Raw genomic sequence first — 60,948 nt, forward strand, 5'->3', positions numbered from 1 at the left:
GGTCAGGAGATCTTGATTTCACATGTGCTCCTCCTTAAGGCTTCCTTTGTTCCCTTTCACTCCTAACTGTGGTCAGCACATTACACGGTTCAGTCATGGAAACCATGCAACAATTTTTTCCTGTGTTCATGCAAGAGTTTGGTTTTGTTTTTTGTTTGTTTGCAGTAAGCATCTTTTAGGAAATTTGAAGATTTTTTAATGAGTCTTTTTTATTTCCACCAATTTTTTTTCGAGCTGAAAGCAGCTTTATTGTTTTCCTTTTCTGATTGTAAAAATAACCACTCACTGTAAAAGTAAAATTCAAATAATACAAAAGAAACTATAAAAATAAAAGTAAAGAAAAAATACCCAAAATTTCGTAACCTAGAGATGCTCTTCTTAATATTTTGAAGAATATCCACACATCTATAAAGAGGTACAGATATAAATGTGGAATAATTTTACATAATTATGCAGTTCAGTAGCCCGCCTCCACTTAACAATAGATTGCAGGCATCTCCCCATGTCAATAAGTAGAGATCTACATCATCAATTTTAACAGCCCTGAATATTCTATGATACGGTTGTCGAAGCAGTTCTTTCTAATTTATATGGAGTGTTATATCACAGATGTTCAGTATGCCCATGTTGCTAGTAGCCCGGGGTCTTCAAGCCGTCAAAAATGTGCTGCTTATGAGGTTTCACACACACCCAGAGTCAGTTCAATCTGGTGTCTTCTCATGGTAACTAAATGGTACGTGCACTTGCTCATTAGAAGCACAGAGTAATTAAAATTCCTTGGAGACATCATTGTTGTACCATATCTTCTCAACTTGATTAGTTCTCCCTTATCTAGGCCAGCATTGAAATGGCATGGAAGCTAAAAAGAAAATGCCAACTACCACCCTGGCACATCTGCCCAGGGCCCCCGTAGGCAATGGAACCCTCCACCTAAGTGCCAGAGTACTTACTCCTCACAGAAGAGGAAGGAGAACTTTTTAAAGGAAGAGTTGGCAGGGCTTACCTGACTGATCTTCTTCCCAGCCTTCCAGAAGAATGGCAGAAGGTAAGAATGATAAAAATCCCCTCTCGTGACAAGCTACAGATTCTGGAAATGGGACTTTTAGCTGAATGAATAATGCTGGCCAACAATATTTTTAGACAAGTGAGCACATATTTAACAAATGCGCACACTGCCAGGCTCTGGGGTGCAGCTCCTGTCTTTCCAGAGCTGGCAGTGTGGGAGGGCCAAGGAAGACAACACAAGATCACAAATGATTATGACACAAAAGAAGGTAGGGTAAGAACTAAAAAGAACAGCACCATGGTGGTTCCCAAGTAGGGGAGACCTGACGGAGGAACCAGGGTTTGATCTGGACTTGGAAGGACAGCCCTGGCTTCAGTAAGCCAAGATGGGAGGCCAGGTATTTGAGGCTGAGGAAACAGCATGAACAAAGGCATGGAGGTGGGAGAGCATAGTATGCACTTCAGAAGTGCTTCTCGTGGGGGCACCTGGGTGGCTCTGTTGGGTTAAGCATTGGACTCCCGATTTCAGCTCAGGTCATGATCTCAGGGTCATGAGATGGAGCCCTGTGTCAGCATGGAGCCTGCTTGGGATTCTCTCTCATTCTCTGTCTCTCTCCATCTCTGTCTCTGTCTGTCTGTCTGTCTGTCTCTCTCTCTCTCTCTCTCTCTCTCCCTCTGTCTCTCCTTTCCTGCCCCCCTCTCAAAATAAGTTAATAAACATTAAAAAAAAATGTGCCTATCGTGTACCAGTTAACTATGCTAGACCCTGGGGGCACAATGGTGACAGGACCTGCTTTGCTGGAATTCGCATTCACAGAGGAAGACAGACATTAAACAAGGGATGGCAGGTGTGATGAAGATTGTAGAAGGAGAATGGGGTGTGCAGAGCAGATGGTAGGGGTAAGCAAGTAGATTTGTTGGGCTGAAACACAGGGAAATAACAACAGTGAGACCATGCAGGTTGGGATGTCAAGAGTCTTGCCTGCTAAAAGGGGATATTAGACTGAATCAGCAGTCTGTGAGGATCTCCTGAAGACTTTGGGGTCGGGGAGTGATATTACTGCATATGGCAGCATCATATAGGATGATGGGGACTGAGACTGGCATTTTGCTGAGTTTAATTTCCCCCGGTTTAATTTGTCATTTAAATATCTCTTCTCACCACCAAAATGGAGCCTGAAAGCCAGGCAATTATCTCTCTATATGTATTTTCTCTCCTGAAAAACAGATTAATAACACCTTTCCCTCCCAACTCCAAAGGGACATTTTCAACACAAATGAGATAAAAAGGACTGAAGAGTTCTTTGGAAGAAAGGTATAATGTAAATATCATTATCATCATCATTATCCTCATTAACTCCTATCACAGCAAGTCTGGATCCCATCAAAATGTCATCTTCTATTTGAAACATCAATCACTGCTCCAGAAATAACAAGATTTTCATCATTGATGCCTGTAAGCTAGCCTGACAGCTTCCATGGTGAATTCACAGGTTTCCTTGGTAGCCGACATGGCTGTTCTGAAGACATAGTTGCATGAGGCAACTGTTGGCAAATCAGAATGTTCCCCATCTCCCTTCCCCCTCCAAACATTCATTTCTAACTCAGTGAAAGCTGGCCACTTATAGCACAAGATAACTGAGGTTATCAGCCTTTTAGGAGAATGTGTAAGAGCCAAATATGTTACTGTCACTATAAATAAGTACAAGATTCAAACCAGTATGCCAGCTAACCTCTTGGTAAAATATAGCTTGGGCTGGCTTGTGACATGAATGCCTAAAAGTAATGTTGGGTCTCTAGGTCTTAGGAAGCCCCCTCTGTTTATAAATAGAAAGTTTAGTCATCTAGCTATGAATACAAAGAAAGAGTTTCAGTGAATTAACATAGACCTAAGAAAGTAGCTTGCTTTTTCCTATGCTTAAGTTTTAAAAGTAATTTTTTTAAGTTCCTGCTCATGGACAAAGAAACATATTGATTAGCTAGGACTTTGGGATAGAACTCATAGGATGACAGCTCAAAGTTAAATTAGGAAACCATGTGCTATGTGTTGAAATTTTCCACTATCTCTCAAGGGTGCAAAAGACTCTACATACTTCACATTGATGCAGGAAACGTTCAGGAACCAAACCACTTCTGATTCTAAACGACAGCCAAGCTATGTAGAAATGTTACCTCTTCTACTTCTGGAAAGAGCTTGTGGAATAAACACATTCGTGGATGCAACAGAGGCTTCAAATTCCAGGGCAGGACACGAACAAAATCATCTGTCTTGTTTACATGGGACCCATGTGAGCATATGAGGTCCCCTAGAGTTAATTCTAGGACAGCAACATGGGGCTTGCTTCCTTTTTTAGGCTTGATAATAATTGGGGGAGACCGAAGGAACATTGTTATCATGGAAGGATGGTAACAAGAAGTTTATCTGACAAGAAATAGAATTCATCCCTCCTTAGATCAGATAAAGAGATTTGAATGATGGTCTGTGTCAAAGGTATGGATGTTCAGGGTAAAAACAAGGGGTGGTGACACCGAGAAACCAGCTGTCAGCAGCACCCTTAAGCCCAGCAGAACAAGGACAGAAAATCATGCTACTGCATCTGAGACAGAGAAAGAAGGTCCACAGCTCCAGCCAGAGATCAGGTTCCAGAACAGGGAATCCAACTTCAGCTTCTCTTTCCACTCTCTGATCTGCTGGTGCCTCCAATGACTGAACAAAGTGGCAAGATGGCCAGTGGGGGAGCCCAGGCAATGCCATCTTCAGAGGTGAGCCTCCTGGACCATAGAGCTGGCAGAGAAGGGCAGAGAAAGGATCTGGAAAGGGTAGAGGATATTCAGCACAATGCCACACTATGAAAATGAGCTCTTACCCCTTCAGAAAGGGCCATCACCAACTCTGTCTCTCAAGGTTGGCATTTAAATCATTTTTCTTGGCAAACTGCTCAGGCACATGCCAGTTCTATGGTCTGGTTCTCCCTCTCAACATCAGAAAATGGTTGGAGCAGAATCAACAGTAGGACAGGAGTCTGCATAGCCTGAGGGTGAGAGTACATCACATTCCAGACCCATGAGTCCTGGACCTCTTTAGTAAGCACTATGTTAATTCTAAAATTAGAGCAGTCCCTTGGGCACCTGGTGTTCAAAAACAGCTAGGTGCCTTTTTACAGCATGCTCATGACCTGCTGGTGACATAAAGTTGTTTAGGATTCCAAAGAACCTATTTTCTGTTTCCCCTTCTGTTTGTACACACAGCCAATCCCGCTAGGCTCAAGCTGTGTTTGGCCATGGTTATGTTGTTCCTGGGGATAATATTTAGATATTCAGTCTAAACTAATAGCAGCTAGCTCCCCATTCCTGGAGGTGTTCAAGCAGAGACTAAAGGACCACATCCAAGAGTGGTTGTAGAGAGATTACTCAAGCAGGTAAAATCTAATATAGACAACATCTAACATCTTTTACCACCCTTCAATTCTATAATTAGGTTTTGTGCTGTTCTGATCCTTGGTGACTTTCCTTCCCACTCTGGGCCCTACCCCCCAGTCTCTTGAACATATGAACATTGTTCTCATCTATTAAATAACAATAATAAAAGTTCCACATCTACCATGATTGCATGAGATCCGTGGACTGACTCTCCAACAAAACTGAGGAACATTTTTTTTGATGGGTCATTTTTTCCAGGTTTATTCAGGTATAAATGACAAAATTGTAATGTATTTAAGTGGTACAGCATGGTAATTTGATATATGTATATATGACAAAATGATTCCCACAGTCAAGTTAACACATCCATTACCTTTACACAGATAATATTTTTTAGTGAAGTACTCAAGGCCAACTTACTTTTAGCAAATATCAAGTATATAATACAGCATTATTAACTACAGTCTCCAATCTGATCACTAGGTTTTTTTTTTTTTTGAAGAATAGTTGACACAGATTTTTTTTTTTTTAAGAAACATTATCTGGAAATGGTTGTAAGTACATGAATCAAGTGAAGAAACAGTCAAGAAAATCTGCCCAACTTGGTAAGATCACTGAGAATCTATGGTATTTGCACGTTTCTTCCTCTCTTCCCAGCTCAGTGAGAGAGACCTCCCACTCTAGACTGAGAGCTAAGAACACAGAGCCCTTTCTCCCCACAGGTGAAAGGAGAGACCTCTCCATTTCTCACCTGCCCCACGCCACCTGTTGCTGAGATTAAATTCTGGGCAAGTGTGGCTGCGAAGTTGGGCTCCCCTCTTCCTCCCAACCTCAACTGTATGGGACAGAGGCTCTATGTTGAGCACTGCACCAAGAAGAATATGAGACCTTGAACACCCTTCCCCCAGCTAATGGGATGAGGGTTCTAGCCAGAAGAGGCAAGCCAGAAGACCTGAGGCTACAGTCCCCCCCTCCACCAAATATTCGTCAACTAAAGCAAAGGCCTCAGAGAAGAACTCACAATTTTCCCTGCCCCCAGCTAGAGCCAAGCATCAGAGATTTTGCCCAGGGGGAGAAAGCAGGCTATAGAACAAAGAATTCCAAATTCCTCACCAAAGAACTGACTTCATTTGCAAGTTCAAGTCTAAAGGTGCTCTCAGCAGACAAGCCTCTCCTCTGCTATCCCGCCAGCTGCTCCCTTGAGGGGTATTCAGGAAACTTCTATCTCCTTTAAAAAATAATAAAAAATAAAGGCACCCTCAAAAACAGTGGAGGTTGTCATGAAAAGCAGTTGGGAGGAGATTGGTAGATTACTTGGAGATCCAGGCAAACTTTAGGCAGCTAGCTTGGAAAGGAAGAAGTACCCCTGTTCACAGATAACATGATCTTGTTTATATAAAAGCCTAAGGAGTCCACTAAAAAATGGTTAGACCTAGTAAAAAGAGTGTGGCAAGGTTTAAGGATACAAGACCAATATCAAAAATCAATTGCATTTCTATATACTTGCAATGAACCAGCTGAAAGTGAAATTAAGAAAAAATTATTCCATTTACAATATCAGAAAGAATAAAATACTTAGGAATTAATTTAATAGAAGAAGCACAAAACTTATACTCTGAAAATGATAAAATATTGTTAAAAGAAATTAAAGAAGAGTTAAATAAGTGGGAAAATCTCTCATGTTCATTGATTAGAAGACTTAATAGTGTTAAAATGGTGATACTTCCCAAATTGATTTACAGATTCAATGCAAAACCTGTTAGAATCCCAGCTGACTTCTTTGTGGAAATTGACAAACTGACTCTAAAATTCATATGGATTTACAAGGAGTCCCCTATAGACAAACAATAGTGGAAAAGAAAAACAAAGTTGGAGGATTCACACTTCCCAATTGCAAACTTCAAAAGCAACAGTAATTAAAACAGTGTGGTACTGGCATAAGCATAGACATATAGATCATTAGAATAGAACTGAGATTCCAGAAATAAATCCGTGTTTTTATAATCAATTAATTTTCATCAAGGGTGTGAAGACTATTTAATGGGGGAAAGGATAGTTTCTTCAACAAATGCTGCTGGAACATCTTGGATACCCACATCAAAAGAATGAAGTCGGACTCTGCCCTCACACCATATATAAAAATTAACTCAAAATGGGCCAAATATCTAAGTGGGAAAATATAAAACTCTCAGAAGAAAACATAGGAGCAAATCTTCATGACCTTGAATTTGGCAATGGCCAAATACTTTAGTTATGACACTAAAAGCATAAGCAACAACAACAACAAAATAGATGAATTGGACTTCCTCAAAACTGAAAACTTTGTGCTTCAAAGGACACTATCAAGAAAGTTAAAAGATAACTCACCAAGTGGGAGAAAATATTTGCCAATCACATATCTGATAAGGTATTACATGTAGAATATATAAAGAACTCTTAAAACTGAATAACAATAAAAAAAAAGATAACCCAATTTTTAACATGGGGAAAGGATCTGAACAGGCATTTCTCCAGAGAAGATATACAAATAAGCAACAAACACATGAAACATCATCAGTCATCAGGTATGTGCAAATCAACATTACAAGGAGATACCATTTCATACCCATTAGAATGAGGAGAATCAGGGGTGCCGAGGTGGCTCAGTTGGTTAAGCATCTAACTTTGTATTTCAGCTCAGGTCTTGATCTCGGGTTTGTGAGTTCAAGCCCCACATTGGGCTCTGCGCTGGGCATGAAGCCAAGTTAAAAAAAAAAAGAAGAAGAAGAAGAAGAAGAAGAAGAAGAAGAAGAAGAAGAAGAAGAATGAGGAAAATCAGAAAGTCAGATAATAAAACATTTGCAACAATGTGGAAAATCAGAACCCTCATACGCTGCTGATGGAAATGTAAAACACAGCCACTTTGGAAAACAGTCTGGCATTTCCTTAACACTTAAACATTCAGTTTCCAAATGACCCAGCAGTTCCACTCCTAGGTATATACCCAAGAGAAATGAATACACATGTCCACACAAATATTGTGTACCTGAACACTTGTAGCAGCATTATTCAAAATAACCAAAGGGTTGAATCAACCCAAATGTATACCAAATAAGTGGATAAACAAAATGTGTTAGCTCCACACAATGGAGTATTATTCAGCCATTAAAAAGAATGGAGTATTGATACATGCTACAACATCAATGAACCCTGAAAACATTAAGGGAAAAGAAGCCAGTCACCAAAGACTACATACTGTATGATTCCACTGATGTGAAATTCTAGCATAGGCAAATTTGTAGAGACAGACTGGTTGCTTACTGGTTGCTTAGGGCTAAGAGTGGAGGAGGAGGGGAAAGAGAGAATAGAGGAAGTGACAGCTGGGAATAGAGGGTTTCTTTTTGACAAAATGAAAATGTTCTAAAATTGATTGTGGTGATGGCTGCATGTAACTGAATATGCTTAAAACCCCTGAATTCACTTTAGGTGGGTGAATTGTTTGGTATATGAATTATATCTCAATAATACTATTTTTCTGAATAACAGTAATAATATTCTTCATATCTCAAAAGGTAGTTGGGAACATCAAATGAGAGAATTTATGTGAAAGTACTTGGGACCCTATGCAGTGTCATACAGATGTCTGTAGCCTTTTATATTCTTGAATGGGATCAATCAGCTTTTCACCAGCACCTGTCAGTACAAAACTCATAAGCTGCCATTCCTAAAACTACCTTAGCCCCCAATTAGATTTCCTTTTCTTTAGTAGTTAAAATTCATGGACAAATTCATTCATTTCACCCTTGAAATCGCTCTGCATAATAATTGCCGTGGAATGCTTCTTACCATCACAGCCTTTTTAAAAGAGGAAATAACATTTCTTTTATATGTTTTCCTAAAATTCAGCTCAAGTGTGCATAATTACCACTCATCCCAAGTTCCTCGTTGTGTCAACCATGAAGTCTACATAGTGTATATAATAATTTGCTAACTGGTAATCATTCCTTTCCCCTCAAGTTCCCAAACCCCTCATTATATTTTGGCCATCACTATGCTTTTCTGAGCTGCGGTGAACAGCAGTCTGAATAAAGCAAACGGAGATGAGATATTTGCTCGAAGTGGTGAGGCTGAGAATAATATTGAAAGAATCTGGTTCTTGGCCAGGTGAGCCTATGAATGCAGCATCACTGCACCATTTTTAGACAGGAGAAGGAGAGAGAAATCAAGTTACCCTTTCTGGCGGCATTTTCTTCGCTTGGCTGATCTGGCCAATCCTGCAGTCTAAATAACCCTAGCTTCCTCATGCAATTATACAGCCTTGGGGCCCAGTCATGTTTCATTTGGCATGCAAGCAGCTGATGCCCTCTTGATCTCTTTTTTTAAACTTTGCAAATAGTATTTAATGATAAGAGCTTTTTTAAAAAGCTCTATGTGCCTAGCCTGGTGCCAGGAAGTGTTATGTGCCTCCTCACAAGTGCCCTATGAAGCCGATGACAAAACTGAGGCCCAAAAGACTTAGTCACGGCACAATGTCACGCCACTAGTGAATGTGGCACTAAGGCTCAAACCCTGATTCTGTTTGAACAGTGTGGCCTGTGCTCCACAGCATTATTCTGTGCTGCATGCTGGAAAACCAGTACCCTAGTAAAATTTCAAAATTGTTACAGATCAAGGCATTTTCACAAGGCAAAAAGTTTTCCTCTGATTTTCCATATTAATCTAGATCTGGGAGTATGTATTGCCCCTCTCTCCCAGAGACATCCCTTGGTTGAGACTTAAAAACAAAGGAACCCTAGACATCTTTGGTTGCGGACAGCAGTCTTTGTAGAAAAAGTGTGGAGTAACAGCGCCCTCAGGTGGTCATTTGCATTTTCTCATGTGGCCTTTAGGCAAGGAGACCTGGGAAGGAGGCTGCTGGGGCTGACCTGGTGGCCTTCCTGGTACACATGACCCCCAAGGACCTGGCTGTGGGCCTGACCTGGGCAGAGTTCATGGCCTGGGCCCTCCCACTTTGACTGAAACCAGAAGTGGAAAGTCCCAACAGAGGTGTTTAAGATCCATGCAGACCTATATGAAGTCTGGAGGCTTTGTGGCCAGGAAACTGCCCCCCTGCCACCTATTCCTTGGCCCATACGTGCATTTCTTCCCACAAAACACCAGCTCCAGATGAAGCTTTGTTCCCTTGCTGGGAAAAAAAAAAAAAAACAAACCACCTACTCTGGGGTAGAGGTAAGACTTTAATTTTTTTTTTTAATTTTTTTTTTTTAATTTACATCCAACTTAGTTAGCATATAGTGCAACAATGATTTCAGGAGTAGATTCCCTAATGCCCCCTACCCATTTAGCCCATCCACCCTCCCACACACTCTCCAGTAACCCTCTGTTTGTTTTCCATATTTAAGAGTCTCTTATGTTTTGTCCCCCTCCCTGTTTTTATATTATTTTTGCTTTCCTTCACTTTAATTCTTTAATTAAACAATTAATCACTTTAATTCTTAGTAATTATTCACATCCTCCTGTGAAATATGTAGATCTGCCCCTTCCCTGATAACAAGTGTTTTAAGGAAAAGAGAAGAACCTAAAGATAATGAGAGCCAGGGATTGGGGAGAAAAGCAAGAAATAGAAACAGAAAGGGAAGGGGGGAAGGGCCCAAGAAGACAGGAGAGGTATATCCCAGAAGCCTCTGCAGTCTGCCTCAGTCCTCATTGCCCCAGGCTTCAGAAGCATGATAAACACTCAAAGGCAGTGTGTTCAATACACAAGACATTTCAATGGCTCCCCACTGGGCTCCCATCATTGCTTGGTGTGTAGTCTAGGCTCTCCAGAGAAACAGAATGAATAGGCCAGAGAGAAGTAGATAGATTTACTATAACAAATTGGCTTACATGATTATGGGGCCTGAGAATTCGCATCCACAGCCAATGAGCTGGACACTCAGGAGACACAATGGTATCTGTGTTCCAGTCCAAGGCTGAGGGCCTGAGACCCAAGACAGTCGATGATGTAAGTTCCATTCTGAGTCCAGGTGTGAAGGTGGGAAAAGACCGATGTCCTAGATCAAAGACAAGCAGAGAGAGAGAATTATTTCTTACTCAGCTTTTTATTCAATTCAGGGCCTCAGTGGGCTGAGGCCCATTCATATGGAGAAGGGCGAGCTGCTTAACTCAGTCTACGGATTCTAATGTTAATCTCATCCAGAAACATCCTCACAGACACACCCCAAAGTAATATTCAACCAAATATTTGGGCATCCCATGGCCCAGGCAAGTTGACACATAAAATTAACCATCCCATTTGGCAACAGCCCCTGTCGGCACACCACTTTTTGGTTGTCTGTGCCCAGGCTGTTCTCACCTTAGACAGTAGAGGCTAAGAGCAGAAACAGCCTTTCCTAGCATCCTACCCCCAGTGTCTGACACATAGCAGGTGCTCCATAAATATTTGGTGACCCAGGAATCATTGAGTGATCCCCTTCTTAGAGAAGGGGCAAGATTTGCTTTTCACTTGGAGCTGACCAAAACCACTCTCACTTCTTGTCTAAGTTTGAGAACAGGCTGTTACCAATTGGTATCTTTTACGTTCTCTTCAGGTTTCAGAAATCTTTGTTTGTAAAATCCCAGCCTTGCCTGTTGTCACCACAGATACCCAGAAACTGTCAAAGTCCCACAGGACCCCTTAGGGAAAGCCAGGAATACTGTGCAATTAGTGTAATCCATAAGCAGCCAGCGACAGCACCACGGGCCCTTCCAGGGGAGAATGAAAAGCCTGATTCAGTGGAGACTGTCATAGCCCATGAGCCTGCTGAGCTACAGGAGAATTGTTCTAATGCTGTGAGACAGGTTTCTAGAACAATTTGGAAAAGGGTGAAGAGACCCATCTTCACTTCATCTTACTTGCTGCAAGTCTCTGCTATTCAGGAAATGCAAGAAAGAGAAATCTACCTTTTGGGTGTCTGTGTCTTAGTTTTGCTTGTGGAAAACAGTGATAGTGGACCCAAAGACTCACAAAAGTATGGGAGCCCGTCAATCCCCAACACCTCAGGCAGGATGCCGGGGCTCAAGGAAAACCAAACCCCCAGCGAGTCACAACTACTGGCTGCTCACGGAAGTGGCACAGGGTAGTAGTAAAGACTTAACCCCTAAATCAGAACTGCCCTCTAATCAAGAGTCTATCATTTGCTGGTTTGGACCATTACAGTGGTGACACCAAAAGGTAGCTTAGAGGGGCTTTAGCCACCCATGATCCCCATCGGATTTCAAGCTATTCCAAACAAAGGCAACAACCATCGTTGTAATGAACAGTTGAAATATACTTGATCTTATGTGACTATAACCATGTAAGAAAATGTAGGGTTTTTTTTATACATGAGCCAAGTTAATGCACTGTGCATTTTACACAAACACAGCTTCAAGACAAATCCCCTATCAGTCCCCCCGACATCCCAAACCAGGTCACTACCCTAAGCCAAATTCTGGAGCCAACACCAGCAAAGCATTTGCTTTCTGTAAGACTCAGTTTCTTCCTCTGTTAAAATAGTAAAAGTTGATATAGCTATTGAGTACTTTCTGTTTTCCAGGCTGAGCTAGATATTTTTGTGAACTTTCTTATTTAATCCTTACAACAACAGTACAAAGTCAGGCCTTTCCTCTCTGTGCCTCAGTTTCTCAGGTTGTAAGATAGACATATAATGCCTACTTCTTGGGGGTAGAGTAAAAGATAAAAAGTTACTTGTTCATCTCAGTTAATCTGCCTCATAAAATACTCCATTCCCATATTACTGTAATTTCATTCTGGGTTCTGTGCTAACTGGTCATCTCCCAGCAATGATGTCAAGAGTCAAAGTTTATTCCATTCTCCATATCTGGGTGGTGGCTACCTTTGGGCTCCCAATCTGGCACCCTTTGCTCCCTTCTCAGTGGCTTCTTCTCAGGAATACTTCCCTCTTGAGCAACTTTCTTCTCAGACAGACTCTTCCTCACTGAATTGCTGCAAACTTAATCAATTATTGGGAAAAAATCGTATAATATTGTCCCTGATATCTCAAAGTAAATCATTATACTCCATGACTCTGTAGCTTTCTCTCTACCTATTTCATCCCTGTCTTCAGCAAGTATTCTCCCTTTCCTTTTGCTAACTCCTTTCATTAATCCTTTTATTAAAGTTATTTTATTTTATTTTATTATTTTATTTTATTTTATTTTATTTTATTTATTTTATTTGAGAGAGACAGAGACAGTCCGAGTGGGAGAGGGGAAGAGTGAGAGGGAGAGAGAGAATATCAAGCAGCCTCCATGCCGCTAGCACAGAGCCAGATGCAGGGTTCAAACTCACAAAACTGTGAGATCATGACCTGAGCTGAAACCAAGAATCAGACACTTAACCAACTAGGCCACCCAGGTGCCCTTCCTATCGTTAATCTTAATGTTTGCCCAGTTCCTCCTAGAGATTTCACATGTTATCTGATGCCAGAGTTGGATTGGAGAAGTCAGCCTCCCAAAGGCTCAAATGTTTTTGTTTTTTTTTTTAGAAAATGGCATTACACCTACCTTGTAGGTCAGTAAGAGAATTTTAAAAGATATTACACATGTTCCTATTCTGTGCATTTTTAATATATCAGAGGTGCTCAATAAATGGAACTTTTCTTCCACCCTTATCAGACCTGTCCCAGAAAACCCCAAAAGGACATGTGTGGAAAAAATCTAGCTCTGGCGTGCCGGCCCTGATTTGAGAAGGCCCAGAGCCAGCACAACAAAGACTTTCAAGGCCCAGTACCTGAGTCTTGGCAGTGTGGCCTCACCCAGTAGTATAAGTGATTGTTGGAATCTGATGTAGTTAGAGACATAAAAGACAATCATCTCACATCTCTAGATCTTTCTACCTGGCAGATACTCTGAGACCACCAAATATGACTATGCAGTACATAGCCAGGCACAGCTGCGCACTGGGGGCCTGGGCATCTCTGTGCCCTGCTCCCCCAGCCTGGTCTAACCCATCTCCTGTCTCCATCTCTCCAGCCCCTTCATTCTTCCCATTCTTCTTCCTCTTGCCATCCTTTCCTGTAAATGGAGATTGTATTAATACCATGAGGTTGTTAAGTACATCAAAGTACCTGTGTCTAAAAATGCCTTGTTAACTGTAAAGTGCTATACAGAATTTATGTTTCCTTGTTTTACTTTTCAGTACAGGAACTAGCCTGTATGTTTCACATACCATCAGTTAAAGTGCTGGTTTTAGTTGGGGCTAGGAGGTTGTTTGTTTAGTTTTAGGGTCTTTGGCTTTTTGTTTTCTTGTTTTTGGGTTCTGGTTTCTGTGCACATTCCGGTTCCTAAGGGAATTGGTGGTATTTTAAAAACCTAGCTGGCCTCCCAGTGTGGCTGAGATAGAGACATGATTCTCTGGAGAAATAATTCACACTGTGCAGCTTGCTACATAGATTTGCTCAGGTGAGAAGTGGTTCAACTACAAACTCACACCTGGCACTCGGAGTGTCTGTCCTTGTGACTTTTGATTTGGGGATTGGATCAGAAACCACAATATGATTCCTTTGTCCTAACATAAAGACTTGCCCCTCCAAATTGGCAAGTTCACAGACTTCTAACTGAATGTCAAATGCAGCGGCTCTAGAGGACCCTTTAAGGTGCCCCATGATGAGGGAGCATGAGGCAGGCTGAGGGGTAAAGCACAAGCTAGCACCCCCCCCCCCACTCCAGGTGGGATCTGTGTGAGATTTCTTGGACACTCCCAGCTACCCAAGAACAAAGGAGAGGGGTTTAAGTGCTTCCCATGGTAATGTGGGAAACTAAGGCAAATGAAAAATTAAATTCTCTTACTGCCTATAGCCCATTGACAAGTCACTGAAACCAGCAGAGTGACCTCCCTCTGAGGATCTCAGCTGCCTTGATGATGACACTTTGCTAGGGGCAAAAGAGAACCTTAGCTTAACATTATCCCAACCTCAAGGATCCTGTAAGTCAACTTCCTTTATCTCAGCTGCCCCAAGATATATGCTGGCAGTCATACTCCAAGCTCATGACCCCATGATATACATCTAAAGAGTCTCATAACTGAGGTTTTATTAAATGGTAATAAGTGGCATTTTCCTAGCAACAACTAGCCCCTCAAGGTCCTGGAAACCTTGCTTCCAAAATTCTTTACAGATTTACTCTATCACTGACCACCTCCCAACTTGAGGGTATATGATGAGTTACCCATCACGACCCCAGTGCGGCTCTTACTGCCCCTAGGTCCTGTCCCCATGCTTTAATAAAATCACCTTTTTACACCAACGACGTCTTCAAGAATTCTTTCTTGGTCGTTGGCTCCAGACCACCCCACTATCATCCCAAAATTTCATCACCCCACAGGACCCTGCTGGGGACTCGGTAACAATGCTTTGCTTCCCAGCCTGAGTTCTGAACCTATTGAGAAATAATACAAAAGACCAAGTCGTTGGAGACCAAAATGTCTCATTTATTACTGATATAGCTTAGGTTGGAAGATCTGACTTGTATCTATTGGCAAATGGAACCTTAGCTCCAGGCTGGACCCTTTCAAGGCAGTGCTGGAGCAGAGGGAGCCTCTCCCAGCAGGGTGGGGGCAGAGCCTGCCAAGAGTTGCTGAGCAGAGCATGTGCTCACAGCAGAGGAGCCTGCTTCCTAGAGGAAAAAGTGAGGCACTGAGCCGAGCTTCCATTTTCTTCCCAAATTCACCAAGTAGAAGGAACCCTGCCATAGACTAATTCTAGTCAAGGACTACTCTTTTCTTTCAAAGTCTTCTTGAGGCAAATGCTTGTAGAATGACAATTTCCTTCAAGAGGTTACCTTGATCTATTCTATTCTGTTCTATTCTGCCACAGTATTTAACCCATCTCCATTCCATGCTCTTTCTGGTGTTTACCACAAACCCCCATTGTGTTCTGGCATTCACACCTCCCTCCACTGCAGTCACTTCTTCCGTTTACCTAACACCCAACACCCACTCACCACCAGCTGTAGTCTGAAGGCACGCATGACATAGTGGCTTGAGTTAGCATTTCCTCTTAAACCGTTTAAATGATACGACCTGTCTGTCTTTTGTCCTCACATAGGCAGGTTCTGTCGGTGGTTTCCATGTTTTTGGACTCCAATGTCAGTAGTGTTACATGAGCCTACAACAACAATAAATGGAAAACCTAATCATTGTGGTTTTTCGCCTAAGTTTGTTCCATTTAAATGAGTCATACCATTAAGTAAATACACAGTTTCCTTTAAACCCTTAATCAGTTACACAAGTACCAAAGAGTTCACTCTGACCCTGTGTTGTGTGAAGGCTTTTTTTCCTTGTTCTGTAAAACTTTCATTCTTGGATTACACATTTTCAGGGACGACTGCCAATTCCTTCCTTTCCCCTCTGTCCTTCTCTGATCATTGTATGTGTATATTTTCATGTCAGCATCCTGGTCCTGCAAATAAAAGCCACCTTTCCGTTTTTTTCAGCAAACTGAATCAATTCCAATTTTCTGCTGGGCTTCCCCATTAGTGTTTGGTGTGGGTGCTTTGCTGGATTGTTCCAATAAGCTTCCCACTCTGTTTCAAAGGCATCTAAGGTAAAGACCAATATGCTGGAAAGGAACTGAAATTTCTGAGTTTCAGAGGCTGGTCTTCTCCTGTGGGCCCCAGCAGCTGGGCAGGTGTCTAAAGGGACTTGGCAGGTAGTTGCACTCTCCCCTGTGTTCCCATTATCTTCCCAACAACACTTTATACTTCCTTCTGCTATGTACACACCATCTGTATTTTCGTGACTTGCTCCACTTTCTCGTTACCTACTCAGGAAATCTGCCAAAGCAAAACTCTGTCCTATCCTTTGGGTCTGTTCCAGCTAGCTCCTGACTCCTAGTGGGAGCTCAGTTACTATTTGAGGAAAAGGGAAAGAAAAAGAAAGAAGTGAGGAGCTCAGGAGGGGACCCATGCATATGTTAGTACCCCTTTCCAAAAAGCTGTCTCCACACATTTTCTCCACATGTCTCCACACATGGCCAGCTCCTTCCTTTCTATCACTCCCATGTCCGTTCAATCTCACCCCCTCAGAGTGACCGCACCCTTCCTAAAGGAGCCACCAAATAGGCACACATGGACACATACACACAGTTACCTTCTGTCTTCCTTCCCTGATTTATCCACTTTTGGCTCTTCACTATCAGAAATTATTTTAGCTGTACGTTTAGTTGTTGTCTGTCTCCCTCCACTATGATGTGAGCTCCAGGAAGTACCTTAGCTACAGTATCTAAAATAATGCCTGGCATGTGGTAAGTGCCTAAAGAGTTCCAATTAAATGAATAAATAGAGAAAGAGAGGGAGGGAGGAAGGGAATGTCTCCCCTCCCCCTTACCCGATTCAATCAACTTTCCAATATAGAGCAGTGGGAACCTCCACGGAGAAAAAGGAAACTGTTCTTCTGCCCTTTGCTTATCTTCCCCCTGGCTCTTCAATGTAGACTACAGGGTCCAGAAAACCTCTTTGGTGGGAGAACGGGTGAAGGAAGTGAGAAGCGTCTCCAGCCATTTATCCTTCAAGATGCAAAGAAGAATGCAGGAAGGAATGTGGCGTCCAGAGATGCGGAGCTGTCCTGGAGACATTCCAGCCATGTGCTGCCCGTGTGCAGTAAGGACCTGCTGAGCGTCAGAAAACGGGGAACACGGTTTGCACAGACAGCCACGGGCATTTTCGGTACGTCTCGGCACCCATGAACAGGTGGCACACTGCAGCCTCGGAAAGGCCAGGGGCCAGAGGCTGCGATGCTGTTGCTCGTCCCACTGCGTTGTCAATCTCTCCTTCACTCCGTGCATCTGCTTCCTTCTCTCACTGCAGACCTGTGCACAGGAGCCAAATGTGGCTGCTCAGGAGCCCCACAGACCCATTTCCCAATTCCGGGAGGAGAAGCTGACAGGGCCAGCTGGAGTCAAGTGTCCACATCCCTTCTCAGCAGCTGTGGGGCAGGCTCACGTTGTACGGGTGTGGCAGCTGGAAGTGTTCAGAGACGGTGGCCTGTGGCTGAGGAATACCCCAAAGGATGCTACCAACTTTTTTTTATGTTTATTCTTTTTTTGTTTGTTTGTTTGAGAGAGTGTGAGCAGGGGAGGGGCAGAGAGAGAGAGAGAGAGAGAGAGAAACAGAATCGAAGCAGGCTCCAGGCTCTGAGCTATCAGCACAGAGCTGAACGTGGGGCTCCAACTCATCAACCATGAGATTGTGACCCGAGCCAAAGTCCGAGGCTTAACTGATTGAGCCAACACCCAGGCGCCCCTCATCTTTACCTTAATCAATAGGTGGTATGCTCCAGACTGATAACATCTGAGAAGCAGTTTATTGTCGTTTCTTTTCAAATGTCCAGATATTTTCCATTTGTTTTCTCTGTCATTAACCCATCATCATCTAGCACTGGAAGCATAAAATATAAAAGGTCACCCTATGAAATGTGTGCTGGGTCACTAGGGCATTAAGCACTTGTTTCCAGTGTTAGTGGATCTAAAGCAGCAATCATAAGTCAATGACAGAGAAATATTTACTGACCGAACATAGCCTAAAGAAGCCACATGTGACAGAAATCCTGTGGGCAACTTTCCACCTTCCTCTTTCATTGATTCTGGGGCCTGAGAAAACAACTCCTGGAATGTACCCACTGAGTGCAACTACCTCAACAGAGTAAGATAGTGTATCCTGAATGCATCCAAAACACATTTTTCCATGGGCAATTATGAGGCCAGCTCACAGAGCCTTATACGTCCTCTTTCACTATTTCTGACTCATTCAAATGGTTTTCTGGCTATTTAGCCCAGGGGTACGTGATACAAGATGACCCTAGGTGAAATCATACCTTGGGTGTTTTGAATACTTGATATTGTGTGTGTGTGTGTGTGTGTGTGTGTATTTTGTTTGTTTTGTTTTGTTTTTTGAGAGAGAGAGAGTGAGTGCAAGCAGGGGAGGGGCAGAAAGAGAGGGAGAGAGAGAGAGAGAGAGAGAGAGAGAGAGAGAGAGAATCCCAAGCAGTCTCCATGCTGTCAGCTCAGAGTCCAACTCAGGGCTCCATCCCATGAACTGTGAGATCATGACTTGAGCTGAAATCAAAGAGTCAGACACTTAACGGACTGAGACACCCAGGAGCTCCACTTGTTGTTAGTTTTCAATTGATTGACCTTTGAGCAAAGTTGTTCCTTTGTTGTGGAAAGTCTATTCAATAGACTGGGGTTGTGGGGAAGGTAAAACATGTTGGCTTCAAGGAGAGAAATTGCTGTGCACGTTAATGTAAGATTTGTCATAACTTGGCAGAAACATATCTCCAAAAATGATGATTCCTTTGGAGAATGTTCCTGCCCTAAGTGTAATGCAGTTATGTGTCCACCACTGTCCTGGCTTGTGGAGAGGTTTGGGGCCAGTTCTGTCTGGTTCCATGCTAGTATGCACCCAGGTACTGCTCCGTGAAGATCCCTCTAGGTGACCAAGACTTCGATCCTGGAGCTTTTAAGTGTCCTGGGCTATTGGAAATGGGGCTTCCCACATAGTATAAGGGAACAGCTGAAGGAAATCCTGGGGCACAGGTGGTCGCTTTCAGACCTAGCTAATCACAGTAATTCAAGCCAATGATCATTCCTCACCACAGGTGAACAGGACATCTAATCTAGGTGCTCAGGACAGGTGGAAGTCTCCAGGGGTGTGAGCTGATGAGCTGGGAACCATGTTCCAGTGGAGTACAGGTATCTCTCTGTCCTTGAGGTCCTTCCTCTCCCCCATCTCCCAGCCTATGGAATCTTTAGTATGGGGACAGAGCTCTATTTGCAATTATGCAGCTATGCATCCGGCTCTTTCTGTCTCACACCTGTACCAGGGACTTTTGAACTTAAACATTACTAATTCACCTCCTTTATTCTCTGCCTCAAGAGTAACATCCTTCCTCTAAAGCACTGGATGACTCATATCTAGTTTTCTGGGCTGGAAGGAAGATCCTCAGGGTGCAAGAAAAAATGAGAGAGGGCAGAGTTGGAAGGATTGTGAGGGTTGAGGGGTGGTGAGAACACGAAAATAATTCCTTAAAATGTTCCCCTCTTCCATATGGGTTACGCATTGTGCCCATACCATAATGCTTGTTACTATGGAGTTTTGTGTTCTTGTTCATATGGTTTCCTGCAGGGTTACAGGACAGATAAGTGGACCTGACCCTGAGGAGAAAACAGGGAAAGTGGCTGGATTTGGCTTGGGGCAGCACAACTGGGGCTGAACCGTGGCTGTCCTGCTGCAGAGTTGACTAAGGGGCCAGATCTTGGGGAATGTACTGATATTAGGCTTTATCTCCTTGTGCTTTTTGAAGACCATAATGCCAGGCCTCACCTCCAGCAGTGAAGGTATGTTTCTCCCCTGAAGGGATGTCATTTGATTATTTCTTGGGTAAGCTGACCTAGAGCTGAGTGAAGGGGACAAAAATAAGCAAATACCTTCTCCTTTTCCCGGGGGTGTATCAGGCCTAGATTCTGAGGATGAACACAGGTGAAAACCTCCTGTTTGGGGAGGTGGGGTTTGTTGGTTAGGATGGCCTTTGCTATGGGAGGTAGAAATGAGAAAGTGTACCCCCGAAATGCCTTGGCACCCACTGCACCTTACCGGCTCCCTACTTAAAAGCTTGGAAGCACACCCTGCCATGCACGTGGCAGCCGGAAGTACCAGGGAATTAACACCCCCAGGGGAGTGTCCGGCCAGTGGTGGTTTGGAGCAAGTGGATAAATATACCCAATTTCTTCAGTCCTCAGGACAATTCTGAGGCATGTTCTATACCAGCACTGTCCAGCAGAAATGTAATGTAAATCACATGTGTCATTTTACATTTTCTTGTAGCCACATTAAAAAAAAGTGAAATGAGAGGCACCTTGGTGGCTCAGTCAGCTAAGTGTCTGACTCTTGATTTCAGCTCAGATCATGAACACACGGTTCAAGGGATCTAGCCCCAAGTTGGGTTCTGCACTGACAGCACAGAGTCTGCTTGGGATTCCCTCTCTCTCTCTTTTTCTGTCTCTCTCTCTTCCTCTCCCTCTCTCCTCAACTCTCTCCCCCTCCCCTGCTCATGCTGTCTCTTTCTCTCAAAATAAATAAATAAACATGAAAAAAAAATTAAAACACGGAAAATGATATAGGTGAAATTAGTTTAATAGTGTATTTTGTTTAACCCATATATCTAAAATATTATCATGTCAATATATAATCAATATAAAATTATCAATGAGATGTTTTACATTTTTGGTAGGTTAAAAATCCAGTGTGTATTTTAGAGCACATCTCAGTTCTGATTAGGCATATTTTAAATGCCCAGCAGTCACACGTGGCTAGTGATTCTCATATTGGCCAGGCCAGATCTATACTGTCTCCCAAAGGTTCCCAATGTGACTGAGCCCCAGTTGCCTACAGTGGTAATCTTCTTATGGATGCACCCTACTGAGACTTCCTTCCCTTGGCCCTTCCCTTCCCTGAATGACTTCTCCAGTCTCTTACGAATGCTGCCTGAGTTCATCTTCCAAATGAACCACTTGCGCTCATATCCGTGTCTCTGAGTCCGCTTCTGGGGACCACAACCTAAGACGTGATGGATCTAAGCCTACAGGCTCTAAACGTTAGCTACATTCCATATTAGTTATTAAGTTGTCCTCAATTTTGAACTTTCCTTCTGTTATTTTTTTTTTTTTTAATGTTTATTTTTTGGGGGGAGATAGAGCCGAGCGGGGGAGGGGCAGAGAGGCCGAGACACAGAATCCAAAGCAGGATCCAGGCTCCGAACTCTCAGCACAGAGCCTGATGCGGGGCGTGAATCCATGAACCACGAGATCATGACCTGCGGCGAGGTCGGACGTTTAACCGACGGAGCCACCCAGGTGCCCCTCCTTCTGTTATTTTTACATGCAATAAATGCTTGCTAAAAGTTATAGCAAGGTGTGTTCTGTGCTGTGACAACCTGGGGGGAAGGGTCTGCTGTTCCTGAGCCTGAAGAGCAAAAGACAGAACAGTGTCCCCTCCCCTGAGGCCAAAGTGGTGGTAGCAGTGTCAGTACCCATGGGGATAGCTATGCCCAACAGAGGGGCAATTTCACGCAGGTCACCAGCAGCAATGTAGCCAAGTGACAAGGAGGCTGGCATGGAAGAATACAAGGGACTCATTTGCTTTCACACAAGATGGTGCTGGGGACTCTCAGAGAGGCCAGAAGACAGTTTCTAGCCACCAAACCAAGGGAAGGGTGTCCCAGCTACCACAATTTTATATTTAAAAGGAAATTTACATTTTTATAGGCATGGGTGGTAAAGTCTGGACACCTGAGTGCCTTGTTAGTTAAGTCTCAATTTGCTGGCTCAATCAGGATGACTTCAGAGAATCCTCCATCCATGCCTCTGAAAGTAACGAAGAAAAACAGGTTGAGATGCAGACAGACTCCAGCACTGGTTATAAATTCTGCTAGAAGAGGTGCTTCCTTCTAGAAGAGGTGCATTCTTCTAGGAGTCGGAGCATGACTTATGATGTCAAATAATACTAGACACATAAAACAGCCCTATCAGGGTATGGAGCAAAGATGAGAGAGCAATTTTATGTCAGCAAGCACTGAAGTATCCCTAGAAGAAACCTGACCCCAAAATGTCCACATATATTAACAAAACCTATTGTTTTGTATTTACCTAATGAAAACAGAAAATTCCTTCCTGCTTATTTGTACTCCATCTCCGATTCTCTTAGGCAGAATGGAACTAGCTGGGCATATTTCCAGGCATATTTTTTTCTGAAGCCATCATCTTCACCAAATACAGGCCAATACATTTTAACTTTGGTGAGCCAGACATGAGAAATGACCAAAATATCTTACAGAAGACTAGTCTAAACTTGCAGCTTTATATCCTTACGTCCTAAAACCATGTGCTTTCACTATCTTTTCCAAAAAATGAATTTAAAATGACAATGGTAACATTTTTGTGGCTTCCACAATACACTCTATTCCATTACTCTCTCTAAGGTCACAAATGAGCTCCTGTTCCAATACCTAACCAGGGATTCTCGTTCTACTTGAATTTTTTCTGCAGCATTCAACATATTGAACAACATTTTCTTTGTTTATTCCATTTCGACAGATATTTATTATCACTTACTATAAACCAAGCACTGTTATAAGCACCTTAGATATATCAGAAAGTAAGACGAAGACCTATGCCCTTCTGGAGCTCACACTGTAGTAATGGGGAGACATCAATGAACCATAAGCCTCCGTTACTGATAGTTTTTAGAAGTTGGACACCAAAATACCCTTTCTGAACAAGCAAGGAGAGGTCGTAGGCTTTGGAGGCTGGAGAATATGAGTCAGAGGCTGGAAGATGACAGAAAGCTGTGGGGCAATGCGTGATTTTCACCTAAAGTATCCCCAGTTAGTAAATTCCTAAGCATCACGAGATGCCAAGTGTAACTGAATTTCTTATGGACAACAGAGCTGGGGTATTGCTTACATCTGGACCTGGCGGTTCCGCTGATTCCCTCAAATCCACACCCTCTCTCCCACCCCTGGTACCACTTTGTGAGTTTGGGGCCTCAACCTTCAAGCTGCTTTCCTCCCAAGCTCTAGTCTTACTCATCTCTATCCTGGCCCCCATAGTGCTTCCTGAGGGATCGTTCCCTAAAATACAAATCCTGTCACTGCCTTTCTCCTGAATCAGGCCTCCCAAAATTGATAATATGCTTGCCAAAGATCCTTTGGTAAAATATACACTGAGGGACACAGGTTTATTGGTCAATAGAATCGTACTTGCGAAAAGCACAATGGAGTAATTCTTTCTCCCAAAGCAAGAGTGAAATGCTCTTTCCATTTAGAAAGGGTCGACACACTTTTCACTGCTGTAGGAATTATCTCAGAACAGCAATAATTCTGAGAAACTGTGGATGGTTGACAGAGCTAAGCTAATCTTGACAGCAACCCAGATAATCACAAGTGGTTGTTTGGGGGTTTTGAGAGTTAGCACCAAGCAGTTTAAAGCATGTGAAGCTGGTTCATTGCCCATTCGCTGAGAAGCTGCAGGTTACTCCTCACATCCAACAGCTTGACGTGACTGAGAGCTGAGTAGGTGTGCAATGCCCAATCAGAAACACAGGATCAAGTTTTGCATCTGCTCTGAAGGTGGGTCCAGAGGGTATGGGTGCTGCCGAGAGAGAACCAGCACCTAGAAAGGCAGCCTGTGGGCTGAGTTTCCTCAAGGCAGCATAGTTGGGGGAGAAACCATATTGTGGCTGAGGGGAATCAAGGTCATCATCAAGAAGATGCTGACAAGCATCAGATCTGAAGGATGACTTAATAATGACAGTATGTCTCAATAACAAAAGTGATCATTGCTAATATTTACTGCCCATTTGGTATACAGAAACTAAGCACTTGGGGCGCCTGGGTGGCTCAGTTGGTCTAGTGTCAGTCTCTTGATAGCGGCTCAGGTCATGATCTCATGATCCGTGGGTTCGAACCCCACATTGGGCTCTGCACTGACAGTGTGGAGCCTGTTTGGGATTCTCTCTTTCTCTCTCTCAAAATAAATAAATAGAGCTTAAAAAAAAGAAACTAAGCACTTTTACATGCATTCAATCTATGAGATAAGATGTTGCTCTTTCTTATCCTTTATATGTTAGTATTTCCCAACATTCCACCTCTATTCCTCCTCTCTTTACATATTTAAACTTTTCTACTGGGTGGATAAGAAACTTTGGGCCTATAGCAGTTAGGAAACTTGCCTGAACTTGAACAGTAAGTGGTAAAGGGATGACTCAAGGCCAAGTGAAGTAAGGCTGAAAATCAGACAGTGAGGTGTGAGTCAGAGACCACAAGATGGAGGTCAGAATGGAGGACAGACAAAGGATGGGTTGAGGCAAGTAGGTTAGAGCTAAGGTCAGGAAGTTCCAGAACACGGAATTCTCCTTTAGCCGTGTCTTGGTGTGCCATCGAAATGAGAATGGCTGCTGAGGGGAACTTTGCAGGACTGGATGGGGATAATGGAAAAAGTTTGCCGACGTGGAGAAGAATGATTATTTTATTTTGCTTTCATTTATTCTGTGGTGGTAAGAACACTTAACATGGCATCGACCCTCCTAACAAAATTTTAGGTGTATGATACAGTATTGTTAACTATAGGCACAGGGTTGTAGAGCAGATCTCTAGAACATAATCATCTTGCATAACTGAAGTTTATATGATTGAAGAGCTGTTAGCCAGTCATTCCACATGTATTTATTGAACACCTCCTGTCTTAGTCCACTCAGGCCGCTATAGCAAATTACTACTGACTGGGTGGCTTATAAACAACAGAAATTTATTTCTCACAGTTCTACAAGGTGTGTGACCGAGATCAGGCTGCCAACACGTCCAGTTCTGGCGAGAGCAGACTGCTGACTTCTCACTACATCTTTACTTGGCAGAAAGAGCAAGGGAGATCTCTGTGGGGTCTCTTTTACAAAGTCACTAATCCCATTCTTGGGGGCTCCACCCTCATGACCTAATCACCACCCACAGACCCCACCTCCTAGCACTCACATTGAGGGCTAGGATTTCAACACATGAGTTTTGGGGAGACATGTTCATTTAATAACACCTACTATCTACCAGGCACTGTTACAGAAGCAGCATTGAAAAAGTAGATAAAATGTTGGCCTTATTGAAGCTACACTTTAGCTGAATAACAATAAATACTAATCAATAAAAATAGTAGATCTGATATGGTGTGCTATCACAGACAGTCCTTTCTAAGGAAAAACCCCACTGGAACTGGATTTTCAAAATTAGGGGAGGGTGGCTTAGTCGGTTAAGCGACTAACTTCAGCTCAGGTCATGATCTCATAGTTCATGACCTTGAGCTCCGCATTGGGTTCCATACTGAAAGCATAGAGCCTGCTTCAGATCCTCTGTCTCCCTCTCTCTCTGCCCTCTCCCCCACTTGTTCTCTCTCTCTCAAAAATAAACATTAAAAAAATAAAATAACATAAAAATTAGGGGAAAGATAAAGAAAAAAATAACTTCCTATCCTGCAGGCCAGCCCCCTACCTCTGTTTAGCAAAGATTCTCAAGGTTCAAGTGGCTCTGGCAGTAGGAACATCGTCTCCCAGAGGCTTAGAGTTGATAGCACTGTCAAAATCACTTAGGCAAACCACCTTGCCTTCCAGTTTGTGAATTCCCTCATAGAAAAAGTTATCTGGGGTATGTATGCTTGAATACCTTCCCAGAAAGAAAACTTAGTATTTCTCAACTCAGTCCACTCCAGAGAAGTTCAGTTTGGATCTGGATCCCTGTTTTTCAAATGATGCTCTGGGAAGCCCTGGGCATCATTCCACTCTGGGCACTCATATGCTATGCCTTCACTAACCCTTCCCAAATTATGCCTGCAATGGAGCCCCACCTGGAGTTTGCAAGTACCACCTTCTTTCTCCTTCTGCGACTTGTATTTAAGCCCCTTCAATGTTACCCATGGATCTTCGTGTCTCATGGATCTTCAGCAGGATCAGGCATTCTCATTTACAAGATTCCTTACATATACCCCAAGGTGCCATCTGACAGAACCACGAACCTCTGAACTCATGTGAAGCTGTTTTGTTATCATCTCTTCATTCACCAGAGGAGGGTCCATTTGTAGAAACTCACTGTAGACTAAGAAGTCTTCTTACTAGAATCCTGAGCTTCTGCTCAATAGTGTTGATGCCACCTTCTGGAGTCATGCTCCATCACTTACATCCCTAGGCCTTGAGCAGTGGACCCATTCCTTAGCCTCCTCACCTTGGCAGGATGTTCTTGTAAGGTAGCAGTTCAAGATCTATCAAAAGCTGGAGGACTCTTTTCCTGACAATCTCGGGATGCTCTCTTTCACATGTAGGGAGTTGGACAATCCCACCATAAATTTCTTAGCTTTTCTTTTTCCTGCCTCAGGCACAGAGAACAGACCTAAATGCATTATATCTTTGGCCTTGCCCCAGGGAGTGTTCTAGTATCCTAGCTCCTCTGAATCACTGCATCCTAAAGCAGTTAGCTCAGTCTGCAGCTAGCAGTTAAGAGCACTGGCCTTGTGATCAGACATGTTGAGTTGGCATCCTGATTCTGCTACTTGGTAGAGGAGTGCCTTGGGCAAGTAATATTTTCTAAGCCTCAGATTTCTCCTCTGTAAAGTGAGGGTAATAAAGCCTACCTGAAAAGATTGTTAACAGGTATTAAATTGCAACAGCAGATGTAACGTGCTTGGTTCAGAGTGGGTGCAAAATAAATCGATAGCAAATATTTCTTCCTAGGTATTTGTATGCCTGGGAGTTCTAACCGCTCCCTCAAGATCTCTCTGCTGGTACATAGGATATTGCCTCTCCTCAACTCTATTTAAGGTACTTTGTCCCATAAACATGTAAGCCTCTAATACCAAATTCCTGTTTTTCCTCCCCAAACAAATCCCCTCAGCACAAGGCAGAGGGACTAATCCCTTCCTTCAGGTTCCCTCATCAACCCCAACAATGTCCTAGTCTCAGGGTGTACTTATGAATGTCCTCCTAGTATTTGTTTAGGCCCATGCTTACCTGTACCCTCCTGGTCTTTCTTTCCTAAACTGGGAGCCACTTCTGGGACAGACTGCTTGGAAAGTTCACAAAGTTCCTGAGCTAAACTGTCTGAATTCCACTACAGATCGTCTCGCCATTAAAACCCAGAAGTGTCTGGCTCAGAACTGGCCACTTTTTTCCTCCAACTATTTAGAGGAAATGTGTAATTCACAATTACTTGGAATAGAATTCATTGCTCAACCTGGCACCTGGTATCTGGCAGAAAGTTTTGGAATAAATCATTAAATAGCAGTTAAAGTGCCATCTATTAAAGTCCTCTTGTCCAATTTAAATATACCTCGGTCAAAAATGGTTTCCTCTTCCCTCCCTCTGCATCCCTATGATAGTTATGGGGATGTCAGTTAGTTAATGAATGCTTATTAATTGTTCTCAGGTCAGATAGCTGATAATTGACAAATTTAGAATCCAACTGTACTAAGTTGAATGATGTCTTCCCAAAATCCATGTCCATTGGAACTTTGGAATGTGACTTTATTTGAAAATAATGTCTTCACAGATGCATTCGAGTTAAGATAAGGTCATACTAGGTTAGAGTGGGCCTAAATCCAATGATTAGTGTCATTATAGGAAGAAGGAAATTTGGGGGTGCCTGAGTGGTTCAGTCAATTAAGCGTCTGACTTCAGCTCAGGTCATGATCTCAGAGTTTGTGAGTTCAAGCCCTGCATCAGCTCTCTGCTGTCAGTGCAGAACCTGTTTTGGATTCTCTGTCACCCTCCCTCTGTGCCTCTCTCCCATGCGTGTGCAGTCTCTCTCTCTTTCTCACCCACTCAAAAAATAAATGAACATTAAAAATAAGATGAAGAAGGAAATTTGGAAACAAAGATACAGTAGGAAAACAGAGAAGGCCATGTAAACACGGAGGCAGAGATTAGAGTCATGTTGCCAAAGCCAGGGATTGCTGGCAACCACCAGGCACTCAGAAGAGGCAAGGAAACAGTCTTCCCTGGAGTCTTCAGGGGAAACATGGCCCTGCCAATTTTGAACTTTTAGCTTCCAGACCTGTGAGAGATGAAATTTCTGTTGTTTTGGTGGGTAGTTCAGTCGGTTAAGCATTTGACTTTCGGTTCAGGTCATGATCTCACCATTTGTGAGTTCAAGCCCCACTTCAGGTGAGCTTGAGCCCGGTTTCAGGGTCTGCGCTGACGGTGCAGAAACTGCATGGGATTCTCTCTCTGTCCCTCTCTCTCTGCCCCTTGCTCAGTTGTGCTCTCTCTCAAAAATAAATAAGCAAATAAATAATGTTTAATAAATGAATAAAGATAAATTTCTGTTGTTTTAAGTCACCCACTTTGTGGCAATCTGTGACAGCAGCCCTAGTCCTAGCCCTAGGACACTAATACACCAGCCTGAGTCTGTCAGTGGCTAACTCTTCATATTTAGCCACTATGACATGCTGTCCTGCGTCTGCAGCACCTAAACTGTATCCTTCATGGTACATTTCTCAGATGCCTCGTATTTCGCAGTAGGAGATGGATGGTGCACCCAGAACTCAAGGTGGGGATGGAGGGGGGTGGAGAAGAGGTAAAATGATTGCAAGGTAGAGAATGGGCAGGGCTATTTCTTGGAAAGGGGCCCAAACTTGATTACAGTCTGAACCTGTGGTTTAGCAGAAAAGGGGAAATGCATACGACTATGAAGGAAGTATCATGCACTAGAAAGAAAGCCAAGACTGGAGACTGCAAGGCCTGCCATGAACCAGCTCTGTGATCAGGCACATGACATTCAGATGTGGCTGCTTTGACACAGACTATTCCACTTGGGAACATTGAGGCATGGCCTCAAAAACAAAATATTAACCTTTCAGCTTTAAAAAATTCCCAAGCTCCTCATCCATTCCCACTCAGTCCCCAATCCTCTGTCCATAACTCCTGCTTCTGACATAGCAGACACTTAACTTTTGAAGAAAGAACTGCATATGGAGGATAGAAGGAGGTTAGAGGTGTCAGAAATGAAATAATGGTCAACAGCAAGAAAAGAGATATATAGCAAGGGTCATGAAAGAAGGCTCAAGAATCAGAGATGTCACTAACATTTGGTAATCAGTAGCCGTAACAGAAGCAAATGTGGCAAAATATCAGTATTTGTCAAATCTTGGTAGTGAACACAGGTGTTTGTAGTATTTTTCTTTAAATAGTGTGGTGTGTTTTAAATGTTTTCTTTTTACAAAGAACAACAATAGAAGAGCAACCACCTCCTAAGGGCTGGACCAAAATGGATGTGTCAAAGCAGCATCAATTCAAATCCCTTTACTTTGATGGGTGCTGAATCCCCACCTTTGCCAGCAGAGCTTATATAGTTGTGGCAAAACAGTTCATTCCCACACACGGCTGGATCAATACGTCGAAAAGAAGCTGTGGAAATACAAATGAAAAGACATTTCCTTGGGTTCTGTGCTCCTGCTCCTGAGAATTTATGCAAGGGAGACGATCATTCAAAAGAAAAAAGGATAGGGTGCCTGGGGTGGCTCAGTCAGTTGAGCGTCCAACTCTTGATTTCATCTCATGTCATGATCCCAGGGTCATGGGATCAAGGCCCACATTGGGCTCCATACTGAGCATGGAGCCTGTGTGAGATTCTCTCTCTCTCTTTCCCTCTGCCCCTCTCCCCTGCTTGCACTACAATAAATAAATAAATAAATAAATAAAATAATAATAAATTTTTTTAATTTAAAAAATAAGAAAAAAGGATGGAGAATAGGTAGATGAAATCATTGGGGACAAAATTGTTAATAACAATGAAAAACTGGAAATAAAGTAACCCTGGGGGAGTGCTCACCACTGTTCCCACTCTGGTCGTGCCACCTTTATCTTCCCCTAGATCACTGTGGTAGCCTCTAGCTGTCTCTGCTTCCACCCTTACACCTACAGTGTACTCTCAGCGGCCAGAGCAATCCTTTTAAAAGGAAATGAAATCACATCCCCACTTATCTTCCAAAGGTTCCCAACTCCCTCGCTGCTACTAACCCTGTCCTGAGCCACCACCTCTGGGGCCTGGATTTCAGGGACAGTGCCCTCACTGCTCTCCCCCTTTCCATATTCATTCCTTCCCCTCAAAGCAACAGTGAAAGTGTTCCTTTTTCAAATCATAAATCGGATCATGTCACTCCTCTGCTCAGAACCCTTCAGTGGCTTCCCGTTTGACTCAGAATACACCCATATGACTCAGAGTAAAGTCAGAGTACACGTTCAGAGTAGCACACAAGGACCTCATCTCCTGCCCTGCCCCACTGAATCCTTTTCATTGGCTGTTTCCTGTACTCATAATGTTCTTTCTCCATATGTCCACATGACTCCTTCCTTTGCTTCCTCAGGTGATAACTCAAATCTCCCCTTCTCAGTGAGATCTTCGCTAACCACCGTATTTTAAATGTTACTACTCCAGTACTGAGTGCTGACTAATGTATAGAATTGTTGAATCATTATATTCTACACCTGAAACTAATATACCACTGTATGTTAATTTTACTTGAATAAAAAAAAATTAATATTACCATTCCAGACACCATCATCTGACTTTTCTGTTTTGTATTTTCTCTTAGCATTTATCATCTTCTAACATAATAAGATAACTTTACATATCATTTTTCAAGTGTCTATCTGGCCTGCCCCAAATCCATGTATGCTAGAATTAAACTCCAGGAAAAAAAGAATTTTTATCTATTTTGTTCATAGCTATTTCCCCAGGACCTAGAACAGTATGTGGCATATAGTTGACATTCAATAAATGTTTGTGAAATGAAAGCACAAATGGTTAAGTAAATTGGGTTATACCAAGATGTGGGAAGATTAAGCAATCAGATAAAATTGTACCCTACTGTGTAACAATATAGAAAAGGACATATGATGTAACCTAACTGTTAAAAGCTTATGATGCAATGTTATGTGATCAAAACTACATTGATATGGGTTTGGCAACATTGTTCTTTTCTGGTTCTTTTGTTTCCCTTCCCTTAGAGTTTTCAAGAGATGCCTGACTAGCTGTCTCAGTGGGTGGAGTATGGGACTCTCCATCTTGGTTTGTGCGTTTCAGCCTCATGCTGGATGTAGAGTTTACTTAAAAAAGAAAAAAAAAAAATGTTGGAGTTCCCAAGCTTGCCTTTGGTCCTCTTGTCATTTCTATCTACCCTCACCACTTCAAATAGCTTATTTAGCATGTCGTCCAAACCACCGTCTCGGGCCCAGGCTGTCTTCAGCTTACCCACATTATTCATTACTCATGTTGTTTCGTATACACCTCTATTGGTAGTTAGATACCATTCTGGGAATAGCTATCAGTCTGTTGCATAAAAATAAGATAACTCTTCCAGGATAAGATGACCAGAACATGTTACTAAGAACTCAATAAATGAGTAATACAAGATAGTAATAAATTTTAGAGTTCATACTGTGTGCCAAGTACCTCTAAGAACTTCACATATATAGTATCATTTAATTCTCACAGCAGCCCTGTGAGAGGTGTAAGGTAGACATGTCTTTGTTATACAGATGAGTAAATAAGGAAATAGGATTATAAAAAACAGTAACCAAAAAGTATGCAGACGTTAAATTAAGTATTAAAGCGGGGGAGGCGGATTATGAGTGTTTTTGTCTTTCAAAAAAGTTCTTTAACATTGTAGTTAAGCTGCGTCTGTGTGTATTGTGTATGCGTATGCGCGCGAATCTGTATGCGACCAAATAAATTAACTACTTTAGTGGGCAAACACAGCAACCGGATATTGTAGGGCAGGGTCTGGGAAAAAGGGAGGAACCCAGAGGTGCAAACAGGTCGAGCCCGCCTCCACCAGTGCGCAGCCTGCCCAGGCGGGGGCGGGCGGCAGGAGGAGCAACGGGCCCCACCCACGGAAACGAGTCCTTACCGGGAGGCCAACCGGCCTCTCCTTGCAAATAGAGTGCGAGGGCTGTGGGCGGAGCCACGCCTGAAAGGATCCAGGGGCACCGATTGGCTGACGCAGAGATGGGGCGGGCTCTAAGGCTGGCCCAGCCTCGCGGAGGGGAGGGACCTGCGCGCGAATCTCCTGGAGAGGAAGGAACCCGGCGCTAAGCGCGCTTTGAAACGTAAAAGTCTACAGCGCCCTGGGCCCTAGAGGCGGAGCCGGAAGCTCTACGGTTTCAGCTCTGAGCCCCTCTGTTTTCGAAGGGGTAGCCCTCTTCCTCTAGCCCGGGGCTGCCTCCCCTCCTCCCCCTTCACCCGGAGGCCGAAGCCCCCAGCCTGGCCTGGCGGTGCTGCGGCAGCTCCCGGACCCGGAAGAAGCATTAACTCGTCTCCGCCATGGAGCCCACCGCGCCGTCCCTCACCGAGGAGGACTTGACAGAAGTGAAGAAGGACGTGAGTAGCATAACCTGGTCCAGATGCCGCCGAGGGCCGGGGGTCGAGGGGGGGCAGGGGCAGGCTGCGGCCCGGCGGGCAAGGAAAGCGGAAACCCGGAGTGGGAGTCCGAGTCGGAAAAGAGCCTGCGGGTCAGAGAAGCGGAAGGTCCAGACACCGCAGGACTGCTGGGAGCCCTACATCCGAGGGCCTTGGTGGAAGTGATCCCCCGTGACCTGTTAATCTACGTTTTAAATCGCTAAAAGCAGGGCTTGGGTTTCTGAAACCTTGTCCAGTGGAGCGTTTCTTCGCAGTCAGCTGTTTGCCCACTCTTCACTCTTCCTCTCGTGTTTTTTTTTTACCCCCGCTGTACTTTGGAGCTGCGTTGTTGGGAATCGACTGCCCAGGTTCATCCTTGAGTCAGACTCCTTAGGCCGTTGGCTCAACCTGGAGCAAAGTCAGTTAAAGGATCCCAAAGCAAATATGTGAAACTCTTTTATAAAGGGGGTTGGGGGAAGCTCAACAGCTGAAAGCACAACCTGGAATTCCCCTAGTAGGCAAACGCCCACATATTTAAATTGAGGGGGGGGCGGTGTAGTCGAAAATTAATATACAGGTAAATGCTGAAAATACTCAGTACCTAAATTAGTCTCTTTTGCTTGGATGTTGCAGAACTGCACACATCTTAATACTTATTTGCAAAGAATGACTTTGTTAAGGTATTTCTTGTTCTCTTTTGCTTTTAATTGTTTTGCCATGTGAGACCTATAGGAGTACCACTAAAATACTTTACATAATTTCAAATTAAAAACAGAAACTCAAAAAAAAAAAAACCTGCCAAAACAGAAACTCAACAGAAAATGAGTTCTGGTTTAACACTGCAGTAGGTATACAGAATCATCTTTGTGAACTGGACAAAACAGCTTTTTAAACGTTAATCTACCTTAAATTCTTCCCCTTTCCCTCCCTTGAAAGGTTTATTACACTGAATTCGCAATTACAATTGGTATGACTCATCAGTAGAAGGAAACTGGCTATGACTGGGATTTGTGCCTTAGGTTCCTCATTCAGATATTTAATGGAGCACTTACTGTATGGATAAAGTACTGTTCTTGGGCCTGGAAAGAAAAGAAAAAAAAGGACAGTCAGGCCTCTGCTTTACATTCTATTTGAGATAAGACTGGGACATTGATAACTACTGTACAATACCTGAATGTTTTATATAAAATTTGTGCCAGTAAAAACAGGAATGTCAAGAACTAAGCCTTCAGTGTTCCAGGTTTTTTTGTCACACACTTTGCAGTGTTTCCATTTAATCTTTACAGCAGCCTCTGAGGGAAATAATTATCGTCCCCAATTTACAGCTGATTAAAAAAAAAAAAAAAGGGTTGTGAGAGGTTAGGAGTGGGCATAAATATAAAACCTGTACACAATCACAGATATGAGGAGTGTCTCCCAGGTCTTTATTCATTTTTTTCCTATCAGTTCATTGATACTATCCATCTCCATGATTTCAATTTATATCTATATCAGAAATTCATAACCTTGAGGAATCATGAATGGGTTTCGGGAAGTCTATTAAAAAAAAAAGTATATGCATATTTCTTTCTTAGAAATTTTTTTCATGCTATTTTCAAAACGGTTGATGACTTCAGAAGGTTTTAAAATTATCATACACAGGGGTGCCTGGATGGCTCAGTTGGTTAAACATCCGACTTTGGCTCAGGTCATGATCTCATAGTTTGTGAGTTCCAGCCCCACGTCGGGATCCATGCTGACAGCTCAGAGCCTGGAGCCTGCTTCAGATTCTGTCTCTCTCTCTGTGTCTCGATAATAAACATTTAAAAATTAAAAAAAAATAAAATTATCATACACATATTTGGACTTCCTTATCTGTCAGCTTTAGGTGCTTATTTCCAAATATCTGCTGGAAATCCACTTCTTTTTTCTGCACACTCAAAAACTGAACTTTTTATTATCCCTTCCCCAAAGCTGCTTGCTGTCCCTGCTGTATTCTCTGTCTTGATGGATAGTGTACCACCACCCATCCTCCTGGAAAATCCCACTTTTTCACTGTGCTCCTTCCATCCCCACCTCCTGCCCCCATCTAGTTCTTTACCTCATCTTCTTGGTTGAATTTAGTTCTGTTTCATAAATATGGATTACATGCTGCTGTGAAGCAGGCGTGATTCTAACAATTCAAAAATTAAAAACTAAGACACAGTCCCAATTTGAAAAGCTTGATTTCTTGGAAGGAGGGAGACAGACATAAAACGATAATCTCCAATTACAGGATAAGTTCAATGTATTTTACATTCATCTATAACACTACTTGACATTCTGATAAGTGCAAGATATACAGAGTTGAACAAAACATACCTGGTTTTTGCCTGCTTCAAACATACAGGTCGTCAGGGTTGAAAACTAATAAATATATGATTACAAATTAAGCTAAGTACTATGAAGGAGACAGGTGTTGAGACAATAGCAGGGAATCTACTTGCAATAGGATGGTCAGGGAAGATTAGATTTAAATTGGCTGCTGAAGAATATGACAGAACTGGGGGAATAATTCTATTCTAGGCAGAATAGAATTTGCAAAAGACCTAAAGCAAGCAAGACCTTGATGACTTGGGGAAATTGGAAGAAGGCAGAAGGCAGCAGGTGCCCTGAGGTGAAGTTAGAAAGGTGGGCTAGAGCTAGATCATAAAGGGTCTTAGAGACGGTAATAAAGTGTTAGGATTTTTTCCCCAAGTATAGTAGGGACCTATTGAAGAATTATATTTTTAGTCTCCTTGCATATTGTATGAACTGAGGAGAGCAGAAGTGAGAAGAGGAAAACCAGTGCGGAGATTCTTAGAATTTATATAGTTGAGAGCTAATGGGTGATTTGGATCAGGGTGAAAGCAGGGGAAATGGATGGAAGAAGGGAATTCCAGATGGATTTTTGAAGTAGAAATGATATCACTTGGTGATAGATTTAGTTGAGAAAGAGTGGAATTAGATTGGTAAGTGAAAATGTCAAATCAGTTATTAGACCTACAAGTCTGAAGATCAGAAAGGAGATCTGAGCTAGAACTATAAATGTGGGATTGAATGAGTTCACCTAGGAAGTTGAGAGCTGGAAGGGAAAAGGGAGATCATAGGGGAGTTTTACAAAGTGAAAGGTTACAGCCACAGAGATGAGAATGAAGCCAGGAGAGTGTGGTATTCCTCTAAAACAAGAAAAGAGTAGTTTAAGGAGGGAGTGGTCAACTGTGTCCACTCTATTGAGAAGTAAGATGAAGACTGGCAAGTATCAGATTTGACAGGAGGTTACTGTAGCTGAGAAGAGTAGTGAGACAGAGTGGAAATGAATTGTGGAGTCCTGCTATATAGAAAAGTGAAATATATGCACAGGATGCTACAAGGACAGAGGAGAGGGGTGCCTAACTCCGTCTAGGGAGTTTAAGCAAAGCTTCCCAAAGGAGATGCCCACTGTGCTCAGTCTTAAAGGATAAATGCAGACTTTGGGTATGAGAGGAGAAAACAAGACAAAGGTAAAAACACAATGAACTGTAGAGTGATAAACAGCAATTTTAGGTAGAATATGATGTACCAGGACACATGGAGGTGGTGATAGATTAAGCTGGAGAGGTAGGCAGGATCCATACTATGAATTGCCCTGTCTGCCATTATCAAACAGCTATTACTTATTGAGTACTTACTGTGTATCGGGAACTGTGTCAAGCCTTCATATTCACTTAGTCCTTCTGAAGGTATCACTATTTTTTCAGTAAGGAACCCAAAGCTTAGAGGGGTTAAATAACTTACCCCAGCTCTTACAGGAGTATATGGCAGATTTAAGATCCGAACTGAAGTTGGCCTGATCCAGAGCCAAACTCGACCTCTCCACTGTTCTGCCATAGTTGAGGAACTTCATCTTTTAAGTTGGTGGAACACACTATTTTAAATTTTTACAAAATTCACTGACAGTATTTCAATATTAGTAAAATTCATACGGTACTTTTTTTCTTGAAAAACTGGAAGATCTAATAGATGTGTGAAGGAGAAACTTGAGCGGGAGGAAAGAACTAGGAGGTACAGCTAGGTGTCTATTCTTAATAGTCCATGCAGCATATGATAAAGACCTGAACTAAGGCAATGCTTATAATAGAGATGAAGTGAAGGGGCAGACTCAATAAAAATAAGGAGTAAATTGGCAGGACTTGGTGGATGGGTGATCAGAAACAGCAAGTGAGTGAAAGACAGGAAGTCAAGGATGAGTTGTAGGTTTATTGTATGATTGGATGGGTGGTGGTATTCCCAAATTAGTTAAGAATATCAGAGGAGGAGCACCTAGCTGGTTCACTTGATTAAACATCAGACTCTTGATCTCAGCTCAGGTCTTGATCTCAGGGTTGTCAGTTCAAGCCCCACTTTACAGTCCACACTGGGAGTGGAGCCTACTTAAAAAACAAAAAAAGAATATCAGAGAAAAGGGACAGGCAGAGGTAATAAATTTGGTTTGGGACATGTTGAATTTGAAGTACCTTTGGAGGGGCGCCTGGGTGGCTCAGTCAGTTAAGCGTCCGACTTCAGCTCAGGTCATGATCTCATGGGTGGTGGGTTCGAGCCCCGCGTCCGGCTCTGTGCTGACAGCTCAGAGCCTGGAGCCTGTTTCAGATTCTGTGTCTCCCTCTCTCTCTGCCTGTCCCCCACTCGCGCTCTGTCTCCCTCCGTCTCAAAAATAAATAAACATTAAAAAAAATTTTTTTTTAAAAATGAAGTACCTTTGGAATGTCCAAGTACCTTTGGAAAGTCTTGATTGCATATACAAATTTGGGAATGATCAGCATCTAAGTGGTAAAAATGACAGCAGATGGAGTTTTTCAAGTTCAGCTTTTTTTAAAAAATTTTTTTAAATGTTTTTATTTATTTTTGAGACAGAGAGAGGCAGAGCATGAGCAGGGAAGGGGCAGAGAGAGAGGGAGACACGGAATCCGAAGCAGGCTCCAGGCTCTGAGCTGTCCTCACAGAGCCCGATGCGGGGCTCGAACTCACAAACTGCGAGATCATGACCTGAGCTGAAGTCAGACGCTCAACCGACTGAGCCACCCAGGGGCCCCTTTAATTTATTTTTTTTAAGTTTGTTTGAGAGACGATGCGGACACCAGTGGGGGAGGGGCAGAGAGAGAGGAAGGGAATCCCAAGCAGGCTCCACTCTGACAGCACAACTGTGATAGTGCAGCTTTATCTCTTGGATCATGAGCTCAGACCTGAGCCGAAATCAAGAGTCAGTCACTTAACCAACTGAGCCACCCACGTGCCCCTCGAGGAGTTCAGCTTTTAAATCTATTGTCTCCATCCCCACAGCTTAAATTCATACACTCAACATAGCTTATGTAAAATATGGCAGCAATCTTCTTATGGGTCTCCCAATTTTTGCTCCCCCCAACCCCCAGTCCTCTGCAGAAGTTTTTTTATTGCTTCTGATTTATAAACCTTTGATGACTCTTTTGGCTACAGGGAGATGTATTTTCCTCAACATGTTATAACAGTTCTTCCCTAATCCAACCTGTTTTCCTTTCCAGCTTCATTTCTCACCACCCTCACATGCACCCCTCATCCCAACTACCCTAGTCTTGTTAGTGTTTCCCTCTGTGCACCTTCATGCTACAAGTATAGCCTCTGTAAACTTCCCAGGTCTAGAGGTACAGTTAGTTGCTTACTCTGTGCTTCCCCAGTACTTGTGGGTTTTTTGTTTTGTTTTTTTCTTTTTAATTCTGGGTCTTTTCACATTGTTTTATAATTACTGGCTTGAATTTATTATGTATTCTCCCAACTAGACGATGTGCCCTTTGCATGCAGGATCCAAGCCTTGTTCATCTTTGTATGCTCAGCACATAGCATAGTAGGTATCTAGATATACGAAATGTTTGTTGTGTGAATACATAAATGAATGTGGGAATTCAGTGGCCTGAGAACTATAGGAACCCTTCACCTAGCTTGCTTTCCTGCCACCATGTACTAGGTAGGGTATTTCTAAGATCTTCCATTCCCTGTAGCTCATCATGATACCTGTGAGTCCATTTAGTCATCACTGTCTTCATCACTAACATTTATTGACCACTTACTATTTACCAGGTACCTTTCTAAGTATTTTACATATATTTATTTCTCATAATATTCTGATGAGGAAACTGAGGCACTGAGGAGTTAACTTACCCAAGATCACATATCTAGTAAATGAAGGAGCTAGAGTATAGTCAGCAGAATCAAATTATTAATGCTATTTATTGGGACCCACATCAGTTTTCTGCTAATTAAATTTCCTGAGGCACTTCTCAGATCTAGGTCTGTTTTCTGTGATTTCCTTTTCATTTCTTTAATTCCTTCCAACATTCACTATTTCTTTAGCGTTTGCCTCCCCACCCCCACCCCTTCTGCTTTCCTCCTCCCAACTGACTCACTGAGTTAGTCTTTCCAACTGACTCCAAAGATAGATACATTATGGGTCCTTTTAGTGCAGGGTTTCTGTTGTTATTATTATTATTGTTACTGTTATTTTGTTTTACTCTAGGAAAATGGAAAATTAACAAACACGAGAAAGTTATAAATTATGAGACCTCACTAAGCTCTCCTCTTTGGTCCTGACTAATCTGGGATTCCTTGTTAAATGGTAACTAAAATGTATGGAAGCCTCTGCTCTCATCTGTACCCCTGAAGGTGGAGGCGCGCAGCAGACCTCCCTACTTCCACGACCCAGGCCCTCTAGATTCACCCCCTCCTCATAATAACCTGGTCTCGGTGTGTAGGTGTGAAGATGTGATTAAACCAGCATAGAAACTGAGCAATGTTTAGTCTAGGACCTACTTCTGTCCACTTGGCCGTTTGTCTTAATAACATAGATCTTAGTAGGCCTGAGCTTCTTGACTTCAGTACGTTTTCTCCCACCAGTTAAGATTCTAATAATAGTCACCTAATAATCAGTCACCTATGTGATTTCCTCTGGTGTTTAAAAAAAAACAAAAACACTGAAGCATGGTTTGTATCTTTTAGGCTTTAGAAAATTTACGTGTATACCTGTGTGAGAAAATCATAGCTGAGAGACATTTTGATCATCTACGTGCAAAAAAAATACTCAGTAGAGAAGACACTGAAGAAATTTCTTGCCGAACATCAAGTAGAAAAAGGGCTGGAAAATTACTAGACTACTTACAAGAAAACCCCAAAGGACTAGATACGCTGGTTGAATCTATTCGGCGAGAAAAAACACAGAACTTCCTGATTCAGAAGATTACAGATGAAGTGCTGAAACTTAGAAATATAAAACTAGAACATCTGAAAGGTAAACTATTTTAAGTGGCCAAGAATTCATTTAAATGTGACAATGCTTTCATTTATTTTTCATGTTTATTGATTTTTAAAATTTTGTTTTTGCTATTTATTTACTTTTGAAAGAGAGAGAATGTGAGTGAGCGAGGGGCAGAGAGAGAGGGAGAAAGCGAGAATCCCATGAGGTGCAGTTAGAAAGAGGAAGAGAGAGCATAGGGCCCGGAGCAGGGCTTGAGCTCACCTGGTGCGGGGCTCGAACTCATAAACTGTAAGACCATGACCTGAGCTGAAGTCAGATGCTTAACCAACTGAGCTACCCAGGTGCCCCTGACAGTGCTTTTAAAAGTAAAATACAGAGGTTCGAGGCTGGCTCAGTCAGTAGAGCACGTGACTCTTAATTTCAGAGATGTGAGTTCAAGCCCCACATTGGGTGTGGAGCCTACTTAAAAAAATTTTTTTTTTTTTTGGGGGGGGGACAGAGAGAGACAGAGCATGAACGGGGGAGGGGCAGAGAGAGAGGGAGACACAGAATCGGAAACAGGCTCCAGGCTCCGAGCCATCAGCCCAGAGCCTGACGCGGGGCTCGAACCCACGGACCGCGAGATCGTGACCTGGCTGAAGTCGGACGCTTAACCGACTGCGCCAGCCAGGCGCCCCTAAAATTTAAAAAAAAAAATTTTTTTTTTTTTGAAAAATACAAAACAAAAAACCCAGAAATGATCATTTTGTTTTTATTCAAAAAGTTTCAGCTTCAGAATTACATTTGATTTACATTGTTTTTACCTTTTATCATGTCATTTCACTGGAAAAGTGGACGACTATCACTCAGTGTTCTGAGTGTAATGAAATCTGTGTTCTAACTGTAATGAAATCCCGGTATACACAGCAGTTGGTTTCTGAAGTCAGCAGAATGTCAGTTCAATCTATTCAAAAATAACCGCTGAAAATGCACATCACACACGAAGAACAATATATAGACGAAGTATTTTTATAGTAAGTCCAACTCTGATAGTTCTTGTTCCACCTGCTGATCACAGAATGAAGTGGGCGGCATGTTTATAAGAATCATGTTATAGAAGTTATCCGTAACTTTAAATACTAGAGTCACAGTCTGGCAAGACGGGAGGGGTGTGGGAATGGAGGTTGATTAACGGCTTAGCAAATTTCACCGCCCACGTCTCACCCTCACCCCGGAGTACACCCTGACCAATTGGAATACTTCATAGAATTGCCCGCACTGTTTAAATCCTCCTCTCCCCACAAACCCCATCTCTCTCTCTCTCTCTCTCTCTCCCCCCTTCTCTCTCTCTCTCTCTGTCTCTGTCTCTGTCTCTGTCTCTCTGTGCCTTTCTGCAGAGCACTTGAGATAAATGTGCATGTGATATAGCTCTACTCCAGCTCTTCTAGGCACTGGGGATACAGTAATGAGTAATTTAGGACTCTGCTCTTAAGAAACTCACAGTCTGTTAAGTCCATACTGGGACACACTGGAAGTCTTCCCTCCTGAGCACATTTAAGAAGATCATTTAGGGGCGCCTGGGTGGCTCAGGCAGTTGAGTGTCTGACTTCGGCTCAGGTCATGATCTCATAGTCTGTGAGTTCGAGCCCTGCATTGGACTCACTGCTGTTGGCACAAAGACTGCTTTGGATCCTCTGTCCCTCTCTCTCTCTGCCTCTCTCTGCCTCTCTCTCTCTCTCTCTCTCTCTCTCTCTCTCAAAAATAAATAAACATTAAAAAAGAGAAAGAAAGAAAAGAAAATTGTTTATATAGCATGGAACAGAAATGCTGAATGTATTGTGAAGCTGAAAAGCTAGTGGGGGAAAAAAATGACATGAATGTACTTTATAGACTTTGCAGATTTTCCATAAAATTTGTCAACTCAGGATGTTCTGTGCCTATAGACAGGTTAAATATTTGCTAAGCCGAACAGATAAAATTTGTTTGTGTTCATTCTTTCACCCTGAGGCTAATTGATACCTATACCCATTGGATATGGTAAAATTCTTTGATCAGAAGAGCCACTATCGTTTAAACTCTAAGGTTGGGAACCAGAACATTATTTAATGTGAAGAGATCTGGATTCTAGTTCTCACTTTCCCATGAAGTAGTTCTAGAATGCTGGGCATGACTTCACTCTTTGAGGCCTCTATTTTCTCATCTCTGATAGTGAGAAGCTATCCCAGGGGACCTCTAAAATTCCTTCTACTTCTAACACCCTATGACTCAGGAATCTATAATTGGTATTAACTCATAGAATTTTAGCATATGCCCTGTTTACAGTTTGTTTCTTACTGCGTTTGTGCCAGAATGCTAAAGAATACTAGTTGTGAAAGCTATTTCTTACTTTATGAAAAATTTTAGGGGCTACATAATTTTTTCCAGGTCATTCAGTAGTTAAGTATATGAGTACACAAATTAAATGTGATTTACAGCATGTCATTTAGCTTCTTTGAGATGACTTCCTTATCTAGGAAATAAAAAATAATGGTGTACTTCATGGTTGTTGGGAAAAGCAAATGAAACATGAAACGGATTATGACAGAATTTATAAACTGCTATTTAAATTTTTGGTTGTGTGGTAACCAGCTTGTAATCTTTCAAAACTTACAAGATGGCTGTGGGGTGGAGTTTCTTTTGTATGTTTGTTTTGTTTTAGTGACTTCTTCATTTACATCTGAATAATTTTATTGTAGGACTGAAATGTAGCAGCTGTGAGCCTTTTCCAGATGGCGCCACAAACAACTTCTATAGAACAAATTCAGATGAGAGTAATTTCTCTGAAAAACTGAGAGCATCCACTGTCATATACCATCCAGAAGGAGAATCCAGCACAGCCCCCTTTTTTTCTACGGAGTCTTCCTTGAATTTGCCTGTTCTAGAAGTGGGCAGAACTGACAATCCCACCTTCTCTTCAACTACGCTTCCCAGACCTGGGGACCCTGGGGCCCCCCCTTTGCCGCCGGAGCTGCAGTTAGAAGGAGGAGGAACTTGTGGAAACTCTAGTGAGATGTTTCTTCCCTTACGATCACGTGCTCTTTCGCGTCAGTGACTGAGATTACAGCCTTCTAATTTTTTTTAATGACAAAAAATATTTGAAAGGATATGAATCTTTTTATAGAATTGCTATAATGACTTAACATTTGATATGCGTCTTTTAAAATGCAATGGAAGCATACTTTGTAAATAGAGTCTTTTAGAATAAAAGAAGCGTACTGTTAGATAGCTAAAGAAAATCATGTTGATCATATAATTTTCAGTGTTTTCTGTCCTTTCCATTTTTGAGGTATCTTGAGTGTGTTCACATTTTTTATGTTTTAAGACTAACAGAGAACATTGCTCTATTTGAGAGTAGAGTCTCAGGCTGGGAATAATGTCTCAGTGCAGTTGTGCTAGAAATTTTCGAGGTCTAATAGTCCTTTCTAATTCTTCAGCAGTAAATTTTCAGATTAAGCTATTTCTGGATGGAATAAAGCCGATCACTGACAGGAAAACTGCCAAGTGTACTGAAAAGAATCTCTTTCCCACTCAGTTGGTCTTAGGGACACTTACAGAGTCCCCTTTTTTTTTTTTTTAATTTTTTTATTTTATTTTTGAGAGGGAGAGACAGAGCACCAGCAGGAGAGGGGCAGAGAGAGAGGGAGACACAGAATCAGAAGCAGGCTCCAGGCTCCGAGCTGTCAGCAGAGAGCTCGCCATTGGGCTCGAACTCACAAACCCGTGAGATCACAACCTGAGCCGAAGTCAGATGCTCAAATGACTGAGCCACCCAGGCACCCCACAGAGTCCCCTTCTAATGTGGGGTGACATCAGAGAGAAATGTTGAGGTTGGAGCCACCAAAGATCTCAATCTGCCAAAATACATTTCTTACTCACCTTACTAATAGTACCTTCTTAGGATTTTCACAGTCTTTGCTTATCATTTTAATTCCTACACAAAAATCTTGACAAAAGCCTGCTATTGCATATAATTTGATGAGATTTAAAAACATTTTTCTGTGCTTTTCATTTGCTTTTAATGAAGACCACTGTACAAGTTGAAATAACTAGGACAAAGTGTGTGTGTGTGTGTGTGTGTGTGTGTGTGTGTGACAGTTCTGTCTTTAATATTGTTTGGAACAAGTGGCCATTAGCCTGATCTGTCTTTTTGTTACATAACAAAGTTTGACTAATTTTACACCTTTATAAATTTTATGCTGTCACTGTTTTTATTTAAATTATAATTCTATTTTCCTGGTTATATGTCTCATATATTTCCATTACTTTCAAAAAGCAGAGATGGAATATGCTATTAACAATAAAAGGTTTTAATTTGTAGTGCTGTTGTTTTGGAAGTTTCAAGTATTTCATTAGGAAATAAATACCTAAAATACTTTTTTATGTATGCCAATTTTTATACACACATTACTTCAGGTTGTGAGATCAAGTTGCATTTCTGGATAGACCAGTGAATTTATCAGTCATGAAGAAGATTGGCATATTGGCTTTAAAATTTTTTTCAAGCCTGGATGATTTTTGTAGTGTAACATTTTCTAAGGATTATAGGGAAACATCTCACCTTCAGCAAGGCATAAGAAAATAGTAACATTACATTTGAAGAAATCTCTTTAAAAAGCAGAAGCAGACTTTTCATTCATTAATGAAAATAAAAATTTGATATGTGGTTACTTTTTAAAATTTGAATAGAATTTACTCAGATCAAAAAAATTTGGATACGCTGTATCACCTACATTTATGGTTTATAACACTGAGTTTTCTTTCAGACTGTTAACTATACAGATAATAAAATTAATGTTTTAACAAACTTAGCCTTTTGGGCTTTCTGAATCCTGTGATGTCAATTTTCTTTCCATCAGACACTGAAAACCACCTATTGCCAAAAATGTATAAATTAGAATGACAGATTGACAGGTTGATGAATGCAGCAATGACAAAGTTACTTTTTACAGATACCATATTATCACTTCATACAAAGACAACAATTCTGAGCTCACTTAATTTGTTTTTTAATTAGTAGCCTTTATTTTTTAGAGTGGTTTTAGATTTATAGAAAAATTGAGCAGAAAGCACATAATTCCCATATACCGCATCTTCCTCTGTTTTCCATTTTCACATCTTGCATTAGTGTGGTATAGTCATTAGAATTGATGAACTAGTTTTAAGACATTATTAATAGCTCACGTTAGGATTCACCCTGTGCTGTACAGTTCTATAGGCTTTGACAAACGCATAAAGTCATGTATCCGCCAGGATAATATCAGACTAGATTGTTTCACTGTCCTAAACATTTCCTGTGTTCCACTTACTCCTCTCTTCCTCTTCGCCCCCCCCTTCCAACCCTGGCAACTACTGATGCTTTTATTGCATCTCTGTTTTATTTTTTCCAGAATGTCACCTGGTGGGAATCACATAGCATGTAGCCTAAGTTTTCTCCATGTCTTTTCGTGGTGAGCACACTTTTGCATGAGGTAATTACGCATCTTTGGTCAACATGTTACTCTTGGTGCAAGGTCAGACACCGGCAGATTAGGAACAGGCTATGATAATGGCAATTTTTTTTTTTAAGTTTTTCGGTTCTGTTTGGGAGTTTTGGATTTATTTTGATACATTTTTTTACTTTAAGTAATTTATCAATCTTTTGTGCTTAGTGATTTTTGTCTCCTGTTTTAGAAATCTTTGCTTATCTTGGTGTCATGATGATATCCCGTTTTTTTCTGGAAACTTAGTTGTTTTAGTGTCACCCTTGGCTATATAATTCATTAAAAAATGATTTCTGTGTATGGTATAAGGTGGAAGTTAAGTCTTACAGGTACTGTCTTATTCCCTAAGCAATATAAAAGGGACAGAAAGTTCCAGGCTCTGGCCTTACCTTGTATCAGTGGATAAACATACCCACTTTTGACTTTGAGGAAAAAAAGCAAACCAAGAAGCAAATTAGTCTGTAGTTGTTCAGTGTAATCTCATGAAGGCTTTCTGAAAGCAGAGGTAAAGTAAACCCAGGATAAAGTAAATGAGTCAAAATCACACAGCTATTTAGGATTAAAATCCAGGACTGTTTGGCTCTACAGTCCATGGTCTTCCCACAATTCCACGCTCTTCATGAAAGGCAAAAGAAAAAAGTGTTTCAAGAAGGAGGCCTACCTTGTTAAAAGGTCAAGTAAGAAGCAGCTCTTGGACTTGATCACATAAGGGCTGTTGGTGGCTCTGATAACAGGGACTCATGTTAAACTGGGTACCCCAACTCCAGAGGCACTCAACAGTGAGCCGGTTTTAAAAGCCACAGGATAGGGGCGCCTGGGTGGCGCAGTCGGTTAAGCGTCCGACTTCAGCCAGGTCACGATCTCACGGTCCGTGAGTTCGAGCCCCGCGTCAGGCTCTGGGCTGATGGCTCCGAGCCTGGAGCCTGTTTCCGATGATTCTGTGTCTCCCTCTCTCTCTGCCCCTCCCCCGTTCATGCTCTGTCTCTCTCTGTCCCAGAAATAAATAAAAACAAAACAAAACAAAAAAAAAAAACGTTGAAAAATAAAAGCCACAGGATAAATGTGATAATCTTAGCGTTAGTTTTACTCGATAATAAGTAATTTTAAGTATTTTTTATATATTAAAATAAAAGCTGTATTAGGACTAGTATATAAAATTTGCATACATTTTCAAGATATTATACTGTATTTCCCCCAAATTTTATGCTCATGGGGTTCTGGGCCACACTGTATCAGCTTTACCTACAGAGGAGCTGGAGACAGGTCAGCCACGTAAGCAATCAACTGTCTATGTAGACTGAACCCTAATTAAAACTCTGGACACCAAGGCTTGGATGAGCCTCCTGGGTGGCAATAGGCCATGCATACCGTCACATATCTTTGCCGCAAGAAGTTAATACTGTCTCCACCTCAATGGGGTGAAGACATTGGAAGCCCTGTGTGTGGAAGTCTCCTGGACTCCACCCTATGTACCTCTTTCCTTGGCTGATTTTAATTTGTATCCTTTTGGTGCAATAAACCACAACCAAGAGTAAAACAGCTTTCAGTGAGTTTTGTGAGTCCTAGCAAAAACTTGCAATTGGTATCAAAAGTGAGGATGCATCAGGGAAATACAAATCAAAACCACACTGAGATAATACCACCTCACACTGGTCACAGTGACTAAAATTAACAACTCAGGAAACAACAGATGCTGGCGAGGATGTGGAGAAACGGGAACCCTCTTGCACTGTTGGTGGGAATGCAAACTGGTATAGCCACTCTGGAAAACAGTGTGGAGGTCCCTCAAAAAATTAAAAATAGAATTACCCTACAACCCAGCAATAGCACTACTAGGAATTTATCCAAAAGATACAGGAGTACTGATTTGTAGGGGCACATGTACCCCAATGTTTATAAGCAGCACTATCAACAATATCCAAATTATGCAAAGAGCCCAAATGTCCATAATGCATAAAGAAGATGTGGTATGTATATATATAATGGGATACTACTCGGTGATGAAAAAGAATTGAATCTTGCCATTTGCAACGACGTGGATGGAACTGGAGGGTATTTTGCTAAGTGAAATAAGTCCCTCAGGGAAAGATAGATACCATATGTTTTCACTCATATGTGGAATTTGAGAAATTTAACAAAAGAAAAATAAGTTACAAACAGGGAGGCAAACCATAAGAAACTCTTAAATACAGAAAACATACAGGGTTGATGGCGGGGTGCTGGGGGGTGGGCAGGAAAAATGGGTGATGGACATTGAGGAGGGCACATGTTGGGATGAGCACCAGATATTGTATGTGATGAATCATGGGAATCTACTCCCAAAGCTAAGACTACACTGTATACACTGTATGTTGGCTAACTTGACAATAAATTTTCTTTAAAAAAGTGAGGTTGGTTTTGGGTACCCCCAAACTTTGCACTTTAGGGCCATCATTTTCCTTTGTCAACACAGGTACTTGGATGGAAAATTTTGAGAAAACCCATCCAAAACTACACACTCATAAATTACTATATATTCCACATTATTTACTGATCAATGAAAGGCACTGAGCTGGGTATCAGGAATACAAAAATGCACAAAACGCAGTCCAGCTCCTCCTCTGGGAAGGAGTGAACAAGACAGACATAGCTCTGCCCTCTGGAGCCTACTTCCAGCAGGAACAGCAAGTTATGAATGTGTGTATCGTCTGAATGAGCAGGCATCCTTCCCCGGGTACTGTACACGTTCACAACCAACTTTTTCACTTTCATTTAGGTATCATTCCCTCTTAGATCACCAGGAGAAATAAAAGATTTCTAGTTTCAGTGGTGACTAGGTTATATCATTTACTAAGAGAGGGAACACAGGCAGAAACAAGTCATATGGAAAGACAAGTTACTGATGCAGTAATTGAGTGTTTGAGGCTTCATCAGGAGGCTCCACATGGAAAGTTTGAGAGCCAGGTGGAGATCTGGTCCAGAGCTTGGAGTGAAAAATTGCGGCTGGAGACACAGATTTGGGAGTCACAAGCATAGGTAGCTAATGCCATGTAAAGAGATGGGCTGATTTGCAACTTTGTAATACCCTCTACAAAATTATATTGTATTGTTGAAAGATGGCATAATATGTGGGGACACACCAGCGCTTAAGTGCCATACAGGGCAAAGCAAGAATGGAAGGAAGCTGACAATGAGAAGCCAGAGAGTTTGAGACCCGCTGAATCGTGGATGCAATCAATCCAAGAGGAATTTCATTAAAGAGAGTTGTTCAGAGTCCACTGGAAATGAGGTCAAGCAGGAGAGGATTTAGTTTGTGACGTGTTAAGTCCACAACCCATAGAAGTGTTCCAGGACGACTGAGGGAGGCAAGCATACTGAGAGTAATCTTCATTTTGAAGAAGCGATGTAGTGGGATCAGAAGAAATCCTGGTGTCTCTGAGCAATGGCTAAGGTGAAGCGGCAGTGAAAAAAAAAAATCTTATTTCTTGTCTGCCTTTAATAAATTCTTATTGAAAGCTGAGAGCTTTGTTGGGACCACTGGTTCAGGACCTGCCTCTTCTCAGGGTTCCTCGGGAAGGAGCAGAAGCAGACCCTGCTCGGCAATGTGCGCGCCCCGCCTCCATCCTAAGACCCTGGCCGAGAAGCAGGAACGCGTCGTAGCCGCTGGGGGGCGCAGGCCCCGAACTCCTCTGCGAGACTTGGGGCGGAGCCAGCCGTGGGGCGGGCCCTTGGAGCAGCTTCCGGTTTCCGGCGGAGCCCACAGTCGTCGCTCGCAGCCGTCATGGCGGCCGAGGAGAAGGACCCCTTGAGCTATTTCGCGGCTTATGGGAGCAGCAGCTCAGGCTCCTCGGGTGAGGAGGATAACAGCGAGCCGGAGGAAACAAGTCGCAGGGCCCCAGATCCTGCGAAGTCGGCGGGAGGCTGTGGGAACAAGGAGGAGAAGAGGCTGCCGGGACCCGACGAACTATTCCGGAGCGTGACTCGCCCGGCCTTTCTCTACAATCCGCTCAACAAACAGATAGACTGGGAGAGGCACGTCGTTAAGGCGCCTGAGGAGGTGAGGTTCCCGACCCGATTTCCCGGTCGTAGTCCCGGCCTCCGCCCCCTTCCTCCTGAGCCCTCTCCTGGGGACCGGCAGTCTGTTCCCCCACACGCAGTCACCTCCTGCGGGTTGCCGCACCGCCCCCTCCCACCTCCAGCCCTGGGGAGCCCGGGTCCCCTTCCCCAGCCTGGTGGGTGTCGGACCGACCCGCAGCCCCCGCCCCCTTGTGAGGAGACCCAACCTCCGCGCTCGGTGCCCCGACCCCGCGCTGCGAGGACTAACGGTGGTGACTCCCCCGCCCCCCCCGCTGCAGCTTCTCCCCGAGACCCCTTCCCTTTGACGCCGAAGTGCCTGCGGTGCTGCCTCCAAGACAGTGTCTGCTGCAACCTCCTGAAGGGGTCAGCCTTGCCGTAGTATCTCTGAGACTGGATTCTTCTTTGGTAATTAAAAGTTATTAGCTTTATTCATATAGGGAACCCTTTGACTTTCACTTAACAGTATTGTGATTTTGATGGAAAAAAAAAATGTGTCTTTAAACCTTAAGAAAAAAAAAAGTCAGCCTGAACAATAAGCGAACGGCAGGGAGGTGCATGTGCCCAACGGATTGTAGGAACCTCGGTTCGTCACGGTGCGTCTTCATGTGTTTGCTTAACAGCCTCCAAAGGAATTCAAAATATGGAAGTCAAACTATGTACCACCTCCGGAGACCTACACTACTGAGAAGAAACCTCCCCCTCCAGAGCTGGATATGGCAATAAAATGGTCTAACATATATGAGGACAATGGTGATGATGCCCCACAGAACGCTAAGAAAGCTAGGCTCCTGCCTGAAGGGGAGGAGACAGTGGAATCAGGTAAGGCGAGTCAGACTCCTGTGATAATACCTTTTGGTCCCTGTGATGAGTTTTAAAAGGAGACATTTAATAAGTGAAATTTAAGTCTAGCGGTTTAACAAATTAATTATGGTGTACGATTATTATTTTTTGCTGTATTTTTGAGAAAAATCCTATATATTCGGCTTGGAAGTGAAGTCTCTGAAGCTCAACCAGTAGTATTTACTGTGTTTTAGAAAAAGATCATGTTATTCAGGCTTTGAAGCAAAATCCCTAATATCCCAACCAATAGTATATGTGATTTATGGTGCCTTATTACAAGAGTCAGTTAATGCATGGATTCTTTCTTGTGATTGCAGCTTTGAAGCGCTGAAGGCTTCATTTTATATTAAAGCAGTCGTGATTTGAAGCCAAAATTAGTGTGACAAAGTGAGTTTAATTGAGTATCCCTGCGTGGTAATAGGAAGATAATGACTTAGTTGTTTATGGTATCATAATTTCATCTCTTACTTAGAGCGTAAGTAACCACAGTAATCTCTGCTTACAGACTTTTACCCAAACCACCTCTCAAATTCCATCCTTCACACTGCAGCTAGTGATCACTTTCTAAAAGTCCTATCTGATTATGTAACTCACCTGCTTAAAACCCTTCACCAATAAATAGCATAGAGTCAAAGCCTTCTGATGGCCCTGCCTTTCTCTCTATCTGTATTTCGAATGGTGCTTTTTCTAGCACTTCAAGATCTTAAAATTGAAAACTGAATAGACCATGCTATCTTACGGTTCCATGCCTTTCAGTATATGTTGCACATTAGTCTGGAATGTTCTTCCCTCCCTCCTTACCTTTGGCTGCTAAACTCATTCATCCTTCAAAATCCAATTCAAAGAAAAAAATGTCAACACCTTCACAGTATTTGTTCCTCTGTACCTTGTATGTGCTAATGCTGTTGATTGTACTTACCATTCTTTTTTTTTTTTCAACGTTTTTTTTTTTTTATTTATTTTTGGGACAGAGAGAGACAGAGCATGAACGGGGGAGGGGCAGAGAGAGAGGGAGACACCGAATCAGAAACAGGCTCCAGGCTCCGAGCCATCAGCCCAGAGCCTGACGCGGGGCTCGAACCCACGGACCACGAGATCGTGACCTGGCTGAAGTCGGACGCTTAACCGACTGCGCCACCCACGCGCCCCTGTACTTACCATTCTTTATGAGATGATTTGTTCATAAATCTGTCTCCTTTATGAATAGGAGTTCCTGTACAGTTTATAGTACATTTTAAATACTCAGTGGATGGGCGCCTGGGTGGCTCAGTCAGTTCAGCATTAGACTTCGGCTCAGGTCATGATCTCTTGGGTCTGTGAGTTCGAGCCACACATCACACATTGGGCTCTGTGCTGAGAGCTCAGAGCCTGGACCTGCTTTGGAATTCTGTGTCTCCCTCTCTTTCTGCCCCTCCCCCACTCATGCTCAGAGGTCTCTCTGTCTCAAAAATAAATAAACATTAAAAAAAATATTTTTTAATACTCAGTTGATAATTGTTGAATTATACTAAATTTTTATGAAAGGGCATGCCAGTTAAACAAATTTCTGATGGTTTCATGAATCAAGGGCTACTTAGCTCCTTTTACAACCAGGCAGAGTGTTTTAAGAGAAAGGATAACTGGTAGTTGTTCAGTTTTGAGTCTACTTGGCTTTTCTGTTTCTTTTACTGATGTCCCAATGCGGATTAGAAGTCACTAATGAAGGCATATCTTCAGTAAATGGCATCCTTTTAGAGATGCCAAAATGAAGTTGGCATTTAAAAAACTTCATAGTAGGGTATTTTATGTAATTAATAAAAACACTTTTGCATAAATAATGTTTAATCCTTACAACACCTTGTAAAACCACATAGGGAAATATGGAAATGAGAACTTCATGTGACTTGTCCACAGTCACAAAATTAGAAAATGCCAAGCTGCAAATAGGTACTTTCACACAATTTTTAGAATTCATTGTCCTTAGCAGCCTAGTACAGAAATGGTACATGATTCATTGTTACTATTTTATAGACAAGGAAACAGTCTCAGATTAAAGAATTGGCCTAAGCAAATTCGCACAACTAGGAAGAGGCAGAAAAAGAAAAATTCAGGTCTTTAAATGGAAATGGTGCCTCATTAATTTGGGGTTTAGTCTCTTACTGTTTTGCAAGCTGTAGTGCTTGTAGCTGTTTTGTAGAAAGTAAGACCACTAAAGTTGATATTCAAGCAAGGTACTATAGGTTGGTGCTCTGTCTTTGTTCCTATATGGAAAAAGTGAGGGTTATATAGCAGGACAAACAAAGAATTGTCTTTTTTCCAGCTTGCTTATTGAGTTCAGATAGGTAATTCAGAGTTCAGTTAGGTATTGAGTTCAGATAGGTGTGGGAATATTGTAATTCCCATAGATGATATCTGTTCTTTTGATTATATGATAGTCCTCCAACAGCAAGTGTATATGTATACAATATCAACAGAATCATAAGGTTAAAAGTTTAATCCTGGATCGTAAGGTTAAAAGATAATCCTGACGTCTTTTTTTTTTTTTTTTTTTTTAAGTTTATTTTGAGAGAGAGAGAGAGGGAGAGAATCCTAAGCAGGCTCCACGCTATCAGCACAGAGCCTGTCAAGGGGCTTGATCTCACGAACCGTAAGATCATGACCTGAACTGAGATCAAGAGTTGGACACCTTACCGACTGAGATGCTTAGGTGCCCTGATCCTGAAATTTTTAATTTGGACTCTAATGTTGGTTAACCATTCAGAATCCCATACCATGTTCACAGAGTCACTATAAAATTAATCATTTTTTACCTGTATTTTTTTAACTTATAAAATATCTTGTTTAATAAATTCCATTCTCTTAAATTATTTAATTTTTAGGTTATTAAATTATTTTTACTTTCCCTTCTCATTTTTTTAAATGTTTATATTTGAGAGCGAGAAAGTGGGGGGAGGGGTAGAGAGAGAGGGAGAGAGAATCCCAGGCCGGCTCTGTGCTGTCAGTGCAGAGCCCAGCACGATGCTGGATCCCACCAACTGGGAAATCAGAACCTGAGTGGAGATCAGGAGTTGGTCACTTAACCACTTAACCAACTGAGCCAGCCAGGTGCCCCCTCCTTCTCATTTTTTGGACTTTAGCCTTTTTTTGCCAGTTAACTTATTCCAGATTTTTTTCAAGTTTTTTTAAATATTTATTTTATTTGTATTTTTTTAAATTTTTTTAATATTTATATATTAGAGAAAGAGAGAGAGAGAGTGCTAAAGGGGAGGGGCAGAGAGAGAGATACAGAATCCAAAGCAGGCTGTAAGCACAGAGCCTGACGCGGGGCTCGAACACACAAACCTTGAGATCATGACCTGAGCCGAAGTTGGGCGCCAACCAGTTGAGCCACCCAGGTGTCCCAGTGTTTATTTTTTGAGAGAGAGACAGAGTGTGATTGGGGTAGGGGCAGAGAGAGGGAGACATAGAATCTGAAGCAAGCTCCAGCCTCCCAGCTGTCAGCACACAGCCCAGTGCAGGGCTCAAACCCAGGAACTGTGAGATAGGACCTGAGCTGAAGTCAGATGCTTCACCAACTGAGCCACCCAGATGCCCCACCCCCTTTTTTTTTTTTTAAAGATCTGGGAAAGATTCAAAACTCACCAAGTCTTGCTACTTGCCAGCACTTCTTGTTTGGTAATTGTGAAATGCAGATCACTAAGGCTTAGATATTAATTGTAGCTTTATTGACGTGTACTTAATCGTGAAATCCTAGCTAAAGTAGCTAATGCTTTCCTTTTTTTTTTTTAAAGAATTTAGAAAGTTCATATTAATGTAAACTTATTTACCTCAGGTGGCATGAATTCCATATAGAAGAATTGTTTCCTTACTAGTGCATCATCTGTGGTATATGGCACAGACTAGAAAGTCACTAATCTTGATAAATGAACATTTCAGGGTGGTTTTGTTTCTTTTATTTTTCCTGTTCTGGTTTTTAAGGTAATGCCTTGTTTTGTCACTAGGTGGCATTAGCTCTTCAAATTACTGATAGGAAATCATTTTTCGAACTATCTCAGGATCATCTTTTTAATATGTCAACAGTGGATTTTATAGCAGAGTTAGAAAGTAATTTTGGTTTTTATACTATTGAAAATAATCTCAAGCAATGATGATGATTAAATAATTAAAAAAAAAAACAAAGGCCTTGGAGTATTCGAGCTGTGTGCCACATCAGTTGGTTTGTACATTATTTTTGTGTATATATGATAAACAGTACTGATTAAAACCCTCGTTTGTAAATTCCTATGATGATTCAATTAATTTTATTTTATCTTACTGCTTATAATATAAATATATATATGTAAATCCATAAGTGCTTTATGAAATATAGGAATAACATCACCATACTGAGCTTGAAGATGAATGCAGATGAATCACCCGCAGTTGTTTCTAATTATTCTCCACATCAACAAAAGGAGATATTCTGAGTATGGTACAGTTAGGAGAAGGGAACTGAAGGCTTAAGGTTGTAAATGTATTTCCTCCATAAGGAGTTTAGGGTGTGATATCAGCAGCTTCCCCAATTTTTTATTTTTAAAAAATTTATTTATTATTATTATTATTATTATTATTATTTTATTAAGTAAGCTCTACTCCCAACATGGGGCTTGAACTCATGATCTCAAGATCAAGAGTTGTATGCTTTACTGACTGAGCCAGTCAGGTGCCCCTGCTTCCCCAGTTTTTTCATATAAAGGCCCCTTTCAACATCAAAATATTTTATAGACCACCATATGATAGTTGTTGAACTTTTGGTATCTGTTGATTGAGAAAGTAAAGCCAAAAATGCAGTGAGTTCAGTAATGTGCTTAAAATAAATGTATATTTTAAAATTAATTCCTTCTACATAGTATTCTATCTAAATGGAGTTCTTAAAATAAAGCCACACATTTGTTCAGAGAGAATACAGTTTCAGTGAAACATCTACCTGTGAGTGTTTTTTAAATTTCAAAATAATAAGAATGGGGGTTGTAAATAGAGAAGGGAGTTGTTCTGTGAGGAGAGAAAGCAGATTTGAAAGGAAAGAACAGCTGATCACTGCTTAAACAGTGTCATGGTTGGATCGATACTCTTGGTAAAAAGAGCAGAATGTGTTCATTGTTACAAGGTGTAGATTATTTAAATATATACAGTATATAAGCTGTAGAATATATATGGGATAGCTTTTTTTCAGAACAGATCTGGTTTTCTCATTTTAAAGTACCTGAATCCAGCACTAACAGGTCACTTTGTGAATTTTGTATAACACTACAATTAATTTCTTATTTCTACCTGCACTTTAAAATCAGAGATCTAAAAGTTAATTTTTGGTTTTTATTAGGATACTGAAAGAAACATAAGTTGAAGATAATGATTTTGGTCTAAAGTCAATCAAATTTTAATACTTAACTTTTTTTTTTAAATTACTGATTGAAACTTTTCCTTTCCTGTTTAAAGATGATGAAAAAGATGAGCATACTTCTAAAAAGCGCAAAGTAGAACCAGGAGAACCAACAAAGAAGAAAAAGTAGAAAATGACAAATCACAAGAATTTCTGGACTGCGAAACTTGTTGAAACGGTTTTTTGGGGCAGATTAAGTTGATATTTTAAATTATTATGAAACAACATCTCCATGAAAGTACATGTTAATTAATAAGTATTGCTATGGGAACTTTCCACTGTAGAATTCATTTTTTTATTTAAAACTTTATTTAAAACTCAAGTGGTGATTTGTGATTGTGAAATTGACAACACTTGGAAGCATTCTTGCTATCACAGAGTTGGTGACATACTTTGAAAGTTTTGTCACACGTCGACATGCCAATGTTCTATGAACCTTTTATAAAGGAATATATTTTTAAAGTAAATATATTGTAATGTACTGTGAACTTGTAGGGTGCTTTTCAACAGTGTTTGTACAGTGTAAATAGATCATGGAAATAAAATTACTTATTCAATATTGCTATTATTGCATAACATTAACATTTGAATATTTGTCTGTGACAAGTAACCTCTTTGCCACATGGTGTTTTAATAGTAGGTATTACCATTTAGGGAGTGCCTCTTGTGTTCCAGGTGCTTCGTGGGTGCTTTTTCTCTGCTCTTCAGACAGCCTGGTAAAGCAGAGATTAGTGGCTTCATTTTATAATAGAGATTAACTTACTCAAGTTTCCATAGCGAGTGAGCAATGATTTTGTGACTTAACTCAGGATACTTGACTTCCAAAATCATCAAATTAAGCCACCTACCCACCACTCAAAATTTAGTTGTCTTCTAAAGGAATTGCACTTGTCCTCTCTTTTAGGTACTCTCTGTGGTAAGTAGGGAGATCTTCCTCTTCCCTGATTGTATTACTGCACCTTATCATGTAAGTCTTATGTGATGGTTTTTCCTTAATTTCCCTGTTAAATAGTTTGCTGAAGATAAGGATTCTGTATAAAGAATTGCCAGATGTAGCAAACAAAAATACAGGATACCCAGTTAAATTTGAATTTTATAGTAACAACATGTTTTTGTATGTGTAATATTTGGGACAACTTACACTAAAACTTTATCTGAAACTCAGATTTAACTGAGTATCTTGTGCATTATCTGGCAACACTACTTCTATTGGATCATCTTTACATGGTTCCTATTTTAATGCTTTGCATATAGTAATAAACAAGAAAGCAAGGGGTGGTCGAGAAATGAATAATCTTTGATTTTACTTCTACAGTCCAAAATGCAGTGCCCTTATTTGTAGCATTTTAAACTATAAAAAGGAGAGGTTATACATTGTATCGTCATTTCATGATTCGTAATGCCTTTAAGAGACAAGACTTAATTACAGGACCTGCACATTCAGTGTATGAGAAAAAGACTTTGAGTTAAAAAAAAAAAAAATCCCCAGTCCAGTTGTTTTTCTCAATACTGGAAACCAGTATTTGAAAAGCTATAAAATTCGTGTAGTTAGAACATGGATTAAGTAGACTAAGATTTGTAAAAGGTATTAAAAGATACGATGCTAGCCATGGTGTTTTGTGGAATGAGGAAGGAACATAACAGTATGATGGCTTCAGTAGACCTCACACTTAAAAAAACTAATTGTATAGCTGCTTATCCTTTAGGTTTATAGCTATATGATTCCCAAAATTGAAGTAATTTGTAAAGCAAGAAGTTTTTAGTTTAAAGCCTTTGTATGTGAATAATTTGGAGGTATCATATTAAGGAATGGCATCAAGTGATAAAGCATGACTCCAGTATGACACCAAACTAAACAAATAGAATTATAATTCTGAGGCTGTGATTCCCAGATCTGGAGAAGTCTGTAGTCTGGATACATGTGTTAGTAGAGCAGATACCTCAAGAAGCTATTGGAATACTACAAGATTTAAAAACTAGCATGAAGGTACACCTCATACAACAACAAAACAAAACCAGCAAGCCACTGTCTGGAAATCTAACCTCTTTATCACCCATTGGTTCAACTCCCAGCTCTCGTTGATTTGTTTATGACAACAAAAGCTCATTAGATCAGTCCCTAGTGGTGCTTTGAGCCCCCCTTCTAGAAGATAACCGAATTGGGGTGGTGGGGAGGAATAAATACCACTTTATTAGAAGAGGGATTGATACTTTAGACAGGACAGGTAGTGGCTACACTTGTGATATCATTACGTAACCGGCTGGGAGATGTATACCGATGTGAGTACAGGTCAAGGTAGTTCTAATTTAGGAAGAAGGAGGCTAAATATTTTTGAGCAGTCTGAATCTGCCGTATGTGTTTCATTGGGTTTCTTTTCAGAATATGGCCAAAAACAAAAGGGGAAAGGGATCTCTATCCAAGTTGTTTCTTTTTTTAGTCACTTAATCATCAAGTGATGATTAATCAAGTCACTTAATATTCCTGATTGTTTCCTCATCTTTAAGGAAGTGAAGCCACATCAGGCATAAATGGCTTTCTTTTGTGCAAGGATAAAATTTGAGAAGAACTAAGCATTTGTGGGTCATATTTTAAAATTCAATGTGTGAATAGCATTATGGAGTTATGTGGAAAACATTCTAACTGGAATCGAAGGACATTACTGAGAAAAATTGACACTGCTTTTTAACCATTAAAATACAAATATTACTGGAACTTATTTGCAAACTTGCAACTTCCTAGTTTAAACCGTTAATGCTGTGTAGTGCTTTTGAGTTCACAAAGTTGAATCATAGCATTTTATTTTCCAAAAACCTAATGAGGTAGGTTTTATCATTTCGAAATTACGGAAATTGAAAAAACAGACCCAGCCAGCTACAGCAATATACCCACAACTATGCTTAGTTAGCTTCAGAATCTGCAATCCCATTCCATGTAAGGTTTATGGAGTACCTCTTGGTGTAAAGCATTGTGTTAGGAACAAAGGGTCCATCTTTAAGCAAAGTCACGTTGGTAGCCATTAGGAGGAAGGACATGCAGGGACTGAGTCTGACCAGCTGCAGCAGTTCAGTAGAGCGGTAAGGATCTGCTTGAACTAAGGCGTCAGGAGAAGAGACAGGGATATGAGGAATAATACTGCTCAGCTGGATATAAAGGCAGAGTGAAATTTTCTTTTATTGCCAACTCTACATATATTTAATTAAAATATAAATGGGCTAATGCAGGTTTGAACATGACCTACATATAAAACATGTTGCCACACCAGATACAAAGCCCTACTAGAGATATTTTTAAAATATAGTTATTTTTACAGGTATCTGAATAAACTCAGCAACTTTGAATAAGTCAAATTTTTGACTAATTAAAACCATAGCTGGACTTTAAAATATGTCATTGGTGGTATTTTGGATGTTCGTGTTTTTGTGTCCATATTGAACTGCTCTATTTTACTACTCCATTATCACTTAGTACAGAAGTTCCAGGCATTCTTAGAAAAAAAAAAAAAAAGTGGTAAATTCCCAGCAAGTGTTTTGGACTTTTCATTAAATTCTAAAGCTTTCTCTTTTTTCTTTACACAGTTTTCCCAATATGAAACATGGCATTGCATTGTAATGGAAAAAAAAAGAAAAAAGATACCAAGAAGCATTTGTATGTATAGTCCACAGAAGAGGGACTCTGCCTGTTCTGTCATTGACTAGAACAATGCCTGGCACATAGAAGGCACTCGATATAACTCCTAGTTGGTGATGGTGAACTGAATTTTCCCCCTCTGGTTTAGGGGTGATCCTCCAGAGGCTGTGTTTCCAGTTATATAGGCCAATAAATCTTAACAACTTAAACCAGTTCGAGTTCAGTTTTGTCATTTTCCATCCAAAATATCCTAATTGGTGTGAAACTCTACTCCCTTGGTTTCTTATAAGGTCCCATGTTATCCTGGTTCTCTTCTTTATTTCTTCTCTCTGGTCTCTCTGGCTCCTTCACTTCTGGTTGCCCTTGAATGCCAGTGTAGCCTATGTTGTTGCCTTCTCGTTGTCTACACTGGTTCTTGACAATTTCAGCCAAGTTCATGACTACCACAGTAACACTATGATGGTTCCCTACACTGTATGGTTTGTCAGAATGTTCTTGTAAAACCCTAGATTTGTGTATCCAATTGTACATCTCTGCTTGAGTCTCAAGGGCCACTCACATTATGTATGTCCAAAACCAAACACATGGTGTCAAAACCCATACCACCTCCTATATTTTGTTTCTGGCTAATAGAGTTACCATCAACCCAAAAATCTGCCCTCTGCTTCACATGGGTTTAGTTACTAAATTCTAAGGGTTTTCTCCCCTTGTTCTCACATACTTAATAATCCCCCTCTAATGAGTCATTTATAATTTCCCAGGTATGCTAGTTTCATAGTTCTGTGTGTTCAATTGTACCATTTGTTTACCCTGGCCTTTCTCATTCTACTTAGCGAACTCCCTCTTATTCTCTGAGATAAGAATCCAGGTACATATTCCCTCTCCTGTGCACCTTGCTCTTTATGTCTCCTGCACCTGTCCATTGCTCTTTCCTGTGCTCAGTACTAAATAGCTGACATTAGCTGAGTACTTAATGAAACCAGTAACCAAAGGGTTAATGGGACTACTCACAGCTGCAGACTAATAAGTGCAGCTGCAACTTTTTACTCAGACTTTTTTCATACGCTTTTAAGTCTTTCTGACACTCCAAGAGGTGGATTTGAGGCTTGCCCTCCAGTCTCCTTGTTTGGCTGCCTCTCAAACGCCCTCCTTGCTACATACTCAATGATTGTCTTTCCTGCGAATTGGGCGGATGAACTTGGATTTGATTACATTACTATGTGCCAGGCATTGTTCTTGGTGCTTTACATGTATTAACTCATTTAATTTGATGAGGTAGGTGCTAGTCCTAGCCCTACATACCCCGGGGGAGAAAACTGAGGTACAGAGAGGTTAAGTGATTTGCTCCAGGTGGTAGAGCTGGGACAGCAGACAGTCTGGCTCCAGACCCAGTGCGCTCCTGCTGCTGCACTGGAGGGGAGGAAGGAGCGCCTGAATGAACCTATAGATTGACTTATTAATTTGTATGTGTTTCATTCAAAGGATGTCTTACCCCTAGAAGGCACTCAGAATACAAATATTTGGAGAATTAATGAATCCCAAACCAGTTGACTAACCAGAGGCATAGCATTTGTTTAATGCTATGGAAAGTCAATAAATACATGTTTTAGGAAGATTGATGCCTATTTCAATGACTTAGTAGCTTATTTATCACATATTTGGAGTATTTTAATTGAAAACCTTAAAGTAATAGGGCTGAGGATATACCTCTCTCCCTCCAAAAATATTTTTTAGCTTTTCAGCTCTTTTTCAAAGTCTACAGTTTTTTACGCAAAGTGAAATAGCTGTAAATCATGAATTTTGCCTCAAGTATTTTTTCTACCCTTTCAAATGATAGCTTGAGTTTAGAATCATCGCACTAGGGTGTGGGAAGGCCTCCAGAGGCCCTCCGGTACAGCCTTGCCA

At 41.5% G+C, this 60,948-nt stretch overlaps 2 protein-coding genes and 1 long non-coding RNA gene across 5 annotated transcripts; 2 read left to right on the forward strand and 1 right to left on the reverse strand.

Moving 5' to 3' along the window:
• Nucleotides 1-10,253: 10,253 nt before the first annotated feature.
• LOC125913393 (uncharacterized) lies at nucleotides 10,254-16,983 on the reverse strand. The gene is made up of 2 exons (XR_007454997.1): nucleotides 15,388-16,983; nucleotides 10,254-10,457 (listed from the first exon to the last, which is right to left on the reverse strand). It is a non-coding gene; the product is annotated as an uncharacterized LOC125913393 (long non-coding RNA).
• Nucleotides 16,984-31,980: 14,997 nt separating this feature from the next.
• On the forward strand, nucleotides 31,981-44,445 carry BCL10 (BCL10 immune signaling adaptor). Of its 2 annotated transcripts, XM_049618483.1 has the most exons (4): nucleotides 31,981-32,347; nucleotides 38,889-38,987; nucleotides 39,368-39,656; nucleotides 42,338-44,445. In XM_049618483.1, exons 2-4 carry the CDS (start codon nucleotides 38,985-38,987, stop codon nucleotides 42,691-42,693), a joined length of 648 nt encoding a protein of 215 aa, XP_049474440.1. In that variant the 5' UTR covers nucleotides 31,981-32,347; nucleotides 38,889-38,984; the 3' UTR covers nucleotides 42,694-44,445. The 2 variants fall into 2 exon arrangements, with proteins under 2 accessions (XP_049474440.1, XP_049474439.1); XM_049618482.1 differs by lacking the exon at nucleotides 38,889-38,987 and having other exon boundaries at nucleotides 31,988-32,347.
• Nucleotides 44,446-48,826: 4,381 nt separating this feature from the next.
• On the forward strand, nucleotides 48,827-59,288 carry CC1H1orf52 (chromosome C1 C1orf52 homolog). Of its 2 annotated transcripts, XM_049618485.1 has the most exons (4): nucleotides 48,827-49,157; nucleotides 49,798-49,996; nucleotides 56,320-56,382; nucleotides 58,992-59,288. In XM_049618485.1, the coding sequence occupies exons 1-3, from the start codon at nucleotides 48,882-48,884 to the stop codon at nucleotides 56,337-56,339; spliced, it is 495 nt and encodes a 164-aa protein (XP_049474442.1). In that variant the 5' UTR covers nucleotides 48,827-48,881; the 3' UTR covers nucleotides 56,340-56,382; nucleotides 58,992-59,288. The 2 variants fall into 2 exon arrangements, with proteins under 2 accessions (XP_049474442.1, XP_049474441.1); XM_049618484.1 differs by lacking the exons at nucleotides 56,320-56,382; nucleotides 58,992-59,288 and adding an exon at nucleotides 55,472-56,312 and having other exon boundaries at nucleotides 48,829-49,157.
• The last annotated feature ends 1,660 nt before the right edge of the window (nucleotides 59,289-60,948 follow it).

The sequence above is a fragment of the Panthera uncia genome, assembly GCF_023721935.1.
Source record: "Panthera uncia isolate 11264 chromosome C1 unlocalized genomic scaffold, Puncia_PCG_1.0 HiC_scaffold_4, whole genome shotgun sequence".
Lineage (NCBI taxonomy): Eukaryota > Metazoa > Chordata > Mammalia > Carnivora > Felidae > Panthera > Panthera uncia.

What these genes read in the sequence shown, in the direction of transcription:
- BCL10 (XM_049618482.1), top strand. Translation starts at nt 32,291, where the DNA reads ATGGAGCCCACCGCGCCGTCCCTCACCGAGGAGGACTTGACAGAAGTG. An exon ending in TGACAGAAGTGAAGAAGGAC is followed by an intron (nt 32,348 to 39,367) that starts GTGAGTAGCATA and finishes TGTATCTTTTAG; the next exon opens with GCTTTAGAAAATTTACGTGT. An exon ending in AAAACTAGAACATCTGAAAG is followed by an intron (nt 39,657 to 42,337) that starts GTAAACTATTTT and finishes ATTTTATTGTAG; the next exon opens with GACTGAAATGTAGCAGCTGT.
- CC1H1orf52 (XM_049618484.1), top strand. Translation starts at nt 48,882, where the DNA reads ATGGCGGCCGAGGAGAAGGACCCCTTGAGCTATTTCGCGGCTTATGGG. An exon ending in TCGTTAAGGCGCCTGAGGAG is followed by an intron (nt 49,158 to 49,797) that starts GTGAGGTTCCCG and finishes TTTGCTTAACAG; the next exon opens with CCTCCAAAGGAATTCAAAAT. An exon ending in GGAGGAGACAGTGGAATCAG is followed by an intron (nt 49,997 to 55,471) that starts GTAAGGCGAGTC and finishes TCCTGTTTAAAG; the next exon opens with ATGATGAAAAAGATGAGCAT.